This window comes from Jaculus jaculus, chromosome 1 (genome assembly GCF_020740685.1).
Source record: "Jaculus jaculus isolate mJacJac1 chromosome 1, mJacJac1.mat.Y.cur, whole genome shotgun sequence".
Lineage (NCBI taxonomy): Eukaryota > Metazoa > Chordata > Mammalia > Rodentia > Dipodidae > Jaculus > Jaculus jaculus.
The window spans coordinates 147,525,705-147,597,469 of NC_059102.1; the positions used below are offsets into that span (position 1 = coordinate 147,525,705).

The 71,765-nt window shown below is 45.1% G+C and overlaps 1 protein-coding gene across 2 annotated transcripts; it reads left to right on the plus strand.

Annotated features, from left to right (window-relative positions):
- Nucleotides 1-17,182: 17,182 nt before the first annotated feature.
- Nucleotides 17,183-47,451, plus strand: LOC101598458 (zinc finger protein 93-like). 2 transcript variants are annotated; one of them, XM_045146053.1, is made up of 5 exons: nucleotides 17,183-17,303; nucleotides 36,194-36,320; nucleotides 36,982-37,077; nucleotides 44,931-45,059; nucleotides 45,151-45,483. In XM_045146053.1, the coding sequence occupies exons 1-5, from the start codon at nucleotides 17,298-17,300 to the stop codon at nucleotides 45,342-45,344; spliced, it is 552 nt and encodes a 183-aa protein (XP_045001988.1). In that variant the 5' UTR covers nucleotides 17,183-17,297; the 3' UTR covers nucleotides 45,345-45,483. The 2 variants fall into 2 exon arrangements, with proteins under 2 accessions (XP_045001988.1, XP_045001987.1); XM_045146052.1 differs by having other exon boundaries at nucleotides 44,931-47,451.
- The last annotated feature ends 24,314 nt before the right edge of the window (nucleotides 47,452-71,765 follow it).

Consider the following 71,765-nt stretch of genomic DNA (forward strand, 5'->3'; position numbering starts at 1 on the left):
AAGAGAACTTGACCAAACAAATGGCGACTGATTCTTCCAGATACAAGTGTTTCCTCTGGGTGGCTGATTCCATGCAGAGGGGGCTCAGCTCCGGACAGGCTCTCTCCTCCAGAGACGTGTGTCATGGAGAGACAGCACATCTGCCTCTCCCCTCCCCCGCCTCCCAGTCCCCTACAAACAGGAGCCACTGGCTTAGCAGCCACAATGGAAACACTCCTTAGAGAAGGGAAGGGGAGGGAGGACCCCAGGAGACAAAGCCCCTTCCCAGGATGAGCACTTTCACAGGCTAGATAGGAAGGGAGGTTACACATGAGGGGCTGGGAGACACAGTGAGGGCTTCCTGTTCCCAGTGTGGCGCTCTTTAGCTGTCTCTCACCGATGGTCTGGGGCAGGGTGGGGCGGGGCTTTCCCAAGCTCAGGATAGGCCTGAACCCCAAGCAGGGGCGGGAATCCAAGATCCAAGGACATTCGTTCTTAGCTGCAAGGTAAGGCTAGATTCTGACAGTAGACGGCGCTAGCGGGCCTCTGAAAGAAGATGCTTCCTGTAGATTCCAGGTCTTCCTTCATGGTGCTACAGTACCTGGCTGGGAAGTAGGATGCCCCGGGAGCTCCTCATCCCTTGCAATGCTGCCATGCCCCTGAGGGCAGTTCCCCAGAGAAATCCATGGGTCCTGCAGCCCACCAGCCCCAGCCTCAGCAACGCCTGTCTGTCATCCCTGGGACCAAGCCTCCTTTCTCCATGTGACTGAGCCCCGTCCCAACGTTTTCTCCTACCATGGTTCTGTCTCAGTCCTGGGTGGAACTGGGTCTGGGTTCTGTTTCTTCTACCTTTATAACAGATTTCCTGGCCCTTGAGGTCACCACCTGCTTACCCCGATTCCACTGTCAAGGGCAACACGGCACTCATTTCAAAGGGAGGAAAAGATAATTGATTGTGAAGCAAATACAAGTGACCACGTACATCCTAGAAACTCTGATCCTGGTCACTTTGAATAATGTGCTGTAGCGTAGAAATGGTCATATGAACTTTTGTGGTTGCACAAGAAAATGAAATTATGCATCAGAGCATTTTTCAAATACATGGGTGGAGGCATCAGATAGGCAGGTTATAGAAGAGCTGGGGCAGACTCTGCTATAAATTTTTATGACATTCTTAGCTCTTGGGTTGGTGGAAGCCAGTGGCTTAAGACATTTGGAAGGTTTTACCCGATGGTCACAAGGACCTTAGGTTGGACGCAGAGGTGGACAGAGAGGCTGTGAAGAGGACTAAGGACAGCCCAGGGTAATTTGGCTCTGGATCTGTAACATCATCGCAACACTCACATATGCACACACCAGTGCACTTTTACATGCGCAATCCATGCTCTGATACATGCACCCATTAGTACACTCACACACACATGCACACAAGCATGGTAACACAAACAATACACTACTATCGACACATCAGGGCCCCCATACACACATGCACATGAATGTTAACATGCACATAACAATGCCCTCACCCATCAGTGCTCTCACACATTTTGCTAACACATTTTATATATATGCACATGCACACCCGTGCACACACCAGTGAACTCACAAACATGTGCATATGCTAATGTGTGCACTGTAGACCAGTGCACTCACAGACACATGCATATGCTAACATTTCCACACAGGCACATCTACATTTATATGCACTGGGTACCTACCAGGGTAACAGCCCCCATTTGTGCCCTGAGACAACCTGAACAGGAGTTGGGTCAGCAGGAGACAGGTGGACACAGCAATAAGGGTGCTTCTCCACCACGTCCTGCCTGTGGCAAGAAGGGCCTACAACTGTGAGCAACCTTGGTGCCAAGATGATCTCCTAGGTCTACATGGTAACAGCCCCCGTTAATGTACCGAGACAAAGCAGAAAGCATCTGGGATGGGCCACAGAGGATAATGTCATGCCACTGAAGTACCTGGGGTGAATTGTGCCTAGACCCCACTTCCCCAAGTGCCACATGGCCAGTGTTCAGGTTCTCCTCAGCCTTCCCAGAACCCTGCATACAGGGTCAGCTTGGCCCACACTAAAGAGACTGAGGTCCTGGCCAGCCTCAGAGCACCAAAACGTATGCTGCCCTGGCCAGACTCACTCCTGATGGTGGCCACTAGCTACAGACTCCTAATGCATCTCAGATGCAGGGCAGAGAGAGCTCCCAGGTAGTGAAAGAATGGGGAGGACAGGAAGGACAGAGGAGTGGAGGCTCAGCCTAGGCTGTGGCCAAGCTATCCCCAATGACACACCTTCTCTGTGGCCAAGCACAAGGGAAATACATGGACTGACTCCTCTGGCCCTCGTTTGCCATGTCACCCTACAGTCCTGCCATCCGGACACACAGCCTGGCCTCATATGTGGAACTAAGGTTCATTCAACTCAATGCCTTGGGCCAGAGCCAGATCCCTCCTGCAACGTGGTCTCTGTGTCAGGCTTGCTGCATAGTAGGGACAGTTGGCTGAGTGCACAAAGGTCACACATATGCCAACAAGTGCACTCGGGCCCATATGCATGCACACACACACGTATAGCAGCATTTGCACACATTTATAGGCATACGTTCACACTCACCACACTCATGTATTCCAGCATTCATACATTTACAGGCACACAAAGACACTCATCACACTTGCTTATGCAAACAAGTAGGTTCCCCAGAGCACACTTACCCATCTAAGCACCAGGCAAGGACACAGTCATGTGTACCCACATATGATAACACACATATGCAAACAGGCATGCTCACACCCTACTTGCATAGACACACAGTTGTGAATGCAGACAGAGCATGAGGGCGCATGCGCACGCGTGCACACACACACACACACACACACACACACACCTGGCTTTGGTCCCCCTCCCTCTTAACCACTAACTCTAGCCATTCCCTAGACAGTTTCCCTGGGGAGTTATCACAGCATTACCTGCCAGGCCTCTAGCTTCTTGAAGCCTGGCTCATAGCTTAGCTGTGTGTTCATGGACTCCAGGGAAAAACTGACATACCATAGCAGGGCAGAGTTGCCACAACTGCCTTTACTCTGAAAGTCAGAGGAAGAGTCCACTTGAACTGACACAGAAGCCCTATGAAGGCTTTTGCAGTTACCTTTGCTTTGCTGGGCAAATACCTGACCAGAAGCAGCTTATGAGAGGAAAGGTTTACTTTCAGGCTTATAGAATCAAGGGAAAGCACCATCAATGGCAGAAGAAGCTGGCTCAGTCCATCATCATACATCAGCATAGCACAGAGAGGAAAGAAAAAACAACAGCCAGCAAACAGGAACAGCCTGAGCTCAAACCGCTCTTTCAGCATTTAGTAGGGTTGCAATATGGGTTGTGACATACCTCTTCCCCAACAGGGCTCTGCCTGCTGGAGACTCAAGTTGCAAGTTCAGTCTCAATAAAAAAATGCCCAAGTTGGGGGCTTCAGAGATGGATTAGCAGTTAAGGTGTTTTCCTGCAAAGCCAAAGGATCCCAGTTTGACTCTCCAGGACCCCACATAACACAGATGCACAAGGGGGAACATGCATCTTGAGTTTGTTTGCAGTGGCTGGAGGCCCTGGCACACCCATTCTCTCTCTCTCTCTCTCTTTCAACTAAATAAATAATATCTTAAAAAATGCCCAAGTCTATGGGGACATACGTTCCATCCACCACCATGCCTTTATGTGTGTCCCTTGGTAGGGCCCTGTGGGGAGCCGCGCTGGCCTCGTCAGGCTTTGCTGCATCAGCTTGTTTACTGCTTTTGTATCCTAATCGTTTGCACATGAGCATATGACGTTATCCTAACATGGCTGCTCACCTATCCCGATTGGGTGATGCAAAGTCGTCTGATGAGACTTAAGCCAATCAGATGACGCTTCACATCCACATGACCACAAGTATATAAGCTTGGCGCTCCATAGGGTCGGGGTCCTTCTCTCTTTCAGTTTGGAGCTCCCAATAAAGTGTGCTTGAGAAGAATCCTGTTGTTGTCGTTCTTCCTGCTGGCGGGAGGGGCGCAACAAGTGGTGCCGAAACCCGGGAAACTTGTCAACAAACGGCCAGTGGAGAGGACCCCTGAGGCTACTTCCGAGGGAGGATTCAGAACTCAACACACAGAGTGGCGGTACTGGTAAGTTCCCCTGGATGTGCTATATGCTAAGTTTTGGCTTGTAACTGATCTGTAAGTCTGATATACATAAGTTAGTTGATCGTCTCAAATGTATATAAGGTTGCAGAATGGGACACCACCATTCCACCTTTTTGGAGCCGCTAGGTAGGGAGGACAAACGTTGTGAAGAGGTGATCAGGGAAGGTCAACGCATATTAGCACATCATCAAGATAGCATGTCAGAGTCTGAAGAAAATAAAAGGGGAAAACAAAAAAAGGTTAAAATAAAAAGAGAACCTAGGTTTCAGACAGAACAGAATAAAAGTGCACAGAATAAAAGTGAAACGCAAAAGGGAGGGCCAAATTCAGGTCCGAAGCTATATCCAGATTTGACGGAACTTGTAAATTTATATATAGAAAGTTCTAGTGAATCTGAGGGAGAAGAATTAACTCCAGAGGAAGAACAGGATTTTGAGGAAGTAGAGGCCGAGTGTGGTCGGGAATGTTCTAGACCCAGAAAAGATGGTGTTTTTGCTCCTCCGCCAGCTTATGCCTCTACGAGCAAGAGGTGTAAACAACAAGATGGTCTACTTCCGCCCAGGGCGTGTGCTTCATCCGGATGTAGTTTGATAAAACCAGATACTTGGAGAAAGCTGGCTAGTGCTTATTCAGTTTTTGAGACTCATGATACACATGTTAGATACCATGAACCTATAGGGTATAAGGAGCTCAAGGATCTTGCAGAAGCCGCTAGAACTTATGGGATAAATGCTTCTTTTACTATGGCGTTGTTAGAACGTCTTGCCAATAGAGCTTTGACCCCAGCAGATTGGTTTGGAGTCTCTAAGACTTGTCTAAGCCTAGGACAGTATTTAGACTGGAAATCTTTATACACTGATGCTGCCCAAAGTCAAGCCAGAACTAATGCAGCAAATGGTCAGCCTGTATGGAATTTTGATATGCTTATGGGACAAGGACAATGGCTTAATAATCAGATTGCCTTTCCTCTTGAAGTTTATACACAAATAAATAACATCGCTCTTAGAGCCTGGAGGGCATTGCCAAATAAAGGGGAAGTATCAGGCAACCTTACTAAAATTATTCAGGGAGCTACTGAACCATTTTCAGACTTTGTAGCTCGCATGATGGAAGCAGCTGGTCGTATTTTTGGTGATGCTGACCAAGCCATGCCACTTGTGGAACAACTAATTTATGAGCAATGCACTAACGACTGTAGGAGGGCAATTATGCCCTGGAAGGGAAAAGGACTTCAGGCTTGGATGAAAGCCTGCAGAGAAGTTGGCGGTCTACTATCTAATGCAGGGCTTGCTGCAGCAGTCTTGGCTGCCACTAGGGGGCACAGAGGAACTTCTTCATGCTTTAAATGTGGGAAGACTGGACATTTTAGAAAACAATGCCCTCAAAATAATTCTAGAGTGCAGGGTCAGGTGCGCTTACCTGGCTTATGTCCTAAGTGTAAAAAGGAACCAGTTTGGGTACCTCAGTGGCCCCTGTCCTTAGAAAAACTCCTAGCAGCAAAAGAACTAATACAAGAGCAATTGTCATTAGGTCACTTAGAAGCCTCTCACTCTCCTTGGAATACTCCTATTTTTGTTATTAAAAAGAAGTCTGGAAAATGGCAGCTACTTCATGATCTCCGAGCTGTAAATGCACAAATGCAAATTATGGGTCCGATTCAGCGAGGTCTCCCTTTGTTATCTAGCTTACCGAATGGCTGGCCTCTTATTATTATTGACATAAAAGACTGTTTCTTCTCCATTCCTTTGGCTTTGGAAGATTGTAAACGATTCGCCTTTACTCTACCAGCTATCAATCATGAGGAACCTGATCAGTGGTTTCAATGGAGAGTTCTCCCGCAAGGGATGGCCAATAGTCCTACTATTTGCCAACATTATGTAAGCCTAGCAATAGCACCTACTAGAAAGAGATTCCCAAAATTGAGGATTTGCCACTATATAGATGATATCCTTTTAGTGGCTCCCGTAGAGAATATTTTGTCAAAAGCTTTTCTATCTCTCAAGAAGGATCTTGAAGTCTATGGTTTACATATAGCTAGTGAAAAGGTACAGAAAGGACAGGTAGGTAATTTCCTCGGAGCAACAATTACTAAACATATTATTAGACCTCAAAAATTACAAATTAGAATAGATGCATTGAGGACGTTGAATGATTTTCAAAAGTTGTTAGGGGATAAAAAATTGGATCAGACCATATCTAAAGATTCCTACCCATGAGCTGAGACCCCTATTTCAAATATTGGAAGGTGATTCACATATTTCTTCATTTAGAGCTTTAACTCCAGCTGCACGAGTAGCTATTTTTAAAGTAGAGCAAGCGTTACAGTCTGCACAGTTATGCAGAATAGTCCCAGGACAACCTATTTTATTGTGCATTCTTGCTACGCCAGAAACTCCTACAGGAGTCTTATGGCAACAAGGTCCCTTGCTTTGGATACATTCTCATTCTTCTCCTAAAAAATGCATAGAACATTATCCTACTATGGTAGCCACCCTTGCTCTTCAAGGTATAAAGTCATCTTTGATGCACTTTGGTGTTGCACCTGATTCTTTGATTACCCCTTATAACTCTGAACAGGTACGTATTTTAGCTACTACTACTGATGATTGGGCCATATTGATGTGTTCCTTCTCTGGAAAATTGGATAATCATCTACCCAAAGATCCTTTATTACATTTTGTCTCGCTACACCCCATTGTGTTCCCTAAGATTACCTCGCAGTCACCTATTGCTGATGCTTTAGATATCTATACTGATGGCTCTAAGACAGGCCTTGGAGCCTATGTAATTCAGGGACAACAACAAGTTACTGTACAATTTGAACCAAATACTCCTCAAATAGTGGAATGCCAAATTGTATGTCATGTGTTTGAACTTTTCAGTGAATCTTTTAATCTCATTTCTGATTCTCAGTATGTAGTTAATGCTATTAAAAATCTAGAAGTAGCAGGCCTCATTAAAGATTCTAGTCCTGTTGCCGTATATTTATCTAAATTGCAACGTTTAATTTGGTCTCGAACCAATCCATTTTTTATTCAACATATTAGAGCTCATTCTATGCTTTCTGGTCCCATGGCTGTTGGCAATGATTTTGCTGATAAAGCCACGCGGGTTTTTTTTCTTCTGTCCTTGGATAACTTGTCTAAGGCTTGGGATTTCCACAAATTGTATCATGTGTCCTCTGCAGTGCTGTGTAAAAAATTTAATATATCTCGGGCCATGGCACGTGATATAACTGTCAACTGCCCTGCCTGTGCCCCTTTCTTGCACTCTCCTCATATTGGCATTAATCCCCGGGGACTGCGTCCGGGAGAGATTTGGCAAATGGATGTTACGCATATCCCATCTTTTGGCAAGTTGCAATATGTACATGTGTCTATCGATACCTGTTCAGGAATTATTTATGCTTCTCCCCTTGTTGGTGAACGTACTCAGCATGTTATTACTCATTGTTTAGAGGCCTGGGCAGCTTGGGGTAAGCCCCGGGCGTTGAAGACAGACAGTGGATCTGCTTATACTGCAAAAGGTTTTCGCCAGTTTTGTGATGCTGTGGGTGTCGCTCATACCACTGGCCTTCCTTATAACCCGCAAGGGCAAGGCATTGTTGAACGAGCCCATCGTTCTATCAAAGAATGCTTACAAAAACAAAAAGGGGGAATAGGCCAAGGCCACACCCCAAAGAATAAATTATCTCTAGTGCTTTTTACTTTGAATTTTCTGATGATTGATGCTGCGGGTCTAACGGCAGCTGATCGACATATGACCCAATCCCCTCCTTGTTATGAAGATGTAAAATGGAAGGATGTACTTGAAAATGTCTGGAAAGGCCCGGATCCGGTTATAGCCAGATCCAGGGGAGCTGTTTGTGTTTTTCCACAGGGCCAAGCTGATCCTATCTGGGTGCCAGAGCGGTTGACTCGAATTGCACGTCATGAGAAGACAAGGAATGACAACCTCCTTACTACTACTGATGATCCTGAGCCTGCTCCTGCCGATGATGATAAAGGGAATTAAGATGCAATTTTGGGCTGTGGCCAGAACATGGCCTGTCCCTATGCCAGTTCAGTCCTATCTATCTTCTGCATTTTCTTTCTTTAAGGAAAGGGTGGGGGTGGCTATGTTCGGAGCAGCCCTTCTGTGTGGTATGGTGTTCTGTCTCTGGCTTATCTGTCGAATCAGACGACAACGTCAGCACGATAACGTAAAGATTGTTCAGGCACTTATGGCTTTGGATCAAGGAGCATCTCCACAAGTGTGGCTGGCGAGCCTGCGAGATGGTTAGTTCCACCCTGCCTACTGTAAGGCCTTTGCACACCAAGTGACCTTGTTGTCATTGCACCTTGGAAGGCTTACATCCCTGCATGAGTAGCCTTTGCACCCCGAAGGGATTTTTCCCATTGCACTCGGGAAGGTGCTTAAGCAGGCTTTTGGTTTTGGGCTCTACCCTCGATCGGACTGGCCATCATGAGGGCTGGTCCTGGATCGGGTATCCTGAGGTTCAAAACAATTTTTATAAGGGGGAACTGTGGGGAGCCGTGCTGGCTTCTCAGGCTTTGCTGCGTCAGCTTGTTTACTGCTTTTGTATCCTAATCATTTGCACATGAGCATATGACGTTATCCTAACATGGCTGCTCACCTATCCCGATTGGGTGATGCAAAGTCGTCTGATGAGACTTAAGCCAATCAGACAACATTTCACATCCACATGACCACAAGTATATAAGCTTGGTGCTCCGTAGGGTTGGAGTCTTTCTCTCTTTCAGTTTGGAGCTCCCAATAAAGTGTGCTTGAGAAGAATCCTGTTGTTGTCATTCTTCCTGCTGGCGGGAGGGGCGCAACAGGGCCCAAACTTGGAATGAAAAAGATCACCAGGGGGCAAGGTCAATGCCCCTCAGACCAGAGGCCCCACTGGAAGACTGGTCCAGAAAAGCCATGGTGACAGGATGTCACTGATACCCATGAATCCCTACACAAAGATGGTTTCCAAGTCTTCGCGTCCCCTTCCTTCACCTTCTGCTGCTGGAAGTTCTTCTCAGCGTCTTCCTGGAGTACTTCCTGCTGCAACTAAGTGAAACCCAGATGACTCCAACAGCAGACCCTGCCCCAGCTGGCCATGTCTCTTCACCATCTGCCTAAACTCTGGCCCTGCAGCAGGCTAGTGAGCCCTTCCCTCCTAGGGTCCAGTCTGCTCTAAGCCCTGGGTTTGCATGGACTCTTTTTTTCCCCCTCCCTCTCCTTTTTTTTTTTTTTTAAATTAACAACTTCCATGATTATAAATAATATCCCATGGTAATGCCCTCCCTCCCCCACTTTCCCCTTTGAAACTCCATTCTCCATCTTATCCCCTCCTCCTCTCAGTCAGTCTCTCTTTTGTTTTGATGTCATCATCTTTTCCTCCCTTTATGATGGTCTTGTGTAGGTAGTGTCAGGCACTGTGAGGTCATGGATATCCAGGCCATTTTGTGTCTGGGGGGAGCACGTTGTAAGGAGTCCTACCCTTCCTTTGGCTCGTACATTCTTTCTGCCACCTCTTCTGCAATAGACCCTGAGCCTTGGAAGGTGTGATAGAGATATTGCAGGGCTGAGAACTCCTGTCACTTCTTCCCAGCACCGTGATGCCTTCTGAGTCATCCCAAGGTCACTATCATCTGAAAAGAAGATTCTCTACTAAAAGTGAGAGTAGCATTAATATAAGGGTGTGAACATTAAGAGAAGTGCTTACTGGGCAGTTTGATAAGCATAGTATATACATTTAGGTAGACAACAGTAGACATTACACCCCCAGGGCTCATGACTACCTCTGTTTTAAGTTTTAGTATCAGGGATGTATTCCCTCCCATGGAGCAGGCCTCCAGTCCAATTGGAGGGCAGTTGGTTTCCACCATGATAGATGTGCCACTATTGCACCATTGGCTCATTTGGCTTGGGTAGCCAAATATAAGGCTTGCAGTGTGGAGTATCTTCACTGGTGGTTTCTCTTTCTCCCATTGGACTGCAAGTTGCATGGACTCTTTATGTGGAGAGACTCAAAGGCTGTAGGCTATACTGCACTGCCAAACAGCAAGGCCATTGCTGGCCCAGCTGACCTATTCACCATGCCTCCACTATGACTTCTGTCATAGTCAGCTCCATGCTGCTGGGATGCTCTTCCAAACCAGACACAGTTTATGAGAGGAAGGGGATTATTTGAAGCTTACAGATCCAGGGGAAGTCCACTGATGGTGGAAGAAGCTGGTCCCCTTTCACAGATTCAAGCAGAGATAAAATCCACACACCCAGCACCACAAATAAGGGCAAAACCCACAGCCAAACAGCTGGAACCAGGCAGAGCTCAAGTGTTCTCCATACCTTTCGGCTGGAAAATCAGATTTTCCCCCAAACACACCTTTGGTTGGATCCCAGCATCCACTCCCAGTGATACCTCTTCCAGCCAGGTGGCTGGAAATCCAAGTTACAAGTGTTAATACAACACCCGAGTCTATTAGGGACATCCATTCAAACTCCACAGTCCCTCAGACTAACTTGCTTCTGAGATACAGTCATGGGAAGTGATAGCGAAGTTGCTGCTTGGGAGGAGCAGCAACGTGGGGCCAGCACCAGGACCCCACACTTCCCCAGAAGGTGCACCTGTGCCTGGTCCATATGTCAGCCCTATGGATGCTGCCACTGTGGGGACCTCTCCCCAAGTGGGCCAGGCCTTCTACTTTCACCCGGGGAAGAAGAACCAGGCCCTGGAGTCCCAGACCATCTCTGGAGAAGACCTATAGGAGTTCATCCTGATGCTATTGTGAGGCTCATGTCACGTGAAACTTCTTCCCCTAGGGACACATGAATGCACATCTGTTCACCCTAGAGAGGACACAGATGACCAAAGCAGGATTCTACCAAAATCCAATTTAGGTGAACCAATGACTTTTTTCTTTTTTTGTGGTAGGGTCTTACTCTAGCCCAGGCTGACCTGGAATTCACTATGTAATCTCAGGGTGGCCTCGAAATCACGGCTAGCCTCCTACCTCTGCCTCCCTAGTGCTGGAATTAAAGGTATGCGCCACCATGCCCAGATGAACCAGTGATTTTATTGGGTTTACTTAAGAGCACACATGAGGGGTTACTTATAGGAGCGTGGCCGACCCAAAGGCAGCTGCATCACTTCAAAGGTCCACCGCATCCTGGGTAGTGACCTCATGTAGTCCCAGTCTGGGTTACCTTCTACTTCCTATGTAGTCTTGAGGTTGAGGGTGAGCTGGAATCCCAGGTGAGGGTCTTGTGACTCTCCTCTCCTCCACCTACTAGGGAGGGTCAGTAGCTACATTACTTTGGCCACAACCCTGGATATCACTGTCTTGCTCTGCTCTAAAGTTGCTGTGGCTACTGGACCAAAGCATTCTCTCCTCCAAGATGGTATTATGCCATGTCTGTTTTAAGGCCTCATCCTCCCCCATGATAGAGTCTTCAGTCCATGCCACCATGGACAGCATGAAAGACAAGTTCTCCAGGTAGTGTCTGTTCTCTCTCATACCAATTACTGGCAAGGTGGGGACAGGAATGTCCGCCCACTCTAGCAGCTATGTGAAGGCTAGGTGAGGGTTGCCAGGACCTATGCTAAGACCAGCCGGCTTCCAGCTTCCACCTTCCAGAAGAGAGCTCAGTCCCCAGGAACAACTCTGACCCCACTGGAGAGGCCTGTCCTCAGTGGGCAAATGGGCCGAGTTGTCCCAGCCCCACCTCACGTTCACCCAGGAACAGAAGGCTTGAGATAAAGAAGTGGGGAGGTTCCAATCAGCACACCCCTTTCCACACAGGCACAGAAGGTTGTGGGGCAGGACATTTTCCTGGGGGTCACTAGAATTGGGGATATCCTGCGATAACATAGTCATGGAGAGGGTGTCCTTATTTTCTTCCACACAGAACACCAACATCTACCAGGTGACCTGGGTAGGGAACAGAAGCCACCTGGGACTCATGCAGAAGAAGGGCCGTTCCTCCACCCTCTGCTCCATTCATCAGGGCTGACACTTAGCCTCCTTTCAGACCTGTTGCACACCGGACTCTGACTAAGCAGACTGCAGGACATGATTTTTCTCAATTAAAAATTTATTTATTTATGAGAGGAGAGAGAGAGAGAGAGAGAGAGAGAGAGAGAGGACACTAGGGCCTCTAGCTACCACAAATGAACTCCAGATGCATGTACCACTTTGTGCATCTGGTTTATGTGGGTCCTGGGGAATCAAATCTGGCTCCTTAGGCCTTGCAGGCAAATGCCTTAGCAGCTAAGCCATCTCTACAGCCCTTGAAACTTTAAAAAGAATTTATTCATTTATTTGCAAGCAAAGCGAGAGAGAAAGAGAGAGAGAGCGGGCATGCCAGGGCCTCTGGCTGCTGCAAAAGAACTTCACACACATGCACTACTTTGTATATCCTGTTTTACGTGGGTACTGGGGAATTGAACCTGGGTCATCAGGCTTTGCAAGCCAGTGCCTTAGCCACTAACCCATCTCTCCAGCCCCAGGTATATCATTTAAACTTCAGTGATCTTAATGTTTGGACACTCCATTTGGTATCCATCCCTTCCCCTCGCCCTACATGGGAGTCAGTTGATAGAATCCTACCTGCGCAGCAAACAGCCTCCAAACTACATACATGGAATCTCCTGCATTCAGATTCATACATATGGTTGGTTGGGGCATCTCCAGATCAGCTGCAGGGAGACCTCTGTGGTCCACATAGGTCCCAAGTGTCCCTGTGAGAAGCTGAACATGTGAGTGTCGAGTCAACAATCTCAGCACTGTGTTTGAGCCTCCTCTCCTTGGTGGGGAATTGGATCTAATGAAAGCTGAGACATCAAAAAAGGAGTCTTGCATTAGAATATCATTTATTCTATTTATGTTTTTCTTAGTTTTTAATTTTTTTGTTTTGGTTTTTCAAGGTAGGGTCTCACTCTGGCTCAGGCTGACCTTAATTAATTTTTTGCATGTATGTGTGTGTTTGCATGTGTGTATATGAAAGCCAGAGATTGACATTGGGTGTCTGCCTTAATTTCTCTCCACCTTAGTCTTTTTAAAAAAATATTTTATATTTATTTATTTATTTTCAAGGTAGGGTCTCACTCTAGCCCAGGCTGACCTGGAATTCACTATGTAACTTCAGGCTGGCCTTGAACTCACAGTAATCCTCTTACCTCTGCCTCTCAAGTGCTAGGATTAAAGGTATGTGCCATCATGCCCAGTATAAATAAATAAAAATTTAAAAGAAGGTTTGAGTTTGTTTGCTTATTTATTTATTTATTTGAGAGCGAGAGCAAGCGAGCAAGAGGGAGAGAGAGAATGGGCACGTGAGGTCCTCTAGGTTCTGCAAATGAACTCCAGATGCATAGGCTACCTGGTGCATCTGGCTTATGTGAGTTCTAGGGAATCAAACTTGGGTCCTTTGGCTTTGTAGGTAAGTGTATTAATTGCTAAGTCATCTCTCCAGCCCTCCACCTTAGTTTTTTTTTTTTTTTTTAAATATTTATGCCGGGCGTAGTGGCACACGCCTTTAATCCCAGCACTTGGGAGGCAGAGGTAGGAGGATTGCCATGAGTTCGAGGCCACCCTGAGGTCAGCCTGGGCTAGAGTGAGACCCTACCTCTAAAAACCAAAAAAAAAAAAAAAAAAAAAAAATATATATATATATATATATATATATATATATATATATTTGCAAGGAAAGAGAAAGAGAGAGAGAGAGAGGGAGATAAGGGAGACAGAGAGAATAGGTGTGCCATACCACTCCTAGGCATACATCCTAAAGACCCTTCTCACTACCTTAAAGATACTTGCACATCCATGTTTACTGCTGCTCTATTCACAATAGCTAGGAAATGGAACCAGCCTAGATGTCCCTCAACTGATGAGTGGATAATGAAGATATGGCACATTTATACAATGGAGTTCTAGTCAGTGGTAAAGAAAAACGAAGCTATGAAATTTGCAGGGAAATGGATGGATCTGGAAAGGATTATACTAAGCGAGGTAACCCAGGCCCAGAAAGCCAAATGCCACATTTTCTCTTTCCTATGTTTAGCTACAATATTTAGGTTTGTATGTGAGTTGGAGTAAAAATCGGTAGCAGAGGCCAGTAAAGTAGAAAAGGGCTATAATGGAGGGAGGAGAGGGGAGGACTAAAGGAGATGGTATTGTACATATGTAAGTAGAAGAACAGATTACTGGGGGTGCAATGGGTTAAGTGAGGCCATTGGGAAGAGATTAGTAAAAGAAGGGTAGGGGGGAGGGTTAACCAAAGTTCAAGATGTTATGAATAAGTCAAATGGATACCTATGTTTTTTGGATGATGACACACCCAGAAGCCATAGGCTATTGCTAAAAAAAATTCAGTGCCAAGTATGGAAAACCTTCCAGTGAGTTGTTGGCCAGAGAGGTCCCTGATGCCCCCCAAAACATTATAGGACATTACCAAGGTTCTTAGTTTCCCACCAGAAATAGATGGTAAAACCCTATTGCTTGAAGACACCACATGCTTGGGCTGCAAGGTCATTGAGAAATCAAGCTGTAACTGAGCTTTTCTCTTTCTTGTAGACCAATTATCAGAAAGCTGTAGCCCTATGGGAGACAGAAGGAATCAGTGGTGAAATCACTGAACATTGCAAGCCTTAAGTTTGGCCAGACAGACCAAATGACTGAACGGGTGCAATAGTGGCATGTCTGTTATGGGGGAAACTAACTGCTTACGATTCCCCAGGATCCTCATAAACCAGGTGCACAAGGTGGTGCATGCATCTGGAGTTCGTTTGTAGTGACTAGAGGCTCTGGCATGCCCATTCTCTCTCTCTTTCTTCCTCTTTCTCTCAAACAAATAAAATATTTTAAAAAATGGATCGTAAGAGAACCTCAGCATTGTGCATGATAAGACAATGTGTCAATATTTCAGGGTCCTACATTTTATCTGTAAAATGTGACTTTTTTATCACAACAAAAGTAAAATGTTGCTTTGTAAAAAAAAAAATAGATACATTGAATGTAGGTACCGTAGGATTTTATATGGAATTGCATGTAGATGGTGAGCCAGGAACACAACAAAAACAATACACTCTAATAACCATATATTTTTCCCACAAAGAATTAATATCATTCATAAGGAGATAATATGTACACTGTAAATGAACTCCAAAAGTATGTGCCACCTTGGGTTCTAGGAAATCAAACCTGGGTCTTTTGGTTTTGCAGGAAAGCATCTTAACTGCTAAGCCATTTCTCAGCCCTTAAAAGACATTTTGGTTGTAGATTTTCAGCATGGGAGTTAAGAGAAGCAGAGGTGCTCAAGGAAAGAATAAGACATACCTAAGAGTGGTATTGGCTTCTCAAGGAAGAGTCCCAAGTAAGTGTCTTAGCATTAGTCATATAAGCTGCCCCCCCCTTTGGAAACATGGTCTCACGTGATTTAGGCTGGTCTGCAACTCCCTATGCTGCTGCTGATGACTTTGAATTCCTGATCCTCCTGTCTCTACCTAGAGACCTCACCACCACTCCTGGTACTGGGGATCAGATTCAGGGCTTTGTGCATACTAGGCAGGCACTTTACCCACTGAACTACACCCCAGTTTATATATGCCATCGCGGGGCTCTCAAGTTACATCTCAAAGGATTGCCTATAAACTTAGTGTTTTCCTTTTTTTTTTTTTCCCAAGATAGGGTCTCTAGTCCAGGCTGACCTGGAATTCACTATGTAATATCAGGGTGGCCTCAAACTCACAGCAATCCTCCTACCTCAGCCTCCCGAGTGCTGGGATCATAGGCGTTTGCCACCACGCTAGGCTGTGTTTTCTTTCTTTCCTTTTCTTTTTTGTCTCTTCTGATAAGTGAGATTATGGGGGCAGTTCTGGAGTATCTTGGATGGGGTTATCATCTGATAAGGCAAAATCAGAAGCCACCAGGGTTGCACAAAGGTTTAGGGCATGTCTTTCACTGAAAATGCAGTTTCTGTCGCGATTCTTAGAAAATGGCAGGTTTACAGCTGAGAAGGAAGAAAAGCCTTAAGCAAATGTTAACTGTGGTGGTTTGAATAGATGGCCCCCAATATATTCAGTTCTTTATTGTTTGTAGTTTGCATCTGCAGCCACCTGCCTGGAGGCAGTGTCAATGGGTGGGTCTTTAGGTGTGGTGGTGGGTTTCAGATTTCAATCTGAAGATATGCAAAGTGTGCCTAGCTGGAGTTCCTGAAGTGTGCTGTGGCTTTTGACCTTTAGGCTTGTACTTCTCTCTGCTTGGTCCTGTGAAGGCAGGCCAGCTTCTTCTGCCATTATGGAACTTCCCCTGGATCTGTAAACTTTAATTAATCCCTTCCTCCATAACTGTGCCTGGTCTGGAAGTTTATCTCAGTGAACCTGAAGTGTCTGCTATATTAACTGTGCTGAAATTCTTGATTCTCAGGTGGTGAGGGGCTTGGACCAGGCTCTGGAGGAGGGGCTTCTAACTCACTGTGTCTCAGGCTGACCTCGAACTCACAGAGATCCTCTTACCTCTGCCTCCTGACTGCTGGGATTAAAGGCGTGCGCCACCACGCCCAGTTTATAAATCTTTTTTGTTATGATTTATTTGCATGTGTTTGTGGGGGTGGGGGTAGAAGAAGTGCTCACCAGGATCTCTAGTTGCTTCAAATGAACGCTGGACTCGGGTGTCATGTGTCTGGTTTTATTCAGGTGCTAGGGAATCAAACCAGGGCTGCCAGGATTTGCTTTGCAAGCAAGCACTGTAACCGCTTAGCCATCTCCCCAGCCCCCTAAGGTCAGTTCTTAAAGACCTGAGGCCTGAATGCATATGTATTTGACCCCACCAGTTGCTAACCCTGAACAGCTGCATCCTTGGGTGGCGGTCCCGGGGTGTCAATCAAAACCTTCTTGAGGGTAGCCTTTGGCTTTGATCCACAGGGTCCTGGTTGAGAACCTACCAATCCGGTCCACAGTCCGAGCGAAGGGGCGGGCCTTGGCAATCTCGTTGGTCCTCTTCACAATCTCGCGTGACTTCGTCCAATCGCATCGTCTTGGGGTCCGCTCCGGGCTCCGGGAGGACTCATCTGGTCACCCTGTGACCTGCTGGCGCTGCGGCCGCGAGCGGAGGACCAGAGAGGCCCCCGGAGGCCAGGAGATGATGGTGAGCGAATAGTGTCCTGAGACGGCGGCGGGCTCCGGGTCCCCTCGGCTGGTGGATGGAGCTGGGCCTGCGCGGGGAGCCCCGAGATCCGTCCCATCCCAGTCGTCCTGTCCATCCCTCAGCCTCGGCACCCTTGCTGCCCAGCCTCTCCGCAGACTGCGCGGCGATGGCCTGGAAGAAGCATTAGGAGAACGCGTTCTCCCTGCGCGGGCTGCCTGCGGGAGAGCGGCGGTATTCCCCGGCTCCCACATCCCTGCTCCTGAAGTTTCACCCCCTTGTCCCTGAGCCCCGCGATGTCCAGACCCAGAGCCCTGCGCTCCCCCTCCTCCCGCAGCCGTCGCCTCCTCGCTCTGTCGGTTAGCTCCCAAATTTCAGCGCCCCGAGGCATTCCCAAACTGCATGACCAATGACTGATCCCCGGGGCTGTCCTTAAGGGGCCAGGCTATTGTCATTGGTGTCTCCACGTACTGGATGGCACTTGGTAAGGATTTGTTTTCTGTCTGTGAACGATGCCCATTCTGAAAGTGGAGAGGCATTCCGCCGCTGCCCGCCCACCCCAGTATTTTTTAAAGTGCCTTCTTCCTTTTGTCTTCTGGATGTTGACATCTGATCAGTTGCTTCTGGGTTGAGCTACCCTTCCCATGGCGATGCATCCTCAGCCCCGCCTCTAGTCCTGGAGACACTAGGTGCCCGCCTGCGTGTCCAGTGTGTTTCGGCCCCTGCGTCCTCTCCTGGAGAGCAATCCTGAGGTGGGGGGGTGTGCAGTGGGGGAGCAGCTGGATGCCCTGGGGCTGGAAGACCCCTATCTGAGGGGCAGGACAGGTGTGTGCTTGTCTTGGCTACTGTACCGAATTGTGACTGCTGAGCGGTGTTACTCTGTTTAGTGTTTTGAAGAATGTTCGCACAGTTTTTAAAAGCGGCTGTACTAAATTTATATTTTTTAAACCATGTAAACCTTTTTTTTTTTTTTTTTTTTTTTTTTTTTTTGCTACACCCATGGTCCCTGGAACACTTATTTTCCTTTGAGTTGGCTTGGCCCTTGTTTGCTGTTATTGACTCCGTATTGCTTACTGTTATTGAATCCATGTTGCCAATTGTTAAAATGCAGGCTGTCGTGTGGTCCCTGGCAGAATAAGCTGTGAACCTCTTTATGGAGAAAACAGCAATTGGTGTCTTTTCTTTCTCTCCCTCCCCACTCCCGTCTTTCTCCCTTCCTTCCTTTTATCCATCCTTTCTTTCATCCTTCCTTTCATCCATCCTCCTTTCCCTTCTTCCCTCCCTCCTCCCTCCCTCCCTCCCTCCCTCCCTAACCCTGGTCCTTCTTTCCAGGTAGGGTCGTCCTCTAGCCCAGGCTGGCCTGGAATTCACTTATGTAGTCTCAGGTTGGCCTTGAATTCACAGCAATCCTCTTATCTCAGCCTCTTGAGTGCTGGGGTTAAAGGTGTGTGCCACCATGCCCAGCAAACTACCTTTAAAAAACTTATTTATTTGCAAGGAGGGAGTGGAGAGAGAGAGAGAGAAAGAGAGAGAGAGGGGGCGGGGAGAGGGGGAGAATATGAATGGGCGTTCCAGGGCGTCTTGCCACTGCTGACAGATTGCAGACACATGTCACTTTGTGCATCTGGCACGACATGAGTGCTGGGGAACTGAATTCAGGCCACCAGGCTTTGCCAGCAAGTGCTTTTAACCACTGAGCCAGCTCTCCAGCCTAGAAAGGTGTATTTTTGTTGTTGTTGTTGTTGTTTGTTTTGTTTTTCTGGGTAGGGTCTCTCTCTAGTCTAGGCTGACCTGGAATTCACTGTGTAGTCTCAGGTGGCCTCGAACTAACCGTGATCCTCCTACCTCAGCCTCCCAAGTGCCCCCATGCCCCGCTGATTTTTATGGACCCTGTTGTGGTCAATGGGCAGAAACCCCTCAAGACAAAAGAAATTTCTTACTTTTATAACTTTTGTTGGGGGAGGGGGGTCCTCCAACTAGAGATAAGGCCTTATTACAAGGTTAATGTGACTCTAGTTACTAGTGTTAGGGGCTGAGAGAAGGCACAGGATAGGCTATAAAGTCATAATTCTGGTGGCAGCTTCTCTCTCTCTCTCTTTACCTGGGGTCAGGAGGAACTTCAGGGGTGTGTACCTCCCCTCCTCCCCCCTGGTAAGGTCTCACTCTTGCTCAGGCTGACCTGGAATTCACTATATAGCCTGAGGGTGGCCTCAAACTCATGGCAATCCTCCTACCTCTGCTGGGATTAAAGGCATGTGCCACCATGCCTGGTTTGTGACTATTTTTCTTTTCCATAGGACTAACATCTGTTCTCTTAAAGTTACAGTGACCTAATGCAGGAGCCCCTTTCCTGAAATGTGTCTCTTTTTTTTGGGGGGGGGGGTTCAAGGTAAGGTTTCACTCTGGCCCAGGCTGACCTGGAATCAACTATACTGTAGTCTCAGGGTGGCCTCAAACTCACGGCCATCCTCCTACCTCTGCCTCCCGAGTGCTGGGATTAAAGACGTACACCACCACGCCTGGCAAATGTGTCTATTTTTGTCTGAGGTAGAGGTCTTGGCTGTCACTTTTGCACAAAACTGTGATGTGTTCATCTGTCATGAACATGAGGAATGCTTGTCAAAGCAGCCTGACTCCTCGGACTCATCATCTGGACTAACCTGTCCCCACGTTGTTCTGTGAAGAACTGAACAAACACCAGTAAAGTGTCCTTCAGCTCAAGGATGTCGCACTTGGGGATGACCCTGGCATTGGCTGCCCAAGCATCTGTTTGTTCCAGGGAGACCCCTGGAGCTAAAGCCCCATACCACGAGAGTGCTCGGCCAGAAACACGGATGGGCAGGCCTTCACAATTTCAAAATTTACTGAATAAGAGCAAATTTGCAAAGCAAGCCAGTTTAAAAATATTTTATTTCTTTATTTGCAAGCAGAGAGAGAGAGATACAGAGAGAGAGAGAGAGAGAGAAAAGGAAGAGGGAGAGTATGGGTGCATCAGGGCTCTAGCCACTGCAAAAACAAAACAAAACAAAACACAACAAAAAAACAAAACCCCAAAAACGCCAAATGCATGTGCCACTTTGTGCATCTGGTTTATGCGGGTACTGGGGAATCGAACCCAGGTTGTTTACCAAGCCATCCTGATTTCTTTGATGGCTGGCTGTTAGCAATCACAGGTCCTTTTTTTTTTTTTTTATTACAATTGAATTACTAAGATTAACTCTCAGTTCTCAAATTACACTCCACACAGTAATGTATATGTAAGCTGCATAATGGCTATAGGAGAGTTAGAGAGTTCTGAGGCCTCATTGCTGGAAGAGGCAGCGACTGATACACAGGCACAGACAGTCAGTGCAGGTGTGGTGGTTTGAATGAAACATCTCCCCTAGCCTCACGGGTTTTGAGTACTTCCTCCCCAGCCTGAGGCAAGTTGGGAGGTGGAGCCTTGCTGGGGGCAGTCTTTGGGGTGTCCTAGTCTGAGAACTTCCTCTTGCTGGTGCTAGCTCACTTAAAAAATTTACTATTATTATTTTTTTGGCTTTTCGAGGTAGGGTCTCACTCTAGCCCAGGCTGATCTGGAATTCGCTACGTAGTCTCAGGGTGGCCTCGAACTCACTGTGATCCTCCTACCTCTGCCTCCCGAGTGCTGGGATTAAAGGCGTGCGCCACCACGCCTGGCTTGCTAGCTCACTCTTACTGCTGCTCCTCACCTGCTGGGGCAAGATGTGATGCCCAGCCGATGAAATTTCCCTTCCAGACTGTTTCCTTCCCTTCCATACTCTTTCCTTCCAACCCCTGCTTTTGGTCAGGTGTGTTTGGTCCCAACAGCGTGAGGTGAGTACAGGAGGTAAAGGTGGCAGCAGTCGTGGGGTGCAGGCTGGGGGGCACTGCATGTTGAGTCCTGAAGCAACCCAAGGAGTTCGGAGATCTCTATACTTAGTTGAACCTGGGCTTCTCTGCCATAGGAAGGAATTTCAGGACCAGCCAGTAGGCAAAGTTGGAATATATTAAAAGAGATTAACTTTTTAAAATTATTATTTATTTTGTGAGAGAATGGGTGCGCCAGGGCCTTCAGCCACTGGGAACGAACTCCAGATGTGTGCGGCCCCAGGTCACCGCAGAGGCTGGGCATCCTGTGATAGGAGCAGCTTGTTGGAACCAGCTGACACCAGCACTAAGAGCCTTCCACAGTCAGCCTGACTCAAGTGATCTGAGTCCGTTAAGGGGCAGCTTGGCTCTAGGTCTCCTCTGTAATGTGGGGGAGGGGGTGGGGCATGGATGAGGCTGAGATAACATTCGGCCACCAGGAAACCCTGGCCCTGCACACCTGTCATTGGGAATCCAGGTGGTATGTTTTCCCTGGAAAAGGTGATCAGGAGAGAGGTCATTTGTTATATGGGCTTCTTTGTGGGTAGAGCTGTGGTTCCAGGGCACCCCAGGCCCTCCTTTCTCCCCAACGGTGACCCATTTTCCGTGAGTCTTTCAAATGGCTGAAAGGAAGAATCTCAGGATGCTGTCCATTTGCATTGGAAAGAGGTCCTGCCCTGCCCATTTTCCCCCCTCAAGTTATTATTATTAATAATAATTATCAAAAAATAAAGTTTGTTTTCTCCTGTAAGCACTGATTTGATTGAATATGCTCATTTAAAACTGTGAGGGTGGGGTCTGGAGGAATGGCTTAGCGGTTAAGGTGTTTGCCTGCAAAGCCAAAGGACCCAGGTTCCATTCCCCAGGACCCACGTTAGCCAGATGCATAAGGGAGTGCACGTGTCTGGAGTTCGTGTGCAGTGGCTGGAGGCCCTGGTGTGCCCATTCTCTCTCTCTCTCTCCCTCCCTCTTTCTCTGTCAAATAAAACTAAATACATATTTAAAACTGTGAGGGTGAAATTGGAAAATGGAGGCCTGAGACCCATACTTCAAGCTAAGACCATTTTTATTTTTTTTAATGGAAGAAGGGTTTATTCTGGCTTGAGTTCCAGGGCAGATACAGCCCATGGTAGGGAAGGCAAGGCGTCAGGAGTGTGCAGCTGCTGGTCACATTCAGTCCACGGTCAGGAAGGAGAGGGAGAGAGAAGTGCTGGTTGTCAGCTTGCTTTCTCCTTTTCCCATGCGGAAAGAGATCCTTTTTCTTCTATCATTAAAAGGAATATTTAGGGCTGGAGAGATGGCTTCAAATTTTTCCCCATTTAATATAATGTTTGGCTATAGGTTTGTCATAAATAGCCTTTATTATGTTGGGATGTGTTCCTTCTATTCCAAGTTTCTGAAGGATTTTTACCCTGAAGGGATGTTGGATTTTATCAAATGCCTTTTCTACATGTACTGAGATGATTATGTGATTTTTTTTTGTCCTTTAGTCTATTTTATAGTATATTACATTTATTGATTTGCATATTTTGAACCATCCCTGAATCTCTGGGATAAAACCTACCTGGTCAGGGTGAGTGATCTTTTGATAAATTCTTGTATTTTGTTTGTCAGTATTTAAAAAAATATTTTATTTATTTATTTATTTATGAGAAAGAGACGGATAGAGAGAAAGAGAGAATGGGCACACCAGGGCCTGTAGCCACTGCATATGAACTCCAGACACATGTGCCCCCTTGTGCATCTGCTTTAAGTGGGTCCTGGGGAATTGAACCTGGATCCTTAGACTTCACAGGCAAATGCCATAACTGCTAAGCCTTTTCCCCAGTCCTGTTTGTCAGTATTTTATTGAGAATTTTTGCATCTATGTTCATGAGGGGGATTGGCCTGTCTTTTTTTTGTTGTTCTGTCTTTGTCTGGTTTTGGTATCAGGATAATGCTTGCTTCATAGGCGTTTGGTAGTATTCCTTCCTTTTCTATGTAAAAACTTTTTTGTTTATTTTTATTTATTTGAAAGTGATGGACAGAGAGAGAGACAAAGAGGCAGAGAGAGAGACAGAAGGGGCACGCCAGGGCCTCTGGCCACTGCAAACAAACTCCAGATGTGTGTGCCCCCTTGTGCATCTGGCTAACGTGGGTCCTGGAGAATCGAGCTTTGAACCAGGGTCCTTAGGCTTCACAGGCAAGCGCTTAACCGCTAAGCCATCTCTCCAGCCCCCTTTTCTATTTTATAAAAAAGTTTGGGAAGCATTGGTCTTAGTTTTTCCATGAAGGTGTGGTAGAATACACCAGTGAATCTATCTGGGCCTGAACTTTTAAAACAATTTATTTATTTTTTTGGGAGGGAAAGAGAGAAGATATCTCTCTCTATTTATAAACACACACACACACACACACACACACACACACACGGGGGGGGGGGGAGGGAGAGAATGGGCCCACCAGGGCCTCTAGCCATTGTAAACGAACTTCAGATATATGTGTTACCTTGTGCATCTGGGTTATGTGGGTCCCGGGGAATCAAACCTGGCTACTTTGGTTTTGTAGACAAGCATCTTAGTTGTTAAGCCATCTCTCCAGCGCCTCCTTTTTTTAAAAAAAAAAATTAATTTTTAAAAATTAATTTAATTTATTTATTTGAGAAAGAGAGAGATGCACATAGAGAAAGAGAGAGATAATGGGCATACCAGGGCCTTCAGCTACTGCAAATGAACTCCAGAAACATGCACCATCTTGTGCATCTGGCATATGTGGGTCCTGGGAAATTGAACTTGGGTCTTTTAGCTTTGCAGGCTAGTGCCTTAACTGCTAAGCCATCCCTACAGTCTGGGAGACTTTTTATAACTGCTTTGATCTTAGTGCTTGTTATAGGTCTGCTTAAATGGTTTATCTCATCTTGATTTAATTTTGTAGGTCATATATATCTAGAAAATCATTTCTTTCAGATGTTCAAACTTAGTAGAGTATATGTTCTTAAAGTTTTTCCTTATGATTTTCTAAATTTTATTGATACCTGTTGTCATGGTGCCTTTTTCACCTCTCAGTTTATTAATTTGTGCTTCTTCTCTTTTTTAATTTGTAAATATTTTTATTTCTTTGCAAGTAGTTCAAGGAGAGAGAATGAATGAATGAATGAGAATGGACATGCCAGGTCCTCTAGCCACTACAAACCAACTCCAGCTGCATGCGCCACCTTGTGTATCTGGCTTTACATGGGTACTAGGAAATTGAATCTGGGTTGTTAGGCTTTGTAGGCAAAAGTGCCTTAACCACTAAGCCATCTCTCCAGCCCCTTCTTCTCTCTTTGTTTTGGTCAGATTTGCTAAGGGGCTGTCAATGTTGTTTATCCTTTCAAAGAACCAACTCTTTGTTTGCATTGTTTTTTTTTTTGGTTTCTATTTCATTAATTTCTGTCCTAATCTTTTTTTTTTTTTTTTTTTTTTTTTAAATTTATTTATTTATTTGAGAGCGACAGAAAGAGAGAGAAAGACAGATAGAGGGAGAGAGAGAGAATGGGCGCGCCAGGGCCTCCAGCCTCTGCAAACGAACTCCAGACGCGTGCGCCCCCTTGTGCATCTGGCTAACGTGGGACCTGGGGAACCGAGCCTCGAACCGGGGTCCTTAGGCTTCACAGGCAAGCGCTTAACCGCTAAGCCATCTCTCCAGCCCAATGTCCTAATCTTTATTACTTCTTCCTGTCTACTGATTTGTGGTTTGCCTTGTTCCTTTTCCAAGGCTTTAAGGTGAAGCATTAAGTTTTTTTACTTGTGACCTTCTTGATTTCTTAATAGGCACTTAAAGTTATAAATTTACCTCTTAGGACTGCCTTCATTGTGTCCCAAAGGTTTTGGCATGTTGTATTTTTTAAAATTATTTATTTATTTATTTGAGAGCGACAGACACAGAGAGAAAGACAGATAGAGGGAGAGAGAGAGAATGGGCGCGCCAGGGCTTCCAGCCTCTGCAAACGAACTCCAGACGCGTGCGCCCCCTTGTGCATCTGGCTAATGTGGGACCTGGGGAACCGAGCTCGAACCGGGGTCCTTAGGCTTCACAGGCAAGCGCTTAACCGCTAGCCATCTCTCCAGCCCGGCATGTTGTATTTTTATTATCATTTGACTCTATTCATTTTTTGATTTCCTTCTTGATTTCTTTCATGACCCATTCATCATTAAGTAGTGTACTGTTTAGTTTCCATAATTTTGTATATGCTCTGTAGTTTTTTTGTTTTCCTGAGGTAGGGTCTTGCTCTAGCACAGGCTGACCTGGAATTCACTATGTAGTCTTAGGGTGACCTCGAACTCACAGTGATCCTCCTACCTCTGCCTCTTAATCTACTTTAATCTGCTGGGATTAAAGGTGTGTGCCACCTTGCCCAGAAAAAATTTTTAATTTTTTAAAAGTTTTATGTATCTTTTTTCCTCCCTCCCTCCCTCCCTTCCTTCTTTTCTGTCTGTCATTCTTTCCTTCCTTCCTTTCTTCTCCCTTCTTTCTTTCTTTCGTTCTTTTTTGTTTTTTTTCCAGGTAGAGTCTCACCGTAGCTCAAGATGACATGGATTTCACTATGTAATGTCAAGAGTGGCCTTGAACTCTTGGTGGTCTTCCTACCTCTGCTTTCCCAGTGCTGGGATTAAAGGTGCAGGTTATCATTCTGAATCCAAAGCCAAAGAATATAAGCATATATGCAAATGAGCAATTGAAAAGCTGCACGCTGGCGCTGCTGCCACAGATGCAGTGACTGCAGCAATGGGGAACTCGAGGTGTGCAAGCCTCTTGAAGCCACACTACATGTTGGAGATTGTGTCGTGTCTGACAAGCAGCTCGTTTTTCTGCAGCTCCAGGGCTTACATTTAAGAAGTGAAAAAAGTAAATCGAGGTGTGGTGGTGCGCACCTTTAATCCAGCACTGGGGAGGTAGAGGCAGGAGGATCGCCATGAGTTTGAGACCACCTGAGACTGCATGGTGAATTCCAGGTCAGCCTGGGCTAGAGGGAGACCTTACCTTGAAAAACCAAAACAACAACAACAACAAAAAGAAGTGAAAATAAACTGCTATGATGTTGTTCTTTGCTTATGTTTACTTATAAATTATGGAGATTAATAGCTGAATGGAAGTAAATACAATGGTTTTTATAAATATTTTAATAAAACATGGTTCTATTAAAGTTTTATTTATTAATTTATTTGAGAGAGAGAAAGAGGCAGATAGGGAGAAAGAGAGAATGGGAAAGCCAGGGTCTCTAGCCACTGCAAACAAACTCCAGACATATGCACCCTCTTGTGCATCTGGCTTACATGGGTCCTGGGGATTTGAACCAGGGTCCTTAGGCTTTTCAGGCAAATCCCTTAACCACTAAGCCATTTCCCCAGCCCTGCTCTATAGTTTTTCATGCTGTTGATTTACAGTTTAATCCCATTGTGATCATATAGAGTGCAAGTAATTATTTCAGTTTTCCTGTATTTGTTAAGATTTGCTTTGTGTCCTAATATATGGTCTGTTTTAGGGAATGCTCCATGTGCTGCTGAAAACAACGTGTGTTCTGCAGTATTTGGATGGACTGTTCTGTAGATGTCTATTAGGTCCATTTGTCCTGTGACCTCATTTAATCCAGATGCATCTCTGTTTTATTTTTTGCTGGATGACTTGTCCATGATGGGAGTGGGATATTGAAGTCACCTACTACAATTGTGCTTGGCATTATCTGTGACCTTAAGACTACTAGTATTTGTTTAATGAAATTGGGAGCACCCATGTTAGGTGCATATGTGTTTAGAATTATAATGTCTTCCTGTTGAATTGTTTCTCTAATCAATATAAAGTGACCTTCTTTATCTTTCCTCACTAATGTTGGTTTAAAGTCTATCCTGTCAGATATTAAGATAGCAACACCTGCTTGTTTCCTAGGCCTATTTGCTTGAAATACCATTTTCTATCCTTTTACCCTAAGATAGTGTCTGTCTTTTATGGAAAGGTGAGTTTTTGGAGGCAACAAACAGAAGGATACTGCCTTTAATCCAGTCTGCAAGCCTGTGTCTTTTGGTTGGGCATTGAGGCCATTGATACTGAGTTGTTATTGAAAGGTGTGTATTGATTCCTGCCATTATTCTTGCTTTGTAGTGCTTCCTATTTTTCCTTTACTCTATCTTATTAACTATTATTTGAATATGGCTTAGTTTTTCCTGTTTTCTCATTTGTGGACTTTTCTTTCTCTTCAGTGTGAAGGATCCCTTCAAGTATTTCTTAGGCACTTAGAGCTATAAATTTCTCCCCTAGGACTGCCTTTACTAAGTTCCAAAAGTTTTGGTATGTTGTGTCATCATTATCATTTGTTCCTATGAAATTTTTTTATTTCTTCAATGACCCATTCATCACTCAGTAGTGTAATGTTTAGTTTCTATTAATTTGTGTATGCACTGTAGTTTTTCTTGTTGCTGATTTGCAGTTTAATCCCATTGTGATCAGATAGAGTACAAGGAATTATTCCAGTTTTCCTGTATTTATTAAGATTTGCTTTGTGTCCTAATATATGGTCTATTTTAGAGAATGTTCCATGTGCTGCAGAAAAGAATGTATTCTGCACCATTTGGATGTAATGTTCTATAGATATCTCTTAGATCCATTTGTTCTAGAACATCATTTAATTCAGATGTCTCTCTGTTTATTTACTTTTTGCTGGATGACCTGTCAATTGATGAGAGTGGGGTATTAACGTCACCCACTACAGTTGTGCTTGGAGTTATCTGTGACCTTAAGTCTAGTAGTGTTTGTTTGATGAAATTGGGAGCACCTATGTTAGGTTCATATATATTTAGAATTGCAATATCCTCCTGTTGAATTGTTCATTTAATCAGTATAAAGTGAACTTCTTTATCTTTCCTCACTATAATGTTGGTTTGAAGTCTATGCTGTCAGATACTAGGATAAGCAACACCTGCTGGTTTCCTAGGCCCATTTGCTTGAAATACCATTTTGCATCCTTTCACCCTAAGATAGCATCTGTATTTTATGGAAAGGTGAGTTTTTAGAGGCAAAAAAAAAAAAAAAAAATTAGAAGAATCCTACCTTTAATCCAGTTTACAAGTCTGTGTCTTTTGGTTGGGGCATTGAGGCTGTTGGTATTAAGAGCTATTATTGAAAGGTGTGTATTTGTTTTTGCCATTCTTTTTGCTTTGTAGTTTTTCCTTTACTCTCTTGTATCAACTATTATTTGAGTATGGTTTATTTTTCCTGTTTCCTTATTTGTGTGCTTTTCTTTCTTTTTAACATGAAGGATTCTTAAAAGTATTTCTATAGAGCTGGTTTAGTGGTCATGTATTCCTTGAGTCTCTTTTTGTTGTGGAAAGTCCTTATTTCTCTGTCAATTTGGATGGATAGCTTTGCTGGATATAGTAATCTTGTTTGACAGTTGTGTGTTAATCCCCCTCCCCCCCACACTCTCTCTCTAGCCCAGGCTGACCTGGAATTAGTCTGAGGCTTAACCCACACTCTCTTACTACTCCTTTCTTTTTTTTGAGGCAAGCCCAAGATACTGGCCTTTTTTTAAATTAAAAAAAATAGTTTATTTTTGTTTATTTGAGGGGGGGGGGAGAGAGAGGGGGAGAGAGAGAGAGGGAGAGGGAGAGGGAGAGGGAGAGGGAGGGGGAGAGAGAGAGAGAGAGAAAGAACGGGTGTGCCAGGGCCTTCAGCTACTGCAAATGAACTTCAGATGCAAGTGCGACCTTGCATTCTTACATCATCTTGTGCAGCTGGCTTACAAGGTATCTGGAGAGTTGAACATGGGTCCTTATGCTTCACAGTCAAGCACCTTAACCACTAAGCTATCTCTCTAGCCATACTCTTTTCTTTTTTCTTTTTTAATTTTATTTATTTATTTGAGAGCGACAGACACAGAGAGAAAGGAAGATAGAGGGAAAGAGAGAGAGAATGGGCACGCCAGGGCTTCCTGCCTCTGCAAACGAACTCCAGATGCATGTGCCCCCTTGTGCATCTGGCTAACGTGGGACCTGGGGAACCGAGCCTCGAACTGGGGTCCTTAGGCTTCACAGGCAAGCGCTTAACCGCTAAGCCATCTCTCCAGCCCGCCGTACTCTTTTCTTAAAAAAAAAATCAGAGCTGAAGAGATGGCTCAGTGTTTAAAGGTGTTTGCTTGCAAAGCTTGCCAGCCTGGGTTTGGTTTCCTACCATCGATGCAAAGACAGATGCACCAATTGGTGCATGCATCTGGAATTTGTCTGCAGTAGCATGAGGCCCTGCCATGTGCACATGTGTGTACATGTGCATGCAAACACACGTGTAAGTAAATATAATTAATAAAGTAAATTTATTGACAGTTTCCATATATACACAATGTATTCTGATTACAATCTACTCCCACCAACCTTCTGTGTTCCCCCTTCATGACTTCCCCCACTGAACCCCCTCTTTACAACTATTCCCTAATGTATTTTTTAAAAAAATTTTTGTTTATTTATTTGAGAGTGACAGACCGAGAGAGAAAGAGGCAGAGAGAGAGAGAGGAGAGTGGGCACGCCAGGGCTTCTAGCCACTGCAAACGAACTCCAGATGCGTATGCCCCCTTGTGCATCTGGCTAACGTGGGTCCTGGGGAATCGAGCCTTGAACTGGGGTCCTTAGGCTTCACAGGCAAGCGCTCAACCGCTAAGCCATCTCTCCAGCCCCCTAATGTATTTTGATATAGATTTTTTTGCCCTCTTCCATCACCCATGACTTGTTGGTAGGCCCAATAGTATGTAGGCCTTGTGCAGGATTAGGGGCTCTCTTACTGTTGGCTGGCAGGATCTCCCCTGGGCCTTGCTTCCCTTACTTCTTATGACAGATGAGGTTGGCTCTTCATGTCTCCTGTATGCTAGAAACATGTTCTCTGTTCTTAACAGACGTTTTTCACTGAAAATGTTTTCTTTTTGACAGATGACATGGGAAGGCATTGGTTCCCAAGGATTCCCCTAGGCAAGGGACTTTAGGGTTAGCTGAAGAGACCAACTGGCAATGCTTATGCTCATCTGGATATTTTCAATGGTCACGACACATTCATAAAATGCACAGTGTTTTCTTTTTTTATGAAAGAGAGAGAGGGGGTGGGGAGAGAGAGAGAGAGAGAGAGAGAATTGTGTGCCAGGCCCTCCAGCACTGCAATTGAACTCCAGTTGCATATGCTACCTTGTGTGTATGTGCGACCTTGCACATGTCTCCCCTTGTGTAAAGCACACATACATATATAATTTTGGTTGTTTTTGAGGTAGGGTCTCAATCTAGCCCAGGCTGACTTAGAATTCACTATGTAGTCTCAAGGTGGCCTCGAACTCAAGGTGATCCTCCTACCTCTGCCTCCCGTGTATCTGGATTAAAGGGTGTGTGCCACCACACCTGGCTTTTTAAAACCCATATTTTAAGTGAATGACATTCATGTTAAAATTGCAAAGAATACATAGAAGAGACTGCTTTGAAGTGCTAAGGAAATTCTCCTTAATACTCCATTGGCAGTTAACCGCCATGGTGACATACAAAGCTTGGACATTAGATGAATCATGTTGTTTGAGTTGTGGATTGAAGTGTACACTGCGTGTTTGATTTGGGGCACCAGGATTTCAGCCGGGATGTTGTCTCCTTGTGCACTTGACACCTTATACTCAGTTGTCCTGACATCACTGACATAGCCTCAGGCACTTGGTTAAAGTGCTGTCTGTCAGATTCTCTAAGTAATTTGCTTTTCTCTTCTTCATAACCCGAGTAAGCCATCATATGTGGTGGAGAAGTACTTCTCTTTGCTTTGGCTTGCCTTAGGGAACGAAGTCTCTCACGTGACAGCTGCAGAGTCTGGCTGGGTTAGTGGAGTTTTGGAAATAGGTAGAACCTAGTGCTATAGGTTTTCATTTTCTTCTGCTTTGGTGTTACAGACAAGCATTCTTTTCAAATTTTTTTTTATTAAAAACTTCCATGATTATAAAAAATATCCCATGGTAATACCCTCCCTCCCCCCACTTTCCCCTTTGAAACTCCACTCTCCATCATATCTCTCCCCCTCTCGATCAGTCCCTCTTTTATTTTGATGTCATCATCTTTTTCTCCTGTTATGATGGTCTTGTGTAGGTAGTGTCAGGCGCTGTGAGGTCATGGATGTCCAGGCCATTTTGTGTCTGGATGAGCACGTTGTAAGGAGTCCTACTGTTGCAGCCCGGTTCGCATTGCTGGTAGAAATCACCCAACCAAGAGCAGCTTCTGGGAAAAAGAGGTTTATTTGGCTTACAGGCTCGAGGGGAAGCTCCATGATGGCAGGGGAAAACAATGGCATGAGCAGAGGGTGGACATCACCCCCTGGCCAACATAAGGTCGACAACAGGAACAGGAGAGTGTGCCAAAAACTGGCATGGGGAAACTGGCTTTAATACCCATAAGCCTGCCCCCAACAATACACTCCCTCCAGGAGGCATTAATTCCCAAATATCCATCAGCTGGGAACCTAGCATTCAGAACACCTAAGTTTATGGGGGACACCTGAATCAAACCACCACATTCCGCCCCTGGCCCCCATAAGCTGATATCCATACATGATGTAAAATACAATGCATTCAGCCTGACTTTAAAAGTCCCCATAGTTTTTATCAATCCCAATGATGTTCATACATCCCCATAGTTCAAGATCTTTTAACTGAGCCATAATACCAAAAAATAACCTCAAAAATCCCATAATGGCACAGAATAAATATTCACACTGCAAAAGATGGCATTGGGCATAGCAAAGAAACATTCAACCAATACAAGATTTGAAACAACCAGAGCAAACATCAAACTCTGTAGCTTCAAGTACAGCAACTCTAGCCAGTGACAAATCTTCAAGTCCAATAATTCTAACCAGCAACAAGTCTCTGGCATTCCAATTCCGCCTCTCCAGCTAGGCTACTCACAGTCCTGGGAAACTTCATCAGGGCCGGCAGCTCCTTGGCAGCCATCTCATGGTCCCGGCATCTCCACTGGGTCTCCACTGCAAGCCACGGTTCATCCTCATGGCCCCATGGGGTCTCTATGCAGGCAACCAGCAAACCTGCTTCACACTGCCCATGGCCATTTCCAAAACACAAGACTGTGTTGCAAACTCAATGACCCTCTTTCCAGCATTTCTTATACTCCACAATAACAGGTAGGGTGCCAATTTGTTAAACCAGGGGGGAATAAAGCAGACTTTGAAGAACAGGACTCCTTGAGCACTCAGGCCCCTTCAAAAGAGTCTACATTCTTCTTGTTGCCCCAGCGCAGGTCAGCTGGCCCAGTCTCAAAGGTTGTCATCTCTCAGTTGCAGCTGAACGGGCAACAGTTCACCCAAATATTTTTCTTTCTGTACCATATTCCTCTGCTCACACCAGTTCATTTCTACGCAAAGCAACCGTGCACAACTTCTCAGGACATGGGCATAAGAGCAAGCTTCTCATACAAACTGCTAGCCCAGTCCAGGCAAAGCTCTTTCTCACCTTCATAAGCCAAAAATCACAGTCCGTAGTTCTTACTGCCTTCAGGTCTTTCAGCTTTGACCAGGATAGACCATCAAGCTGTACTTACAGCACTGCAAGGCATCTCTTAGGCCAAGGTTTCAACTCCTTCCACATTCCTCTTGAAAATCAGCTCCAAAAGGCCGAAGCCACAGTCAGGTGTCTAGCAGCAATCCCACTCCTCAGTACCACTTTACTGTTGCAGCCCGGTTCGCATTGCTGGTAGAAATCACCCAACCAAGAGCAGCTTCTGGGAAAAAGAGGTTTATTTGGCTTACAGGCTCGAGGGGAAGCTCCACGATGGCAGGGGAAAACAATGGCATGAGCAGAGGGTGGACATCACCCCCTGGCCAACATAAGGTCGACAACAGGAACAGGAGAGTGTGCCAAAATCTGGCATGGGGAAACTGGCTTTAATACCCATAAGCCTGCCCCCAACAATACACTCCCTTCAGGAGGCATTAATTCCCAAATATCCATCAGCTGGGAACCTAGCATTCAGAACACCTAAGTTTATGGGGGACACCTGAATCAAACCACCACACCTACCCTTCCTTGGGCTCTTCCATTCTTTCTGCTGCATCTTCCGCAATGGGCACTCCCTGACAAGCATTCTTTATTAATCCTTGTATTTTCAGCTAAAGCATAAACACTGTATTTCTAAAGATTAAAGTTAGAATTTAAGGGGTTGAAGAGATGGCTTAAGTGGTTAAGGCACTTGCCTGAGAAGCCTAAGGACCCAGGTTTGATTTCCCCAGAACCCACATAAACCAGATGCGCAAAGTGACCCATGTATCTGGAGTTTGTTTGTAGTAGCTGGAGGCCCTGGTTCTTTCATTCTTTCTCTCCCAAATAAATTAATAAAAATATTTTTTTAGATTAGACTTATATGTGAAAATAAATTCTAAGTGAAAGGAAGTAATAAGAGACTCAGAAACTCTAGCTCCAGTTTTGGTTTTTACCCTTAAATGTGCGTCCCAGTAGGGTCATGGAAAAAATATCCTGAGGTAACATTTTCAGAGAATACAACTGAGGTTTTTGTTTTGTTTTGTTTTTGAGGTAGGGTCTCACTCTAACCCAGGATAACCTGGAGTTTACCAAGCACAATCAAGTTGTATACACTTGAATTTTTTTTTTTTTTTAATTTAAAAACCGGGCATAGCACTTGGGAGGCAGAGGTAGGAGGATCGCCATGAGTTCAAGGCCACCCTGAGACTACATAGTGAATTCCAGGTCAGCCTGAGCTAGAGTGAGACTCTACCTTGAAAAACAAAAACAACAACAAAAAAAATATTTATCCCCAGACAGAGTGTACTGTTTTAATGTGCAGCTGCCATTTGTATGTGTCGATATGAAATATAAATCTCATTTGGTCAGTTTTGCTTTGCTGCCTTCTTGTCATGTTTCTAGTACATGTTACACCTTCTTTCTCCTGTGGAAACTGCAATGGATGTTATTTTACCATTCACATTTTATGTTTTCATCTGGGAATTCCTAGTCAGATACATTTGGTCAGGCTCCAGGATTAACTGTTTATTATATATTTGACAAATGTGGAAAACGAATTGGGTGTGGTGGTGCACACCTTTCATCCCAGCACACAGGAGGTAGAGGTAGGAGGATTGTTGTGAGTTCGAGGCCACCCTGAGACTACATAGTGAATTCTAGGTCAGCCTGGACTAGAGTGAGACCCTACTTCAAAACAAACAAATAAGCAAACAAAAAGTACTCTCCTTGGGAAACTCAAAACTCATCAAAGTTCTAAAGAAGTGACTGAGTATTTTGGCCCTGTGACATCTTTACAACACCCTTCAAAACCCAGGGACAATTGCGGAAGAGTTGGTGGAAAGAATGTAAGAGACAGGCTGGGGGGATGGCTTAGCAGTTAAGGTGCTTGCCTGTGAAGCCAAAGAACCCAAGTTTGATTCCCCAGGACCCATGTAAGCCAGATGCAGAAAACGTGCATGTGCCTGGAATTCGTTTGCAGGGGCTGGAGGCCCTGGCATGCCCTTTCTCTCTCTGTCGGTCTTCTCTCTCTCCGCTTGCAAATAAATAAATAAATAATTTAAAAAAGTGTAAGAGCCAAAGGAAGGGGAATATCTTCTAGTCATTAACTGGTTGTTGCATTCATGAGCTTTCAGTGGCTGATGCTATCTACACATGACATGCATAATATGAAGCAAAAAAAAGATGATAGCAACATAGAAGCAGGACTTGTTGGAACGATGTTCGCTGGAGAGGGGATGGAAGAAGGGACAGAGAGTTATAGAAGGGGGTTAAAAACAAATGCCCTGTGGGTCAAGCCAGGTGTGGTGGCTCATGTCTATCAGATAGTATCTCCTCGGTTCAAGGTCAGAGCGAGTTTCAGGTCAGCTTGGACTAGATTAAGGTGTGCACTGCCACACCCAGCACAGAGGGGCGGGCGGTGGGGGAGAGTAAGAACGGATGCATCAGGGCTTCTAGCTGCTGCACACAAACTCCTGATGCATGTGCCTTCCTGTGCATCTGGCTTTATGTGGGTACTGAAGAACTAGGGTCATTAGGCTTTGCAAGCAAGTGTCTTAACTGCTGAGCCATCTCTCCAGCTCAAAATCCTATCTTAAAACAAACAACAATAAAATAAAATAAAATAAAATAAAATAAAATAAAATAAACCAACCCAAAACAGGGGCTGAGGAAAATTGCTCAGCAGTTAAAGGCACATGCTTACAAAGTCTGACCAAGCTTCTATTCCAAAGTCACCCACATGTGCTGGATGAAAAAAGTGATACAAATGTTTGGTGTTCTTTTACAGTGGCAAGAGGATCTGGCGTGCCCATACACAAACTGCCAGAGGCACACACTCATGTGTATGTGCACAAATAAATAAAAAAAAATTAAAGCCAAGCAAATATGGTGCTTTACACTTTTAATCCCAATATTCAGGAGGCTGAGGTAGGAGGATTGTCATGAATTTGAGGCCAGACTGGGCTACAATGAGACTCTGCTTCAAGCATCATCCTCCCACTCCAAGCCCACATAACAATAATAATAATAAAAAATCCCTGCCCCTTGGACAGTGACCTGGACATCACTACTTGCTCAATACTCAGAAGCCCAATTCCCAGTCGATAACTCCTGAATCTGAGTTGGTGCTTCAGTGATCTTCCGGCGCGCACACAGGAAGGTTTGAGAACCACCCACACTTTAACTCACCATGGCTTTCTCATCTGAGAAATGTAAACAGTATTCTACAATATAAAACTCGTTCACATACTGCATATTCTTGTGGTAATGCCTTCAATTTATCTTTTAAATTTCATCAAACTATACTGCCTACACTGGTTTTGTGGATGGTATGTAGTAAGATTACTCACATAGACAATACACCGTATTATCTAATATACTAAAATAGTGTCTTACTGAGTAATTAAGGATTAAGGATCAGTCTCCGAGGTTGGACCAGTTCTCCTAACTCCCGTTTCATCCTGAGTCACACCAAGTGCTCTGTTAGTGAGCGCACAGTATGCTCTTTTTACTTCTGTTTCAGGACCTGTTGACATTCGGGGATGTGTCCATTGATTTCTCTCTAGACGAATGGGAATGCCTGGACCCTGCTCAGCAGAGTTTGTATCGCGATGTGATGTTGGAGAACTACAGAAACCTGGTCTCCTTGGGTGAGGACAACAGCGTCCCTGCTGAGCCCCTATTGCCCGTCTGCATTTCCTTTCCAGACTATCCGTGGTAGCCAGTGCTTGGTGTGAATGACATCCAAGTTCTTGCTCTAGAACAAATGTGGGGTTGTTGGCATAGACAAAGAATCATTCCTATTTATTCTTGTCATTGCAACTCCGTCTGTTTCTTGAGATAATTAATATACACGCTGATTTTAGTGGTACGTTTAGCAGTCCCATGGCACATAATTCCGCCTGCGCTGGACTGTCCAGTTTCTCCCCTTGATCTTTAACCTGGTGTTAGTCAGGAGTGGTGCTCAGATTGAAGCCGAGTTCTCACACGTGTTTCAGAAACACCTGGATAAACTATTTTCATTTACTTATTAGAGAGAGGGAGTGAGAGGGGGCAAGCACACAAGCATGCCAGGGCCTCTTGCCACTCTATGTGCCACTCTATGCATCTGGCTTTACCTGGTTGCTGGGGAATTGAGTCTGGGCCAGCAGGCTTTGCAAGCAAACACTTTTTATCAGCTGAGATATCTCCCTAGCCCTGGAAAATATTGTTCTTGAATCTTCTTTCCTATCTTCTCTTTTCTGCTGAACACAATGCTGGGGCATATTTCACTAGCTACAGCAAAGTGTCACATTGTTTTCCAATAACCAGGTCTTGCTGTCTCTAAGCCATACCTGGTCACCTGTCTGGAGCGAAGGAAAGAACCCTGGGGTGTGAAGAGACCAAAGACAATGGCTGTGTTCTCAGGTAGGTGGAAACAGGATACGGGTGAGAGATGAAGGGGTCAAGGAGGGAGCCGCAAGGTTGAGCAACATGCCAGTGTTTGTACATTCTGGAATGTCTTCATCTACTCATGTCAAGGGGGATTTGGGTTGCTTGCACCTGTCTGCTCTTGTGAAAAATGCTACCACTAACTTTTATGTGAATATGTCTTTATTTTGTCATCATGTTAAGGTTTCCTATTGTTTTCCATAGATCTACTTGTTAAACTTGATGCTGACATAAAGCTATTTTGATGACTGTAGCTTTTTATAATAAGCTTCCTATAAACTTTGTATTCAGGAAGTATAATGCTTCTGAATTTGTTTTTCTCATAAATCTTACTGAGTTCTTCTGGATATGAGAGATTTGTATAATTTTTAGAGCCATGTTTTTGGGCTAGAGAGATGGCTCAGCAGTTAAGGGTACTTGCTTGCAAAGCCTGACAGCCTGGGCTTGATTCCTCATCACCCACATAAAACCAGATGCACAAAGTGGTGCATGCATCTGGAGTTTGCTTGTGGTGGCTAGAGGCCCTGGCATGCCCACTCTCCTTCTCAAGTAAGAAAATGTTAAACAAATAGAGCCACTATGGCAAAGAATAAATTTGGATCTTGATATAGATTGCATGGATTCTTTAGAGTCTGGGTATTTCATCTTTTACTGTTATCTTCCCATTCTGGAATAATGCCATAGTCAAGAATTTATAGTCATGTATTTGTAGACTTTCTGTTATTTCTTCTGCTACTGATTTCTACTAGTATGCATTGTGGAAAGAAAAGTGTAGCAGACAGTTTCAGGTTCACTGAGATGAACTTCCAGACCAGGCACAGTTATGGAGGAAGGGATTTATTGAAGCTTATAGATCCAGGGGAAGTTCCATAATGGCAAAAGAAGCTGGCCTGTCTTCACAGGTCCAAACAGAGAGGGTGGGGGGGAGGGAGAAGCACAAGCCTAAAGCCAAAAGCCACAAACCACACTTCAGGAACTCCAGCTAGGCATACTTTGCATACCTTTAGATTGAAATCTGAAACCCACCACCACACCTGAAGATCCACCCAGTGACATTGTCTCCAGCAAGGTGGCTGCAGATGCAAACTACAAACAAACAACTGAATATATCGGGGGCCATCTATTCTATTCAAACCACCACATTCTGCCCTGGCCCCCAATAGATTTATAACCATAACACATTGTAAATTGTACTCAGTTCAATTTCAAAGGTCCCCACAGTCTTGACCAATTTAAGATATTAAGACCTGTAAAATCAAGCATATAAAGGCACAGAATAAACATTCAACTGGTATAAGGCATAGCAAGGACAGACAAAAACAATGCAAACTCAACCACCATCAATTGCAATTCAAATTCAACATAACCAGAGACTGACAGTCTCCAACTTTTCCAGTTCTGCCCCTCTGGCTGGGCAGAGTAGCTAGGAAACACTTCCATCCCAGGGCAGCAGTGCGCTCTATGGTAGCCCTTGCATAGTCCTGGTATATCCAAAACATCTTCAGGTCTTCATGCAAACCACGGTCCATCTTCCAAAGGCTCTTTCAGCCTATCAGGGCATCAGGCCCTGCCTCATGCTGCATCTCAGTGGTGGCTCCTGGAACCGTGTGCAATTCATGACCACCCCTTATGTTTTTCATGCTTCCAAAACCAATACCAGTTGTGTAGGACACGGGCATATTCGTAATTCAGGGACCAAATAAATCGTGTAACCTTGAAAAGTAGGCTCCTTCTCCAGTCAACTCTTTGCAAAAGAGTTTGCATTCCTATGATAGTCTTTCCTCAGGCATCCTTTCCATTGTTTTGATGTAAAGCAGTTGGGCCATCTTCCTTAAGATTGCTAATGTGTTTGCCAGTAGCAGGTTCAGTAACCTAGAACCAGTCTCAGTGCCTGTAATTTTAACTTGATTGAGGTTTTCCAGCTTAAAAATCTTAAATCTCTCAGTCCAGTTATCCTTAGCCAAGCACATCAGTCCATTACAAATTTAACCCTGATCAAATTCTCTGGGCCTGGGCATCAGAACGTAGCCAGCCCTTAAGCCAGTAGCCCAGTTCCAACAAACTCCTCTGTAGTCTTTTCTTCCCCTCAGAAAGTTCATAAGCCAAGCCTCGAAGTTCAATATTGTCTGCACTTAGCATTCTCAAACCCTCATCAGAATAGTCCATAAAACTTGGCTTACCACTCCAGAAGTCATCTTCAGTTGTAAGCACCAAGGTATGCCCATTCCTCCAAAACAAAAGTTTCAAAAGACCAAAATCCACATGGTCAGGTTCATTTCACCCCACTCCTCGTACCAACTTTTGTAGCAGACAGCTTCAGGTTCACTGAGATGAACTTCCAGACCAGGCACAGTTGTGGAGGAAGGGATTTATTAAAGCTTATAGATCCAGGGGAAGTTCCATAAATGGAAGAAGAAGCTGTCCTGTCTTCACAGGTCCAAGCAGAGAGAGGAAAGCACAAGCCTAAAGCCAAAAACGACACAGCACAGCACAGCACACTTCAGGAACTCCAGCTAGGCACACTGCATACCTTTAGATTGAAATCTCACACCCACCACCACACCTTAAGATCCGCCCAGTGACACTGCCTCTAGCCAGGTGGCTGAAGATGCAAACTACAAACTAATGAAACACTGAATATATTGGTGACCATCTATTCAAACTACCACAAAAAGAAATTCAGTTCACAAATGTCTATTTTGTGCCCTAACATTCTATCCAGAATAATATTCCAAAACTATTGAGAAAATTGTATTTGTAGGTATTACTGATTATAGTATTTTTCAAGGTTCCTTTTTCCCAATTAGCATTATGTCTAGTTTATTTTTCATTATAGAAAGTGGGGAAATGGAGACACTCAGTATTATTCCAGTGTTTCCTGTTTCTTTCCTCAATTCTCTGTATGTGTAAAAAATATTTGAGAAGTATGAAGTATGTTACACATGGAGTTATTATAGTTACATTTCCCTAGAGAAATGTCCATTTTGTCTATATAAAATTATTTTCTTTTGTTAAAGTTGTTGATTTAAAGTGCATTTTGTATCACAAAACTGTCTTAACTGTATTTTGAACAATGTAATTATGACTCCCTAGCTCTTTTTTGGTCCCTTACTTTATGTAACATTATTTCTAATCTTCATCTTTTGGCCACTCATGTCCTTAGATCTAGCAAAGTTATCTGGTAAATAGCATATATTTTTTTAGAGAGAGAGAGAAAAAGAGAATTGGCACACTAGGGCCTCAGCCACTGAAATTGAACTCCAGATGCTTGCACCACCTAGTGGGGATGTGTAACCTTGCACTTACCTCACCTTTTGTGCATCTGGTTTATTGGATCTGGAGAGTAAACACGGGTCTTTAGGCTTTGCAGGCAAGTGCCTTAATTGCTAGGCTATCTCTGTAGTCCTAAATAGCATATTAAAAAAAACTTCTGTATTGACAATTTTCCATACGTGTAAATGAGCTTTATTTTTTTAATCATAATCTCTTCCATTACCTTCTTTTGTCCCCCTTCTACTGAATCCCTTCTTTCCAGCTAATTCCTCTCCTATTTTGATGTCTTTTTGTTGTTGTTCTCCATGTTTTCTAGTACATTCTCACTGTAGCCTAGGCTGACTTGGAACTCACTAGCATCAAACTAATGACAGTCTATATTTTTTTAATGAGCTAACAAAAAATTGGTTTGAGCCAGCTTGGCATGGTGGTGCATACCTTTAATTCCAGGTAGGCAGAGGTAGGAGGATTGCCCTGAATTTGAGGCCATCCTAGGGCTACAGAGTGAGTTCCATGACAGCCTGGGCAACAGTGAGAGCTTTCCTTGAAAGAAACAACAAAAAAAGTAGGTTTTGATATAGCTTTTTCTATTTTTTCAAAAAAATATTTTATTTATTTATTTATTTGACAGAGAAAGAGGGAGAGGGGGAGGGGGAAGGGGAGGGGGAGGGAGAGGGAGAGGGAGGGGGAGAAGGAGAGGGAGAGGGAGAGGGAGAGAGAGAGAGAGAGAGAGAGAGAGAGAGAGGGAGAGAGAGAGGGAGAGGGAGAGAATGGGCACGCCAGGGCCTCCAGCCACTGCAAATGAACTCCAAATGCGTGCGCCCCCTTGTGCATCTGGCTAATGTGGGTCCTGGGGAATCGAACCTGGGTCCTTTGGCTTTGCAGGCAAACACCTTAACCACTAAGCAGTCCCTCCAAGCCCTTTTTCTATTTTTTAAAAATATTTTTATTTATTTATTTGCAAGGGGGGAGAGAGAGAGAGAGAACGTATGTATGTATGTATGTATGGGCATGCCAGGGCCTCTTGCTGTAAATACACTCCAGTGGCATGTGTCATTTGTGCATCTCACTTTATGTGGGTACTGGAACCTGGGTCCACAGGCTTTGCATGTATAAGTGCCCTTCACCACTGAGCAATCTCTCCAGCCCTGATACAGCTTTTTCTTAACGTCTTTGGTTTGGATTGACTGTCCCTCCATCCTGTCCTCTCCACCTCCTGCCCTAATCCCACTTAACCCTTTGTACTCCCAGCATGCTGCCCCTTTATTTACATGTCTACTATCCTCACCTCTTAAACCTACTCCTCTCACCCCCTACCATCTCATGGCCTTTTTCCAGCTTCCTGGTCTTTATTGCCTTTAAAAACAATTTTTTTTTTCAGCCGGGCATCATGGAGCATGCCTTTAATCCCAGCACTCCTGAGACAGAGGTGGGAGGGTCACAATCAGTTCCAGGGCACCCTGAGACTACATAGTGGATTCTAGGTCAGCCTGAGCTACAGTGACACCCTACTTCGAAAAACCAAAAACAATTTTTTTTTTTGTTTTTATTTTTTGAGGTAGGGTTTCACTTTATCCCAGGCTGACCTGGAATTGACCCTGTAGTCTCAAGGTGGTCTCAAACTCATGGCAATCCTCCTATCTCTGCCTCCCGAGTGCTGGGATTAAAGGCGTGCACCATCATGCCTGGCCCTTTACTGACTTTTTTTTTTAAAGTATTCAAAAGTGAAAGGACACAAGTGACTTGTAAACAAAAAGATGGGAATATATTATGGGGAAAGGAAAAAAAATGGAAGGGCAAGAGGGATTGGTCAAGGAGGGGGAACAAGAATCAAATAAAACAAATTTTTCTGAACCTTTACTGACTTTTAATCCAACTCATATTTAAATCTAAAAATTCAAAATTAGGATTCACATATGGAGCCAATGTGAGATAACTTTCTTTTTGAGCAATTTTCTCTATGGTAAAGTTCTTGGAATATCTTCCCAGAAATGGCATAACTGGATGAGATGGTAAACCCATGAGTTTGTGTGTCCTGCAGTGTCTCTGGCTGTTGCTGAATAGTTTTATTCCATTTTGATCACATAGGATACAGGGAATCATTGTAGTTTTCCTGTATTTGTTAAGATCTGCTTTGTATCCCAATATATGGTCTATTTTAGAGAAAGTTACATGTACTATTGAGAAGAATGTGTGCAGAATATGGATGTAATGCTCGGTAGAGGTCTGTCCATTTGTTTTATAATGTCATTTAGTCCATATTCTCTTCTGTTTATGTTTATTTTTTGCTGGCATGACCTGTCAGTTGCTGAGAGTGGGATATTGACATCACTCACTACTGTTGTGCTGGGGTTAATCTCTGACTTTACATCTCATAGTATTTGTTTTTTAAAAAAATTAATTTCTTTAGTTGAGAGAGAGAGCAAGAGAAAGAGGCAAATAGCTTGGGTTGGGGGGAAGGAGGTTAGAGAATGGCATGCCAGGACCTCTAGCCACTGCAAACAAATTCCAGCTGCATGTGCCACCTTGTGCATCTGGCTTTATGTGGATACTGGGGAATTGAACCTGGGTCCTTGGATTTTGCAGGCAAGCATCTTGTTAAGCCATCTCTCCAGCCTCTCATAGTGTTTCTTTAATGAAATAGGATGTAACCATGTTTGGTGCATAGATGTTTAAAATTGTAATTTATCTTTATCTCTTCTGACTAATGCTAGTTTGCAGCTACCCTGTCAGGCATTAGAACAGCTTGTTTCCTAGTCCCATGTGCTTGAACTGACAGTGTCCATCTAAGGGAATGTCTGTCTCTTATAGAGAGGTACATTCCTGGGAGGCAACAAACACTAAGATCCCACATTTAATTCTGCTCATCTGTGCCATTTTTTATATGTTTAAAAATTTTTTTATTTATTATTTATTTTCAGGGAGGGAGGGAAGGGGGGGAGAGAGAGAGAGAGAGAGAGAGAGAGAGAGAGAGAGAGAGAGAGAGAGAGAGAAGGTGTGTGTGGGGAGAATGGGTACACCAGGATCTCTTACCACTGCAGACGACCTCCAGATGTATGTACCGTGTTGTGCATCTGGCCTTACATATGTACTGGCTGTTTGATTTATAGATTTGACTTCTTCATAGTGTCCTAGAATCTACTTGTACCTCCTCCCCTTGCCCCTCCCTCCTCCCCCTCTCCTCCTCCACCACCACCACCTCCTCCTCCTTCTTTCATGGTAGGGTCTCACTCTACCCCAGTCTGACCTGGAGTTCACTCAGGGTGGCCTTGAACTCAACATGATGCTCCTACTTCTGCCTCCCAAGTTCTGGGATTAAAGGCGTGCGCCACCACACCCAGCCACTTGTACCTTCTTATTTACTTTTCTTTCTGATTGTTGGAATGTTCCAATTCTTCTACCTTGTCTTTGAGCTCAGATAGATATTTTATCCTCTACTTGATTTAAATTGGTAAGATTTTCTTTATTATTTTTAATGTAAAGTTTTACAATTTAGCTTATCGTGTGTGTATGGGCCCGCATGCCATGGCACACACGTGGAAGTCAGAGAGCAGCTCTAAGGTGCCTCTTTTCCACCTCTTTGAGGCAGGGTCTCTTGCCACTGAAAACACATAGTCAGACTTCCAGAAAATAGACTAGCTGTCTCGAAAGCTTTGGATTCTCTTGCCTCTCATTGTCATAAGCATGTTGGGTTTATAGATGCATGTGTCAATATGTGTATGGCTTTACATGGGTGCTGGGCAGTTGTACCTGGGCTGGCAGCCTTTGCAGGCAAGTGTTTTAACCATGAGCCATGTCCTCATCCCCTATTGGCGAGGCTTTCTGCTGTTTTTCATTAGACTTACTGTGTTCTTATTTATAGTATTTCATAAGATTAGTTTTTCTTCAATATTTCTATTTATTCACTGATATCTTACAGTGGACTTATTTCATTCAGCTGGTTTTCTGTGTTCTTTTGGGATTCCATAATGAGTTTGTTTTCTTCTTTGAGCCTTGATTTCTTTGAACATACTTAGTCATTTTTTGAATTCTCTATCTGTATTTTGTCTAATTCACTCTCATTGGAAGCCATTTCTCTGGGATTCATACTTTTTGGAAGGGCTATGTTGCCTTCATTTTTTTTTTTTTTTGTTATATTACTGTGTTGGGATTTTTGCATCTCTGGTTTTTCTGTTTGTCCTACTAATATGTAGTTCAGCAGTTACATCCTCAGAGAACAGTTGGTTACCCTCTATAGCAGTCATACCACTATTGCATCAGTGGACATATCTTGTCTGTCTGGTCAGTGTGGACCACATGTGACCACATGATGACTGCGCTGCTGAGTGAGACTGGGTGACTTTTCTTTCTCAGCTGCCTCTTAATTGGTTCTGTGAAGTCTCACGGAGTCAGTTATGTCAGCATTTTGTTGTGAAGTTCATAGGCAGTGGAGTGCTGAGGGCCTTTAGAATTCTCCTCTTCTGTTGATGTTCCAAGCTAGTATAATTTTATACATTGGATTTATATGGTATTCGCCAGATTCTAGAGAGATAACTTGTTATTTTGATTTCTTTCAGCAGTGTATCATCATTGTACCCAAGGCATTTCACCAGAAGAGAGCATAAAACATTCATTCCAAAAAGTGATCGGTCGAAGAACTGAGCGCTGTGGCTTTGAAAGTTTATACTTAAGGGAAGAGTTGGAAGGTGTGTGTGAGAGTGAAGGTCGAAGAACCTGTCATGATGGGCATAACTGTTGTGTGGTCACTAACCTTTGTGAACGTGTCCCTGTCAATAGAGATCCCGAACAGAAAGCCTGTGAGAAGAACACTCCTTTTGGGCCAGATACAGTTGACGCTCTTCATGCTTATAGAAGTAAATATCCACGGCAACTTCTGGAGTATAACTTTCCTCCAAAAGGAAACCTGGAAAGTCTGGAAAGAGATCCTGTCCGTGCTTCAGCTGACAACTTCAGCAATCTTGGTGAGTTAGTCATCGACCCTAGCATTTCATTAGAGAAAGAATTGAAAAGCAGAGAATTAATTTGTAAATGTGATCTATCAGAGACTTCGTTCACTGAAAGTTCCTCGTTCTGCAGTCAGCAACTTGATCTTTCCTGTGGCCAAATACACAGTTGTGATAAATGTGGGATGTTTGCTACTGATCCATTATTGCTTAGCCAGCACCGTAAAGAAAACAGTACGGCTTTTAATAAGCTTAGTGATTTCAAGGATATACTTATTGAAGATAAACCGGATCAGTGTAACAAAATGCATAACAGCTTTGACCATGGCTCTAGTCCTCATAAACATGAGTGTTCTCAATTTCCAAAGAACCTTTACAAATGTAGGGACATCTTTCCTCCATGCTCAAAATTTACTACCCATCAAGGTAACTGTATCCAGGATAATTATTACAAATGTGTAGATGGCGACACAGCTCTGAACCAAAGCTCAAAACTCATTATGCATAGAGGTCATAATGCACGGAAACCCTATAAGTGTAATGAGTGTGGCAGAGCTTTTAACTATTACTCAACTTACATTAAACACCACAGAGTTCACACCGGAGAGAAACCCTACAAATGTAAAGAATGTGGAAAATCTTATACTCAGAGCGCAAGCCTTAAAAAGCACCAGAGAATCCACTCAGGAGAGAAGCCTTACAAATGTAAAGAATGTGGGAAAGCCTTTAACTATTGCTCCACTTACAGCAAACACCAGAGAACTCACACAGGAGAGAAGCCGTACAAGTGCAGCGAGTGTGGCAAAGCCTTTAACTATTGCTCCACTTACATTAAACACCACAGAGTACACACTGGAGAGAAGCCCTACAAGTGTAAGGAATGTGGAAAATCCTTTACCCAGAGCGCAAGCCTTAAAAAGCACCAGAGAATCCACACTGGAGAGAAACCCTATGTTTGTGAAGAGTGTGGCAAAGCCTTTAACCACTGCTCGTCCCTTAGTCAGCACCAGAGAATTCATACTGGAGAGAAACCCTACAGATGTGACCAGTGTGGGAAGTCCTTCACCCAGTGCGCAAGCCTCAGAAAACATGAGGTGATTCACACTGGAGAAAAGCCCTACAAATGTGAAGAGTGTGGCAAAGCCTTTAACCAGAGCTCAACCCTGAATGAACATCAGAGGATTCACACCGGAGAGAAGCCATACAAGTGTAAGCAGTGTGGGAAATCCTTCACCCAGTGTTCAAGCCTTCGAAAACACCAGAGGATTCACACTGGAGAGAAGCCCTACAAGTGTGAAGAATGTGGCAGAGCCTTCAATTGTTCTTCATCCTTTGCTAAACACCAGAGGATTCACACTGGAGAGAAACCCTACAAGTGTGTACAGTGTGGTAAAGCCTTTATCCACTGCACAAATCTCATTCAACACCAGAGAATCCATACTGGAGAGAAACCGTATGACTGTAAAGAATGTGGGAAATCCTTCAGCCAGTGTTCAAACCTTCGAAAACACCAGAGAATTCACATATGAGGAGAAGCCGACCAATAGGAAGAATGCAGCAAGACTTTATCTGTTGTTCAAACCTTGCCCAGCAGTATACATAATGCACGCTGGAGACAAGTCCTGCACATGTAGTGAATGTGGCGGAGGCCTTTCTGTCTTTGATAGGTAACTAACTCGGCCCCTGAGAACTCGTTATGGGGAGAAGCCCGAACACGTGAAGCCCTTCACATGGTCTCTTTAATCCTTTTAACTATTGCTCACCCTCTCCTGGACACCCCAGAATTTTCACAGAGGAGGAACCTCTCAGAAATCTAAAGAATGTCTTAACAGAGTTCATCACACAGGAGAGAAAATGGACTCACCCATGTGACTGCCTTTTATCTTGGTTCCTTTTACTAAATGCAAAAGAATTCACCCCTAGAGAAGCCCTGCCACTGCAGAGAATGTGCCAAAGCTTCATGCTGTTGTCATACTTTACTCAGCACCAGACTACAATGAAGCAGTCAGCACACAGGTGTTCCATGTGTCACAGCCTAGAGTCAAGGTGAAAGTTTTGTGTTTTTTTTTAATATTTATTTTTATTTATTTGAGAGAGAGAGGGAGTGAGGGAGACACAGAGAGGAGGAGGCACATATAGAGAGAACGGGCACATCAGGGCCTCTAGCTGCTGCAAATGAACTCCAGACACATGTGCCACCTTGTGCAGCTGGCTTATGTGGGTCCTGGGGACTCAAACCTAGGTCCTTAGTCTTTGCAGGCAAGCACCTTAACCACTAAGCCATCTCTCCAGCCCTGAAACATTTTTTGACAAGAGAGAATTCATACTGGATGAATCTTCATATGTGTATTATCTCTTTGGGAAGACCTTTGTCCACAGTGTACAATCAGAGAACAACAAATTGTTTATACTGGAAAAAATGTTGTATACAAGTGTGATGTTTTGCAGAGCTTTCATTAATACCTCAGATCATAATGTGATTATGGCTGGAGCTAAATCCTACAAATATAGAAAACGTGGCAAAATCTTGGGTTGTTGCTTAAAACTTATTGGACATCATTAGTTGGAATGATTATGTCGTACAGTGGAAGTTTCTAAATCCCCATGAAAACGGGAGAAACCACCATTTTCATATAGTTGTGTCAGAGGCACAAGACTTTTTCTAGAAACCAGAGTTGATTCTCATTATTCAAGATTCTATATAAAACAGTTATTAGTAAGTTTTTGGGTAAATGGCTGAGTAGACTCTACTCATCATTTCCCCCAGTGTTATTAAACTTCAAATGATTGGGAGAACATTGTTATCAATTACTGCATTTATTTGTGTCATTAGTTAGAGGAATGGTCTAGCTGTGTAGCCCTAACTGGTTTGAAGCTCACCCTGTAGATCAGGCTGGCCTTGAACTTTTGGTGATACTCCTGCATCTGCCTCCCTAATGCTGGGATTTCAGCCGTATGCCACCACATGTACCCCCAATATTTATGTGAGCACTTAGAGTTACTGGGACATGATAATCATAGGAGAGGTGTTAAAGGAGTGTAATAAGAAGCCCTGGTTTTCTGACTCTTGAATTATTCCATGAAAAATGTTACTTTAGTTGTTTTTACACATAATCCATTTTGGCCTACAACATTGTATTAGTTAGTGTTCTCTAGAGGGAGAGAACTGATAGAATGGATTGTATTAAAAGGGAATTTATTGGATTAGTTTATAGCAGTCCAACAACAGCAGATTACAGGCCTGAGAGTTAAGGAACCTGGTAGCTGCTCAGTCCATGAGGCTGGAGGCCTCAGCAGTCCCAATCCCACACTGAAGGTCTAGAGGCTTCCTGGAGAGCCGCTGCTCTTCAGTCCACACTGGAATGCAGCAAAACAGCAAGCTGCAGGGAGAGGAGGCGAATACTGTTCTTCCCAGAGCTTCTTTAGATAAAGTCTCAGGCCGCCCACTCTGGGGGAAGGGCGCACCCTGGGGGACGGATTCCTCCTTTAGGTAATCCTTCCTGGAAGCAACCTCAGAGACCCACTTAGGAGGAACGCCTGTGGATTCCTAAATAGATCAAGTTGACACAAACTTAACCATCATAAACATACACACACAAATTGATTTTGATTTACATTTACTGAAATATACAAATAATACTAATAATACAATATGTTATAATAGTAAGCATTAGGTTCAGGCAAACCACAGATGTATTAGCAATGTTTGTGTATGAGTCTGCTGTACCTGTCTTCACAAGAAGAGGGGATTAGTGAAATGAAAGGTAAATTCCACATTTGATAGTTTACCAAGATACTGGTAACCTCATATGTGAGAAAATTTAGCTTATAGACACAGCCTATATATATATATATATATATATATATATATATATATATATATGATCATTTTGCAGTGTCCCTATGCCAGCACAGGTGAGGCAGAGACCTGGACTGGAGGGAAGAGTTCAAGGATGGAAGGTTCTGTTGTAGTCAGGGCCTCACACTGGATGGTCTTCTGCATGCTCCAGCAGGCAATTTCTAGCATTCACAGGGAATGGGATGTTATCACACACTGCGGCACATACACACCACGCAGTCATTCATGCCTCTTGCAAAGTAATGTTCCACCCTAAGAAATCATGTGCATGGTGTCCTTGTTCCCACAGTTACCTACTTGACATAAATGTACCTAGAGGACTCCTATTGGATCCCTCAAGTCCTTAAATCTTGACAGCCATCTAGTTCACCGCCAGCTTAGGCTTCTAGACCACTGGGTCATAATCTTTGTAAGCAAGTGAATAAAGAAGACGCTGTCCCCGCATGGGGGTTTGCCTCTGCTCCTGAAGCAGAGAAGGATGTTGCACAGAAAACCGTACAGGAAAGGGAGTAGGCTTGGAACAGAGTCTTCTCTAGTACTTGTTGACTCCTTGGCTCTGTACAACCCAGGGCTTCTGAGTTGGGAGGCGACACATCTGTGTTTCTGAGACCCCTTGGCTTCTGGTACATTGGTAGGGGAGTCCTAAGAAGATGATAGTCACCCTCTGCCTCATCCATCACTCCATCCCACGGGTGCCTGTTGTAGTCACGTGTTGCTGGGATGAACGTCCCAAACCAAGCAGTTAGGGGGAGGGAAAGGAGTTATTTCAGGCTTATAGATCCAAGGGAAGTTCCATCAATGGTGGAAGAAGCTGGCTCCCATTCATAAATCCAAGCGGGGACAGGACCCATCTCCAGCCAGCCACACCAAACAGCAGCAAGCACAATGTGGCACAAAGCAGGAGCCCCCCAGAGCTCACAGCTCTCTGCAGACTTTTGGGCTGGAATCAGATCTGCCTCCAGACACACCTTTGGGTTGGACCCTAGGATCCGCTCCCAGGGACACTTCCTCCAGTCAGTGGCCAGAGACCCAAGTTACAAACTTAATAAAACACCCGAGTCTATGGGGAACATACATTCAAACCACCACACTCCCCAGATGGGGACTCTCCCTGCTGCCTTTTCTTGGCCTCTCTTCCTATTCTCAAAAACTTCTGTTTGTTAGCTGGGCGTGGTGGCGCACACCTTTAATCTCAACACTCAGGAGGCAGAGGTAGGAGGATTGTCATGAGTTCGAGGCCACCCTGAGACTACGTAGTAAATTCCAGATCAGCCTGAGCTAGAGTGAGACCCTACCTCCAAAAACTAAAAACAACAACAACAACCCCCTCCTCCCTTCTGTTGTCTGCCATCAATCAGTGGGCATAGGATGGGCCATTCGGAGCTGTTAGGACATCTGCCACTTGAAGACTCATGACAGAGTAACTGGGTTGTGGAACTGGGTAAGTTTTGGGCTGTTGCAGCCAGGGTCCTGAGTTGGTGGTGGTGAGGGGTGGAGAGCAGCTCTGCATAGACAACAACACTCAACTAGTGAGGGAGCCAGGAGGTTTTCTCTGGACGAGTTAGACCCCTACCGTTAGACCACTGTGTATTTATTATTCAGGCTTAACGTTTGTATCACAAAGAATGACTTTGAGATAATATAGACTGTCTTGAGAGAAGTTCCTTAGTCTTGTGGCTTGTGGTTTTAAGATACCAGGTTTGTTTGCTAGAAAGGAAAATGGTTAAGGTAAACAGAGCATAGGTTTGCCAGGAAGAAATTTGGCCAAGATAAACAGGGCATAGGGCCTATAGTTAAGATTTAACTTATTTAATTTGGGGTTAGGCTGACTGATTCCTTTATCTGCCTCTGCACACGTGCCTACAAAACTCTTGTCACACAGCCATTCTTGATGCGGGGTGCTGTGCATGTGACCAAGCAAGCAGGGCCAGTGTAGGCATGACAGTGGTCTCTGACACAGGACCCTCCCAGAGCAAGACAAATGTGTCAGTCCCTCAGGTGAATGTGTGGCCACCACAAGTAGTCTTGTCTTCCCTTTTCTGGGCCATTTTCTATGACTTTCAAACAGCACATTCCTAAACTCTCGGGACTTAACATTCCAAGAACACTACAAAGAGCCTCGTCCCTTTTGCAATGTGAGCTGGCATAATCCTCTAGGAAAGAATTGGATGAAACCCAGAGGAAGAAGGTACTATTTGATCATGACATTCCCTCAGCTTTTCTGAATGGGCCTGTAGTCCGCCACCACACTTTTCCTCTTAGCCACAGACGTGTCTCCTTCCCCAGCTCTCATCCAGGCAGTAACCTGGCACATATGCCAACCTTTTGCCAAGAAGCCCATTGGAAGGAGACCAGACTCTCCAGTTGGAAAGTGGCTTAAGACACTGTCTCCACCCAGGAACACCACAACCGGGAAGAGGACATAAGTCACGGAGGAGCGGTTTTTGAAAGAGGCACCAGTGCCTGTCTAAGACTAAAGATGCCCAGCTTTCCATGGAGAGATTCTGAAGGGGATGCTTCAGGGATTCTCAAATTGACCCCGCTTGTCCTTCTTGGGGGGACACCCTTTTGGGGGAAGATCATGTTGATGGTTCTCCATTCATTCTTTCCTCATCGTGAAAAACTCCCATTCCATTGACTGTCTCACTCAGTTATATTCTTAACCAGTGGCAAAAACTTGACCCAGAAAATTTTAGGAAAAGGACATAGTTTTTTTGTAACACCCCCTGGTCTTTTTTTTTTTTTTTTTTAAGTTTCTCAAGGTAGGGTTTCACTCTAGTCCAGGCTGACCTGGAATTCACCATGTAGTCTCAGGGTGGCCTCGAACTCATGGTGATCCTTCTACCTCTGCCTCCTGAGTGCTGGAATAAAAGGTGTGCGCCACCACGCCTGGCTTCCCCCTGGTCTTTTAATATAAACTGGGAGATTTAGAGAGACCCAAATTGGCAGCCTCAACTACTGTACCATTCTTCAGTTAGATCTTTTCTGTAAGAGACAAAGAAAAACGGTCCGAAACTCCTTGTGTCTAAGCCTTTACTGTCCTCTACCAAAACTCTAATCTTTTCAAGGGAAATAAAAATCCAAGAGGAAGATCTAGACATCATGGATGAAACTCTACTTCAGGGTCTTGTCTCCAAGGAAATCAACAATCCTTTATCTGATAACTCATGCCCGTTCCAAACCCCCAGAACTAGAACCTCAACTTCTGACCCAAACATGGCTGTAGCAGAACCGTATATCCTGAAGCAAGCAAGTGCTCCTCCTAACAGAGGTAGCTGGAACAGAGAGGTCCATCAGGGTACATACAACCTCTTAATGATAAAAGAAAAAATATCTGCCTTCTTTCACCCTACTTTTGACTACCTCTTTTGACTTACCCTATAGTCAACTTATAAAAGGACAGTTGTATTTAAAATTTTTTTATTTTAATGAAGGAGAGTGAGGGCAGGGAAAGAATTGGCGTGCCAGGGTCTCCAGCGACCGCAATCAAACTCCAGAAGTGTGTGCCACCTTGCCCACATGTGCAACCTGTGTGCATGTGTGACCTTGTGTGCTTGCATCACCTTGTGCATCTGGCTTACGTGGGATCTGGAGAGTCAAACATTGGTCCTTAGGCTTCACAGCCAAGTGCCTTATCCACTAAGCCATCGCTTCAGCCTTAAAAATTTTTTTGCACACATGTGTCTGTGGTATATATGCATATGTGTGTGTGTATTCACGTGTGTGGGATGCATGCCTCCATGAGCGTGTGTGTGTATTCACGTGTGCGTGTGTGTGTTTCAAGGCCAGAGGATAACCTAAGGTGTCATCCTTAGAAACACTATCCATCTCCTTTGAACGGGTATGGAGCTCACTGATTAGGCTAGACAGTGAGCTCCAGGGACTCTTCTGCCTCCACCTCCCCAGCTCTGGGGTGCTAGATGTGTGCCACCGCACCCAGCATTACATGAACTCTGGGATTGAACCCAGTTCCTCATCGTATAGGCAGGTGCTTTACTCTGAGCTATGTCTCTGTCCCCTAAGGGCACGTTTTTCCTCTTACTAGGACCTTAACTCCATTCAGATCCTGTGGGAGCCTAAGAGAGGTACCCTATCCTTACAAAGACTGGACAACTGGGCCCAGCCAAAAGAACCATGAATCTTTCCCTTGGTGAGGTCAACTTGTCAGCACAAGGATTAACCCTACAGGACCAAGCTTGGAGTTAGGGACCTAGCTGTTCAGACTGGCTTCTCAGGGAAGTTTATACACTGTCAAACCAGCTGGCTTCACCTGGCTCCTCAGGCAACATTTGCATTTCTCCTTTACAAGCCAAGCTACCCTGTTCCATAAGGCCTCTATTGGATTTGTGGACAGAAGGCCTATTTAACACTGTCCCTCCATTTTAGAGAGGTGCCTGCTCTCTAGGTTATGTGACACTAGATTTTCCTTTTGCCTAGGAAAATGCTTTCCTCCCTTTTCCATCACATGAAAGCCACCACCCTCATTAGTAAACAGAACCCTTGCCATCTACGCTGAGAATGGAGCTCTTTCTTGGGGCAGTGGGAGGAAGTTCAGGTGTCCAACAAGTATCAAGACACTGTCGAAACGCGGACACTGCACAGGGTCTTGCTCGGATCCGGGATCAGACTCGTGTGTGGGAGCAGTTATCCAAAAAAATAGGAGGACCTTCTTAGACCTACTTACTACAGGATAGGAGCAACTCGATCGTACCTCAAAGAGAAATGTCTTTATGTCAACAAATCTGGAAGGCAAGCAGAGGGTCTGAGGTGTTCTAAGACCACCTGAGTTTGAATCTCCAGATCCTACAAGAACAGTAGAGTGTGGTCACGTGTGCCTCTAAGCCTAGCCTGCCAAATGGGAGCAGAGACTACTGTAGGTGAGAGACTCCTGCTGCAGGTGAGAGTTTGGGGCAAGACACCCCCAAACCCGGACCCAATCAGAGGAATTCTTCTATAGTCTAAGGAGGTCAAGACCCAGGCATTGGTTGTAAATATGGCTGTCAATCTTGTTTGTGTGATCTTCTCAGAAAGGAATTAATGGCCTTGTGCACTCAGACCAGATCCACAGAGTGAAGGCTCCTTACCTCTCCTTGTCCCTTCACTTCTGCCTGTTTTCCTACCAGGCCTCGGGAAGAAGGGGGAGATGTGGAGACTGCACTCAAGGTGGAAACGGGCCTGAGCATGGACACATGGCTCTAGGGTATCCCACAGGTCCAGGGCTGATGCTGGGTCCTGAGGAGGGCCGGAGCACAAGGATCCTTGTTGTCACACGCCTGGCTCCAGATTCCTGGGTGAGGCACTGCCCACTGCGATAACATTCTCCTTTGGACAAACTTCCTCAGAAGTGTCAAAGCCAGTCAGGAGGCTTATTCACAAATGAGTGCTCTCCATTCACATCCATCCAAACCAAACTGCAACCACCAGGACAATGCAAGGAGGGAACTTTGTGTGTGTGTGTGAGAGAGAGAGAGAGAGAAGCCACACATGCGCAAGGTTTGGCTTCCAGAGCTATGCATCAACAAGGTCAAGAGCACAGGGCTGATCCGGCGATCCTGTGACTGCTTCTGCTCACTATGGGGCTGAGCCTGCTCTCTGTGGCTGGAGCCATGGTGCCTTTGCTGAGCCCTGCCTGTGCTGAGCCGACGACAGTCCCAGGGAGGTCTGGAGGTGGGAAGCGGAAGGGAAGCTCAAGTAGGTGTTGAGGAGATCTGCTGTCTTATGTCCTCTCTGGGCTCTGATGGGGTGATGGGGTGGGCATCCATCCAGGGGCCACCATCATGACTTTCTTCTCACTGGGGGCACCCAGGTGATGAGAGGTTGCTTAGGGAGACCTTACCACATTGCCCCTGGGTGTGGTCTGATCAACATTGAGCCACAGATCTGCTTCCTCCGTCTCTGCTCATGGGTGACAGATCCCTTCTTTTCCTTCTTTAACATTATTCTATTCAGAATTTTAATTTTGCAACAAAAGGCATGATGACCTATGCAAAACCATAGATTTTATAAGAGTTTTTACTGTATAATATTGTGATATATTTTATGGCAATATCCTAGGCCTTGCCATGGATGGATAAAAGTGCCTGGTTGTAGCTTCCCAGATCTTTTTTAAAAATTGTATTTTATTTTGTGGATAATTTTTTATAATGCATGTATATCGTATTTTGATCATATTCACCCCTATTATCCTCTCGTCCTACTCCCCTTCCTGGTAAATTCCTTCTTCTCAACTAGTCCCTTTTCTACTTCTGGTTTATATTTATTTATTTATTTGAGAGCGACAGACAGAGAAAGAGGCAGAGAGACAGAAAGAATGGGCGCACCAGGGCTTCCAGCCACTGCAGACGGATGCCAGACGCATGCGCCCCCTTGTGCATCTTGCTAACGTGGGTGCTGGGGAATTGAGCCTCGAACCGGGGTCCTTAGGCTTCCCAGGCAAGCACTTAACTGCTAAGCCATCTCTCTAGCCCCCTTTTCTACTTCTGCGTGTGTGTGTGTGTGTGTGTGTGTGTGTGCGCTCGTGGCTGTGGCTGTATGGCTGGAGGTAGGGAAGACTATATAGGTTCCTTGTGGAGACCCATGTGTGGACCCTTGTGTTCCAAGAAACCCATTGGCTGCGTTCAGTACGAGCTGCCTCTACATGAGAGAGAAGACCTCGGCACTTTCCTCACCTGTAAGTAGCTAGATTCCCATTCTCCTTTCAGTAGAAGCCCATAGGAAGACCTGACAGTCATGTGGCTTGTGTGGTCCATAGGGTGGAAGCGCACCATCTACATCTGCTTCCTGCCAGAAGAATCCATTGCCTATTTCAGGGGCAAAATGGGTTAGCAATATTACCAGATTATGATGCTCATGGGTGTGTTCCAGGTCTTTCTGAGTTTGACTATGGACTCCTGGGCATTGGGCATGGGCCAGGCTCACTGCCCTCTTGGCCAGCTGCTTCCTTTTCCACCCAGGAAGCCATTTCTGTAATTTCTTTCTTTTGCTTTAAATTTTTTTTTGTTTATTTTTATTTATTTATTTGAGAGCGACAGACAGACAGAGAAAGAGGGAGAGAGAGAGAGAGAATGGACGTGGCGCCAGGACCTTCAGCCTTTGCAAATGAACTCCAGATGCGTGTGCCCCCTTGTGCATCTGGATAACCTGGGTCCTGGGGAATTGAGCCTTGAACTGAGGTCCTTAGGCTTCATAGGCAAGCGCTTAACCGCTAAGCCATGTCTCCAGCCCTGTAATTTCTTTTTAATTTAATTAATTTATTTATTTGAGAGAGAGAGAGGAAGAAGACGAGAGAACGAGAGAATGGACATGCCAGGGCCTCCAGCCACTGCAAACTCCAGACGCATGTGCCTCCTTGTGTATCTGGCTTACGTGGGTCCTGGGGAATCAAGCTGGGGTCCTTAGGCTTTGCAGGCAAACACCTTAACTGCTAAGCCTTTCCCCAACCCCATTTCTGTGATTTCTGGAATCACTGGGAGAGGGATTTATTAGATCTTGACTTCTGTTGTCTTCAGCTCTCACATGACCTATCCTAGTATCTGAAGTATCTACTATTGACCCAACCAGGCCCTGGACCTTCCCTTCCCCTTCCCCCTGCCCTTTCCCCCTTCTCTCTTCCCCCCGCCCCGCTATGTGCAGGGATCTGGTTGCATCCTATTTGGTCCTGGGGACATTGACAATATCTGGAAGACATGCGGTTGTCATGGTGGTAGAGTGTGTGAGGGGTTGCTGTTAGCCAGATAATGAAGACAGGATTACTGCCCACCACTCTGCTGCTCACTGAATACTCATTCCCCTCTCCAAAGCCATCAAGGCCTGGTGCAGACCTGACCCCTGCTTGTTACCACCACTAATCATCTCCTTCCAGAGCTTCCAGTTCTCACCACATGAGGAACCTATGCCAGAACTCTTTAGCACTGCTCCAGGGATTCTTCCTGACATGGATTCCCTTAATACCCGCTCTTGTCTACTATTCTCCACCCACTTTCCTCTTTCTCCTCAGCCTGCCCCCTGTCTGGCCACCCCTCAGTTCAATGCTTGGGTGTTCTGGGGTTCCGACATCCCGACAATGGCCTGGGCTGGGTCTTAAGCTGGATTAGGAACAGAATCCTCCATGGCCTGCCCAGTTGCCCTACCTTCAAATCATGAAGACGGACGTGTAGGGACCCTCAATCTCTCCCAGATCCTTCTAGATGTTTTTGAGTCTCTTTCCAACATTATCACTAAACCAAATTTCATGTCCACCATCTTCTGTGGGTTACCTGGCTTCTACTGGCGTACAAACCTCCACAGCAAACAGGGCTTGCTGGACGTGGGGGTCTTTGATGTGGCAGTAACCTTTGGATGGGGGAGTAATAGGCACTTTATGTTTAGCCAGAAGAGGCTAAAACCTCTGAATCTTAGCACTATAGGGAGAGACCTTGGCCAAGGACACACCAGGGGGAGCTGGAGGAGTGGAGGACACTCAGGGACCCTCCTTCTGCATGAAGATTCTCTAGAGGTGGAGGATGAGTGCCTGTGGGCCGGGTTGATAGCTAGGGTCTCACTAGCAGGGGCTGGGCACTGATTATCTGGAAAGGGTTACTGATAGGTAGGTGGGCCTTTGTCTTCTTATCTGGCACTCTCCAAGCTGCCAGACTGCAGGCCTCTCCTCCTACAGGGGCCGGGAATCCCTGAGACCAGGATGTGCAGGGAGATCTGCCTCTGTCCCCGGCTGGCCAGGACTGGGGCAGGTGGAAGGTCCTCAGGAGAAGGGAAGCCCTGTGAGGCTTCAGTCTTATGAGCCGGCTCATTCACTCTAATGTCTCACGTCCCAAATAAGAGCAAAATGATTCCCACCTGATAGCTCCCGTCTGACTGGCCTTCTTCTGAGGTTTGGGCTGGAGAGGCCTGTCCACCCTGAGAACCCCTGGGAACAGCAGGCTTCAGTCATCTCTGTGATTGGAGACTCCTGGAGGTCGGGCGGGGGCTGGAAGGGGAAAGCTATCAATTTAAGTCTGAATTGAGGCTCTTCTCCCCACTCCCATGTGAGCTTAGGGCCCCTGACTTCTTACTACCCCACACCCCAACTAAACTGCAGGCAGTACCCTGGATCCGAACCTAGGCTCTAAGAATCTTCAAGTCATTTGTAGCGAGTAGAATGGGGCAGTTAGCAAAGACCATCAGGCCTGTCCATATTGGTAATTAGACTGGATTTTCCTGTATTTCTTCTTCCCTTTGCTTCAAGATACCCCTGTAAGAGGGTGGCCACATGAACATCCACCCCTTCCACCCTTTTCTCTTTCTGGGTCTGCAGTTCCCTGTGAGTTGACTGGAGATTCCTAGTGTGCAGAGTGAGTGAGGCAAGAACTGCCGCGGAACCAGAAGAAGGTCTCCTCGCCTAGAGAGGACCGCACTCAGTGCCTACACCCAGCACCATGCTTCGATGCCAGCACAGCTGCTCAGTGTCTCTTGAGCACGTGCACCACATGGGATCTCATGGGCCCAAGCTTCACTTTTTGTATATGTGTGTGTGTGGTATGCATGTGTGTGCATTTTTATATGTGTGTGTTGGTGTGGAGGCCTGTGGCCAATGCTAGATGTCTCTCTCAATCACTGTCCACCTTAATCTTTTTCTTTTTTTTGAGGTAGGGTCTCACTGTAGCCCAAGTTGACCTGGAATTCACTATGTAGTCTCAGGGTGGCCTTGAATTCACGGTGATTCTATGTCTGCCTCGCAAGTTCTGGGATTAAAGGAATGAGCCACCATGGCCTGCTCACCTTAATCTTAAGATAGTATTCATCACTGGACCTGAAGCTTCCTGATTTGGCTAGACAGGAGCCACCCGTCTCCACCTTCCAGCATGCACTGGGATTACAGGCACATGCCACCACACCTGACTTTTGTGTGTTCAAGTTTATCATGTTTTCACTTTACCCACTGAGCCATGTTGCTTGCCCTTCAGGTTTAATTTTTTTGTTTGTTCATTTTGGTTTTTCAAGGTAGGGTCTCACTGTTGTCCAGGCTGACCTGGAATTCACTATGTAGTCTCAGGGTGGCCTTGAACTCATAGTGATCCTCCTACCTCTGCCTCCGGAGTACTGGGATTAAAAGCATGTACCACCACGCCTGGCTGAAAACATTTTTGTTGAGACTGGGAAGATGGCTCATTGATTAAAGGCACTTGACTGCAAAGCCTGATGGCTGATGTTGCAGTCAGGTTCTCATTTCTGGCAGAAAACACCCAACCAAGAGCAGCTTGTAGGAAAAAAAACAAAAAAAGGTCTACTTTGGCTTACAGGCTCAAGGGGAAGCTCCATGAACTGAACTTAAGAAGCACACTGAGTTCAGGAGCCACGAACGCCCTGGATAGTTCCAGCTTGGATGATTGTTAGTTATCTAGTAGGATAATGAAAAAAAAAAAAAAAAACCCAATATGCTGAAACTGAGAAGGAAGGCTCTCCTAACCGCGCACTAAGAAAGCTTAGCTCCATGCTAGATGCAAGAGAAATCCAGAAGAATTACACCACTTTGTATACCTGGCTTTACATGGGTACTGGGGGAGTGGAACCCAGGCTAGCAGGCTTTGCAAACAAACACCTTTAACCACTGGGCCATCTCCCCAGCCCCAGCGTCCAATTCTTATACAGACCATTGTATTTTCCCCTGTCCACACCCATGTCCATGCAAAAGTGACTGAGCCTCTCTGAGACCGTCCCTCCAAATGCCATGGAATCAAATACCGTGGAATCCCAAGGCACACTTCACTCAGCACAAGCCTGTTGCAGCCCGATCGCCTCTCTCAGCCCTTGGCTCAACAAGCTGCAGCCACAGTGACGAGCCTGACCTGTCATGTTCACAATGTTGGCTTGAGCACATTTTTTATTAAAAGTAAGGTCTCACTCTAGCCCAGGCTGACCTGGAATTCACTATGTAGTTTCAGGGTGACTTCGAACTCATGGCGATCCTCTTACCTCTGCCTCCTGAGTGCTGGGACTAAAGGCGTGCACCACCATGCCTAGCCTTGGTCACATTTCTGTTGTTTCCATGAATGAGATCCGTTCATCTCACGTCACTGCTATACTCTCTCTCATTTCCATTCCTCCTCCTTTCTTTGCTTCTCTTTCTCTCTTCTCCCGTCCTCACCATCTCTGTGTTCTAACAATGAGTCCGCTCAGGTTGATCTCTCGTCTCTGTACCAAGTTCTTCCCATATACAACGTCACACATTCACAGATTTCCGGGATGAGGCTTGTGAAATTTGGGGGTGGGAGTTAGTTGACAACCAATGCGTTTGCAGGTAAAGGATCAGGATGACCCCACGGGATGACATTCACTGAGCAGAATCTAGCAAGGGGAAGTGATGCCGGGCAGCATCCTTGCCCAGTATCCTATCCTTGCCCAGTATGGTCTGGGGAGACCTCTCTGAGAAAGCAATTAAGCGTGCTTTATTTACACACAACAAATGGCACCTTTACAGTTATATAGCTGGTTTGCAGTATCTCAATCAGGCAGCACTACCATCCCCACTGTTTAATTCCAGAGTTCTTCCACCCCTTAAACATATTCCTAATGCCCATGAACACTCAGTCCTCATTCTAACCTTCCTCATGCCCTGGTAGCTATGAATCTGCCTCCTGTCTCCATGGATTCAATTATTCTGGACATTGCACATAAATGGAACCATATAATGTGAGGTCTTTTGTGACCGCCTTCTTTCTCTTAACATGATGTCTTCCGGTTCATCTTATGGCTTATGTCACAATGCCATTCTTTTTTAGGAATGAACAGTATTCCATCACCAGTGCCACCTACATTTTGCTGACCATTCATTCTTTGGTGGACATTTAAGTTCTTTCGTGTGTTGTGTGTTTGTGTGTGTGTGTGTGTGTGTGTGTAGTGCGAGTGTGTGATGGCACATGTGTGGAGGTCAGAGGACAACTTTGTTCTTTGTGTTGGTTTTTTACTTTGGTTGAGGCAGGGCCTCTCATTGTTCACTGGTCTCCGTTCACCAGGATGGCTGGCCTGCGAGCTTCTGGGCCATTATCTTGTCTTTACCTCCCTTCTTGCCATAGGCATTCTGGGGTTACAGACACTAGCACTATAGTCTCTGGCTTCACATGGGTTCTGGGGATCTCAAATCAGGTACGCATGCTTGTGCAGCAAGCACTGTATCCACGGAGCCCTCACCCTGACCCCGAGCTTTTTTTTGTGGTATTATAGTATTGCTATGAACATTCATATGTGAAAGTTTTTGTGTGAACATGTTTTCCTTTCTTGGTGGTATGTGGCTAGGACTGGAATTATTGGTTACATGGTAATGTTATGTTCACCTGTTGTGTTAGTTGCCTTTTTTGTTGCTGTGATTAAATACCTAACAAGGGCTGGTGAGAGGGCTTAGTGGTTAAGGCACTTGCCTGCAAAGCCAAAGGATCCCGGTTCGACTCTCCAGGACCCACGTAAGCCAGATGCACAAGGGGGCGCATGCATCTGGAGTTCGTCTGCAGTGGCTGGAGGCCCTTGTGTGCCCCCTTTCTCTCTCTCCCTCTCAAATAAATTTAAAAAATATATTTAAAATACCTAACAAAAGCAAATTAATGAGGGAAGGGTTTCTCCTGGCTCACAATTTGAGGGCGTAGTCTACAATGGTGGAGAAAGCATCGTTGCAGGAGTGTGAGGCAGTTGGTCACGTTGCTTCCTTAGTCATGAAGCAGAGGGAAATGAATGTGGTGCTCAGATTGCTTTTTTCTTTTTACTGAGTCTGGTATACCAGCCCATGGGATGAGTTGGCCCAATTCTTCATCTAAACCTTTACGGAAAGAAAATGTCTCCCTCAGTAATCATTAACTGTCAGTAACTCTTCAGGGAGAGGTGGGGGCCTCATGAGTGCCTCCACCATCCATGGTGGATTATGAGTAGGCTCCCTTATGTGCAGGTGACCACAGCAACTGTGAGGTCATAAGTGCAATAGCCATGTCATGTCCAGAAGACACTGTTCCACAGCACTCCTCTCCATTCTCTGGCTCTTCCATTCTTTCCACCCTTTTTTCTGCAATGTCCCTTGAGCTTTGGAAAGGGTGATATGTCCCAGTTACTTATTCTCAGCATTTTGATAAGCTTTGAGTCTCCCCAGTAATTGCCACCCACTGCAAAAAGAACCTTCTCTGACCAAAACTGAGAGCTACACTAATCTATGGGCATAAATGGATACAGTTTTTTAAAAAAGTATTTTATTTATTTATTTATGGAGAGAGTGTGTGTGACAGAATGGGTGCAATGCATGTGTTACTTTATGTATCTGGCTTTACGTGGATACTGGGGAATTAAACTCAGGGCCCTTGGGTTTTCAGGCAAGTGCCTTAACCACTGAGCAATCTCTCCAGCCCCATAAGCACAGATATTTAGAGGGTAGCACATGAGTCTGGAGTTCATTTGCAGTGGCTGGAGACCCTGGCATGCCTATTCTCTCTCTATCTGCTTTCCTCCCCCCCTCTCAAATAAAATTAAAAAACTAAAACAAAATTCTTTCTAGGCTTAGCCTTACAGAATGACAATGGCTGACTGTTTTAGATCTCAGGAATTACATAGTCTACACCCTATATCCAATACCTCAAACAATCCCATCAAACATTCTGCCATTTCTCTCTGTCTATGGTGGGCATATAAGTATAGGCCCCATCACTTCCTGATGCCTAGGCAGTTATCATTGCTCTGGATCATCTCGCTATCTTTCCTCAGCTTCTGTATTTGCCTGCCACATCTGTCCTTGGAACAGCCATTGGTGTGGACTTTTAAAAAGATGAGTCACTTGCTAACTATGTCAAAGCCCTCCAGTTCTCCACACTTCACTCAAGAGGAAAATGTGAAGTTCTTATGATGGTTCATAGCACACCACAGCTGGTCCTTCCTTCTTTGTATCCTCTGCTCCCCAGCCTGTTCCAAGTGTGTGGAGCCTTCCCCTCCCACCTGACTTGCTTTTGGTTCATTGACTCCATTATCCTAATTCTGTGTTCAAATGTCACCTTGGTGAGGCTGGCCTCTAGGTAAAATACAAATACTGCCTTTTCCCCTAGTCATTGTTCTACTTGTGCCATTTGTTTTGTCCCATAGCACTTATGATATTCAAAAGTCATGTTTAATTACATGAGTCAGTGTTCAGTCAGGAGGGAGTCACACAGTAGATTGGACAAGGAGTGTTCTTACATTGAACAATTGACAATGTAAGTATAAAGAGAAGTGTAAAGAAAGCTCAGAGCTATGCAATGGTAGCTAAGGAAGAAATAAATCGGGGTTGGGACCTCTTCCACGTGGCTCAATTCAGACTTGGTGGGAGGAGGTATAGGCTATAGCCCAGAAATGGAAGGATGTCTCCTGAGTTACCTGAGCCAGAATTGTTCATGATGAGGGCAGAGGTTAGCATGTAGGGAAAGGCAGGCTGGACCAGCAAGCAAGAAGCCTGTCTTCCCTCCCAGGGGCGGTGGGCTGGGGCTGAGAAGTCTTCAGGATTCACTGGGACCTCTAGTATGGGGCTGTTAGTGAATTTTGAAAGTAAACCCTTCCACGAGACCCCTGACTGCAGTGTGAGTGCCCCAGGTTCTACTACATGCTGCATCTAGAGTCCAGGCACGGTGACTAGCACCATGATTCACTCATCCGGCTGAGTATTTATGTCCCCTACTTTTAGAACATGCGCTCCAGCAGAGCCTCACAACAGCTTCCTTCCTAGGGCCTATGACCTCCCAAGCCACAGGCTTTTGACTAGGTTTTCAATATCAGGCATGAATTACTTCTGCTGGAGCAGGCCTCAAATCCAATCAGAAGCAGCTGGACTCCTCTGCAGCAGTCATGTCACTATTGCAACTGTGTTTTTAATTCACTGGTGCATTCCTTCTGACTGGAATGCTTGCTCTATAGAGTATGTGCAAAAGGAACCCAAATCGGTTTCCTTTCCTTTCCTTTCCTTTCCTTTCCTTTCCTTTCCTTTCCTTTCCTTTCCTTTCCTTTCCTTTCCTTTCCTTTCCTTTCCTTTCCTTTCCTCCCTCCTTTTTATTTATTTCTCTTTCTTTCTTTCTTTCTTTCTTTCTTTCTTTCTTTCTTTCTTTCTTTCTTCTTTTTCTTTCCTTTTAAATTCAGCTGAGGAAGTGGTTTTGTCTTGCTAAACCCCTGCCAGCCTGGGTTCAATTCCCTGGCATTCATGTTAAGCCAAAAGCAAAATGGGGCATACATCTGTGATCCCAATGCACCTAAACAAGGAGGCAGAGCCAAGAGAACCCAAAGCTTAAAAGCCAGCTAGTCTGATGTCCGTTTGCAGTCTGGCAGTTCATTTGTAGTGCCAAGAGACCCTCTGTCAGAGAAGGTAGAGCACAGACATCCAATGATCTACACATGCACACTGTGGTACCCTGGCATGTGCCCCCCCCTCATAAATAAGTTTGAAAACTTTGAAAAATTGTGTGTATTTTTATGGTGTGCATGCATGTATGTGTGTTCACATGTATGTGGATGCACATGTGTGTGTGTGTATAAACCAGAGATTGACATTAGGTGTCTTCCTTGACTACTGTCCACCTTATTTCCTGAGGCAGGATCTCTCACTTAAACCCAAGGGCTCACAAATTCAGCTGTATAGCTTTTCAGCTAGTCCAGGATTCTGCTTGACTCTGCTGCCCAAGAGCTCGGATTACATGTGGGCATCTATGACTACCTGGCACTTATGTAGGTGCAAGGGGTTCAAATCCTAGCCTCATACTTGTATTAGAAGTGCTCTATTCACTGATCCATCTCCCTAGCTTCTGGATTTATATTTTTAAGTCTCATGTTGTAGTTTGAATGTAAAATGTTGCCCATAGGTTCATTTATTTGAACACTTGGTTCCCAATTGGTGGAGCTGTTTGGGAAAGTTGGGGAGTCTTTAGGAGTGCCTTGCTGGAACAAGTGGATCACTATGGGTGGAACTTGGATATATTTTTTTAATTTATTTTATTTATTTGACAGAGAAAGAGGGAGGGAGGGAGGGAGATTGAGAGAGAGAGAGAGAGAGAGAGAGAGAGAGGGCATGCCAGGGCCCCCAGCCACTGCAAACGAACTCCAGACATGTATGCCCCTTTGTGCATCTGGCTAATGTGGGTCCTAGGGAATCAAACCTGGATCCTTTGGCTTTGTAGGCAAATGTCTTAATTGCTAAGCCATCCCTCCAGCCCCAGAACTTGAGGTTTTTTAGCCCAGTCTCATTTCTTGTTTGCCCTCTGTTACTCTGGCGATAATGTGACTAGCTCAGCCATCTGCTTCTGTCACCATGTCTTCCCTGACATAGTAAGATCTATTCCCTTGGAACTAAAAGCCCAAGTAAATCTTTTTCTTCCTTAAGTTGCTTCTGATCAGGCATTTCTTCACAGTAATGAAAAAGTAACTAATACCTCACATATGTCATCTCGTGGGGATATGAACTTTGTTCAGCTACTGTTATTTTTTGAACAGTGGGATTATTTTCAAGATTTGCAAATAAAGATGTGTCTATTTGTGTACATGGGGACTGATCCTGTTGGGAGGATGCCTCTGATTGGAGTTGTTCAGTTATAGGTCATATGTGTCTTTTAATATATTTCATAGCGGCCGGGTGTGGTGGTGCATGCCTTTAATCCCAGCACTTGGGAGGCAGGGGTAGGAGGATCACCATGAGTTCGAGGCCACCCTGAGACTCCATAGTGAATTCCAGGTCAGCCTGGGTTAGAGTGAGACTGTACCTTGAAAAAGCAAAGAAAAAATAAAAATTCATAGCCATCATGATTTTTAAATGAATGTTTGGGGCTGAGGAGATGGCTTAGCAGGTAAGAGGACTTGCCACACAAACATGAGGCCTCAAGAGGGTCTGATTTGCCCTGAGTTCAATTCCCTAGCCCCCACATAAAAAGCTGGGCATGAACCCCAGCACTTGGGAGGCAGAGGTGAGAGGATCACCGTGAGTTCGAGGCTACCCTGAGACGACATAGTGAATCCAATTCCAGGTTGGCCTGAGCTAGAGTGAGACCCTACTTCAAAACACCAAAAAAAAAAAAAAAAAAAAGTTGGGCATGACTGGCCTACCACCTGCAACCATAGTCCAGTGGGGAGTGGAGACTGGAGAATGAATCACTGGGGCTTGCTCGTTAGCTAGTCTGACTGAAAACAGAAGCTCTGGATTCATTGTCTCCATCTCAAGAAGACAAAGCTGAACAGCGATGGAGGATGCTGCCTGCTGTTTTCCTCTGGCCTCCACAAACATGGTCACAGGTGTGTTCATCTGTACACACACACGTATACCCCACATTTACGTGTATATACACACACGCCTCACCACACATACTCAAAAAGTGAACATTTTTATTTTTATTTTATTTTATTTTATTTTTTGGTTTTTCAAGGTAGGGTCTCACTCTGGCTCAGTCTGACCTGGAATTCGCTATGTAGTCTCAGGGTGGCCTCGAACTCTCAGCAATCCTCCTACCTCTGCCCCCTGAGTGCTGGGATTAAAGGCATGCTCCACCATGCCCGGCAAAATGTGTAGCCCAGGCTGGCCTCGAACTCCTGATCCTCCTGCCTGTGCCTCTTCAGCAAATTCCTACTGGTGTGTGCCACCACCACCGGCTATTTTTATTTTTTTAAATATAGTTTATTTATTTGAGAGAGAGAAAGAGGCAGAGAGAAAGAATGGGCACATCAGAGCCTCTAGCCACTGCAAACGAACTTCAGACACATGCACCATGTGCATCTGGCTTATGTGGGTCCTAGAGAGTCAAACTGGGATCCTTTGGCTTTGCAGGCAAACACCTTAACTGCTAAGCCATCCTCTCCAGCCCCAAAATTTTTATTTTAAAATAATTGTAGATTCACACGCAGTCATGAAGTAATGCAGAGAGATTACATGAGCTCTTCATTCTCTTTGCCTAGTTATGTCTCAAAAGGAAAGGATAATACCATATTGGGAAAATGTTCGATACAACCAAGATACCAAACAGTGACATGGTCCCATTGTGTGCCCTTGAGAAACACCCTTCCACCTCTTTTCCACCTATCTGTGGGTGCTTGGCAAGTACTGTACTCTCTGTTAGTTTGATGTTTTCCTTCCCTCCCTCCCTCCCTCCCTCCCTCCCTCCCTCCCTCCCTCCCTCCCTCCCTCCTTCCCTCCCTTCTCTCCCTCCCTCCCTCTCTCCCTCCCTCCTTCCCTCCCTCCCTTCTCTCCCTCCCTCCCTCTCTCCCTCCCTCTCCTCCTCCTCCTTCTTTTTTTTCAAGGTAGGGTTTCACTCTAGCTCAGGCTGGCTGGAATTCACTATGTAGTCTCAGGGTGGCCTCCAACTCACGCTGATCCTCCTACCTCTGCCTCCCAAGTGCTGGGATTAAAGGCGTGCACCACCACACCAGTCAGTTTGATGTTTTTGTTTTGTTTTGTTTTTGGTTTTTCTAAGGTAGGGTCTCACTCTAGCTCAGGCTGACCTGGAATTCACTATGTAATCTCAGGGTGGCCTCGAACTCTCGGCGATCCTCCTACCTCTGCCTCCCGAGTGCTGGGATTAAAGGCGTGCGCCACCACGCCCGGCAGTTTGATGTTTTTGAATGAATGGATATAGCGTGCCTACATTTATTTAGAGCCCTGAGAGCTGGAGAGATGGCTCAGTGGTTCAATGAGTTTCCTGCATAAACATGAAGGTCTGAGGGGTCCTCAAACCACTTGAGTATCAATTTCCAGATCTTACTTAAACATCTGGGCATGGCCCCATGTTTCTGTACCCCAAGACCTACAAAGGGGAGCCAAGACCAGGGAATTTCCCAGGCTCACAAAACACAGCAGGCTCCAGTATCAGTAAAGGAGTCTGGCTCAAATAAGAACAAGAAGAGTGATAAAACGGGACACTTGATATTCTACTCCGGCCAGTGCAGGTGAGTGCCCCCACGGCAGGTGAGCACATGCCGTGCTGCCAGGGCACATGCACACGCATACCCCACACATGCCCATGTAAACACACAGGCAAAAAAAAATAGATCTCGGGCTGGAGAGATGGCTTAGCGGTTAAGCGTTTGCCTGTGAAGCCTAAGGACCCCGGTTCGAGGTTCGGTTCCCCAGGTCCCACGTTAGCCAGATGCACAAGGGGGCGCACGCGTCTGGAGTTCGTTTGCAGAGGCTGGAAGCCCTGGCGCGCCCATTCTCTCTCTCTCCCTCTATCTGTCTTTCTCTCTGTGTCTGTCGCTCTCAAATAAATAAATAATTAAAAAAATAGATCTGTGATTCATCATTGTGTAATTTTCAGCGTACAATGTGTGCATGGTGTACTATAAATACATCTAGGATCAAGTTTTCATTTAGTGATTGTAGTTGTTTGTGTTATTCTGTCCTGTAGATGTCACTGTGTGCACCCCCTTGTGCACCTGGCTTAATGTGGGTCCTGGAGAATTGAACTGAGGTCCTTTGGCTTTGCAGGCAAGTGCCTTAACTGCTAAGTCATCTCTCCAGCCCAAAGTTTGTGTTTTGTTTTTAAATTTTTATTAGCATTTTCCATGATTATAAAAAAAGTCCCATGTTAGTTCTCTCCCTCCCCCCACACTTTCTCCTTTGAAATTCCGTTCTCCATCATATTACCTCCCCATCACAATCATTGTACTTACATATATACAATATCAACCTATTAAGTACTCTCGTCCCTTCCTTTCTCTACCCTTTATATCTCCTTTTTAACTTACTGGCCTCTGCTACTAAGAAAGTTTGTGTTTTTGAGTCTGGCTTATTTCACTTAACATGATGATCTCCCATTTCATCTATTTTTCTGAGATTGTCATAATTTCACTCTTCTTTGTGGCCCAATATGACTTCAGTGTGTGAATATGAATATGCATACTGTATGGTACATGATTTTTTTTAATGTGCTGTGAAGTTAGATTTGTAAGAATTTGACTGAAAACTTATACGTCTTTTTTTTTTTTTTTTGGTCAGGGATATTGTTGTACAGGTTTCTTGTTTTGGGTATGTCCTTGTCTGGTTTTGGCCTCATGGTAATACTGGATTTGTAGAGTGAATTTGGTAGCATTGCTTCCTCTTCCAGCATGGAATACTTTGAAGAGCCTTGGTGTTAATACTTGTTTAAAAATATTGTAGAAAAGAAAATTGCAAAATATAATGTTACTGAGGTATAAAGATGACATGTAATTAATCCAAAAATAGTAAGCTGGGTATAGTGGTTCACTCCTTTGATTCCAGCACTCAATAGGTTGAGATAGGAGGAGTGCCATGAGCTTGAGGTCAGCCCAGGCTACAGAATAAGTTCTAGGTCAGCTTGATCTAGAGTGAGATCCTGCCTTAAAAAAACAATGAAATTAAAGTAAGAAATGAATAAAATATTGGAAGGGGAATGGAAAGGAAAAAGAAAGATTAAACAAGGTTAAAGGAAAAGAAAAAGAATAGGAAAGAAGAATGTTGAGAATGGGATAGAAAAGTGCAAGAGACCCAGCACTTGGGAGGCAGAGGTAGGAGGATCACCATGATGAGCTCGAGACCACCCTGAGACTACAGAGTATATTTCAGGTCAGCCTGGACTAGAGTGAGACTCTACCTCAAAAAACTAAAAAGAGAAGCGGGAGATGGCTTAGCGGTTAGAGCCTTTGACTCTGAAGCCAAAGGACCCGGGTTCGAACTGCTGGGACACACACGAGCCCGAGACACAAGGGGGCGCTCATGTGTGCTAGGGTACCTGGTGTGCCCATTGCCTGTATCTGTCCCTTTCTCTTGGGCTGGAGAGATGGCTTAGCAGTTAAGTGCTTGCCTGTGAAGCCTAAGGACCCCGGTTCGAGGCTCGATTCCCCAGGACCCACATTAGCCAGATGCACAAGGGGGCGCATGCATCTGGAATTCATCTGCAATGGATGGAAGCCCTGGCGTGCCATTCTCTCTCTATCTCTCTGCCTCTTTCTCTGTCTGCCGCTCTCAAATAAATAAATAAAAATAAACCAAAAAAAATTAAAAAAAAACTAAAAAGAAAAAAAAAAAGAAAAGAGCAAGAGATAAAGAAAAGCGGATTACAAAATAGAAGAAAGTACTCAAACAAAATTGGACAAATTGGAGTAAGTGATAGAGTTATGGGGGGCAGGGAAGGCAGCAGAATAGTCCCTTGGCCCCTTTGTGAGACTAAGTTGGCTTGAATGTTTTTCCTTCAGTTCAAATTATTTATTTATTTATTTATTGGAGAGAAAGAGGGAGAGAGAGAGAGAATGGGTGCGCTAGGGCCTCCCGCTGCTGCAAACAACTCCAGATACATGCGCCACCTTTGTGCATCCGGCTTATGTGGATAGTGGGGAATTGAATCGAAGTCCTTTGGCTTTGCAGGCAAGCACCTTAGCCGCTAAGCCATCTCCCCCAGCCCAGTTTTAATTTTTTTTTGTGTGTGTGAGCTGCGGCATGACATGTGTGTGTGTACATGCCACTGCACACCTGTGGGGATCAAAAGGCAATTTTGAGGTTTCTGTGCTCTTACCTTCTTTGAGACAGGGTTTTCTGCTACTGCAAATGAATGTCAGACTTAGTTGGCCTGAGAACTTTGACTTCTCCTGGCTCTGCCTCCATTGCTGAGTGTGCTGGAAAAGTCAAGGACGCAGAGCATGGAGGGCTGGTCTCCTTGCTTTCAGAGCCTGCCTTGCCGTAAACACCCTGTGGGAAGGAGGAGGCCGTGGGAATCGAACATTCCACCCCACCTGAGCTCCTGAGTCCCGGTTCTGCTGTGGCATGCATAGCATGTGGCAGAGAGGTGGCTCCAGAGTCGAGCGGCCCAATGACCATGGACTATCAGGCTCTAGTTTCCACCAGGCAGTGAGTTTTCCTTCTTGCCACACAGGACAGGCCCCCAACTACTGTGCTCTTCAAAGCCAAAGCTTTCTGCCACTTGAACTTCTCAGCATGTTTCTATCTGGCCACCTACTTCTCCATGACTCTCTCATGTGGCCTCCTTCCTCAGAGCAATGGTGGAAGGATTTCCCCAAGCTCCCTGACTTGTGGTTGTCCTTGTTTTTAGAACCCCAGAGCAGCTCATTCTTTTTTTTTTTTTAAATTTTTTATTTATTTATCTGAGAGCGACAGACACAGAGAGAAAGACAGATAGAGGGAGAGAGAGAATGGGCGCGCCAGGGCTTCCAGCCTCTGCAAACGAACTCCAGACGCGTGTGCCCCCTTGTGCATCTGGCTAACGTGGGACCTGGGGAACCGAGCCTCGAACCGGGGTCCTTAGGCTTCACAGGCAAGCGCTTAACCGCTAAGCCATCTCTCCAGCCCTATGGCACTGTTTTTAATTTTAAACTATGTATTGCTTTTCATCGTTGATAAAAGCATATATGGGGCTGGAGAGATGGTTTAGCAGTTAAGGTACTTGCGTGCAAAGCCGAAGGACCCAGGTTCGATTCCCTAGGATCCATGTAAGCCAGATGCACAAGGCTTGACTCAGGAACCATGGAAAATAATGGTGCATGCAAAATTTTAAGTGTCACAATGCTGCTTTAGAACAGAGGCATGAGCCACACATGAAGAGGTTAAAATTGGTCCCCATTGTTCAGTTACAAAAGGTTTATAAGGAAATTGTGGTGCTGTAACTGAATACAATGGGCTT

What these genes read in the sequence shown, in the direction of transcription:
- LOC101598458 (XM_045146052.1), top strand. An exon ending in CAGAAACCTGGTCTCCTTGG is followed by an intron (nt 36,321 to 36,981) that starts GTGAGGACAACA and finishes TCCAATAACCAG; the next exon opens with GTCTTGCTGTCTCTAAGCCA. An exon ending in GACAATGGCTGTGTTCTCAG is followed by an intron (nt 37,078 to 44,930) that starts GTAGGTGGAAAC and finishes GATTTCTTTCAG; the next exon opens with CAGTGTATCATCATTGTACC.